The sequence below is a fragment of the Bombina bombina genome, chromosome 1 (genome assembly GCF_027579735.1).
Source record: "Bombina bombina isolate aBomBom1 chromosome 1, aBomBom1.pri, whole genome shotgun sequence".
In the NCBI taxonomy this organism is placed as follows: domain Eukaryota; kingdom Metazoa; phylum Chordata; class Amphibia; order Anura; family Bombinatoridae; genus Bombina; species Bombina bombina.
In genome coordinates, this window is record NC_069499.1 from 998,711,368 (window position 1) to 998,783,456 (window position 72,089).

The window sequence follows — 72,089 nt, forward strand, 5'->3', positions numbered from 1 at the left end:
TTTCAACTTACCCCTCACCATGTCAAGAAATTCTTCTGCTGACCTGAGATTACCAGAAATCCAGAGCCCCCCATTTTAATGAAAGGAATGAAAAAACCTGAGCTAAAACCCATCAGCAACAGCTTTCCCCCACCGCCTAGCATACGGATTTAACCAAAGGAGCATCCTCCCCTACCTGTTACCTTTCACTTTCTAAAGCAATGGGACCCCCCACAACCGAAAGACTTGTGCTAATATATACAACCTGATCCAAATCTGCAGACGCCCTTGTTGAATTGAAAACATAATCCCCCAAGGATGGACACTGCTGAAGTTGACCAAGCTTTTCCCCCACTGGATCTTGCCTCTGGGCCATAAAAGGACTGACTAGCCCTTAAAGGAGTCATCAAATTGAGCCAACTGCTCATCTCTTGGTCATCTCACCGCATCTCTGGTCTAACCACAATCCTTTGCAGAAATTGTTAATCATACCACACCACGCTAGACCACCATACATGCGGTAAGCCCCAGCAATTTTGTCTGGGTAACAAAATAGCGCAGAACATAATTCCAGATTCTTCTTAGCAAAAGTCTTCAGGATTTTACAATATCTTTTCTTCCGCTCCTCTTCCTGCTCCTTCCCCTGTTCGCCTTTAGCATCTTCATTCACTCAATTAAATACACCAGAAGCAACAAAGAAAATATCTCCACAAAATTCCTCTTCCAAATCTTCACCTTCATCTTTTTTGCAAGATTTATACTCATAGGGCCTACTGAACAAAGACAAGGCCTCCACATTGCCACATTTGACACCTTAAGGATGCCCCCACAACAGCCTCCCCACTAAGCCTGGACCCAGTTTCACAAACCGATGAAGCCACTCCAGCTTTCCCAACCCTGTTCTCAGACTCATGTTCCATTGAGGAACCCAGGCCCCCACAATCCCTTCACTCACACTCACTGCAGGCAACCTATTCTGCTTCTCCAATTGCGCCACAAGATCTTGTAGACCTTTCAACACCTTAGGCACACCAACCTCCACCATATTCTCAGCCACACCAAAACTTGCAGAACTCTCACCTGCAGGCCTTGTAACCACTTTATGTAAGCTCCCTCCATTCTTCTCAATCTCAGGACCACAGACCGGAGTTCGTAACAGCTCCTCACGAGCAGACTTGTATCTCTAGCTGCTATGCCTTCTGGAACCTCCACGCTCTGATCTACCCCAATTGGGAGACTCTTTATGGCTCTCCCTTGGTGACCGGGACCTCTCCCTCTGCCTTACTTTCTGCCTCGGGCTCCTGCCAGGCACCACAGCTCTTTTCCTAGCCACTGACCCTCACTGAAGCAATTAGGTTTCTACTCCCTTGAACTGAGCTCCCATCCCCCTAATACCTGTCCTCCCTGACCCTAACCTCACCTACCCTACCCCCTGCTTCAACCTTAGAACAACTCTCACCGCCTACACCAATAGGCAGAATAGCTAAGTTAAGGTAACCATATTTCCTACCTGGCCAGCCATATTCTCTCCTGCTGACAACACCACCTCTCTGTCCTTGCCTCCAAAGCCACTGTATTCCTCCACCACAAGCAAGTTGTCTACCAGGTTCAGATTATCTTGGTTTGCCATTGGATTCACCCATGACCGGCACCAGCAAGTAACCAACTGCTCCCTTGGTGCTGCTGAAGGAAAAGAAACATGAAAATCTTCAAATGCTTGTCCGCCCACTCCTCTCCCAAACCCTAACTCCTGACCTGACCCCTTCACCTATCCCCATAACCCTATTACCTTGGGCTGCCCAAAGGCTCCTCATATCGAGTTCCCTAATGCCTAACTCCTCCTCCTCCCCAATGCTCTTCCAGTTACCCACTGCTGTAGCCTCCAGCCCCATGCCTCCATCCATTTCTCTCCTTCCGGGGCTAGAGATATGAGTGTAAATGTAAATTTGGATGTATGTTGTGTTTAGTAAAACTTTTTTTTTAATGCCCTACCCTTTACATAAGGATTTCAGTTGTGCTAAACCAGCGTGAATAAAATGCGATTGCCATTTTCTTTCAACTTGTAATACGTGTGCTATTTCCTACGAGTGCAAAGCCGATATTCAACAGCGCAACATTTGTAATTTAGTCCATTGTCAGTGACAGTCAGTGTGTTTATATATATATTTAAGAGATGTGCATTTGTTTTATTACAAATGCATATTCATAAGGAAAATTTTCACAAACTAATTTAAAGAAAACTAACATATACTAACACAGAGCTAGATTATTGGTGGCTCGCTATCATTTGCGCAAAGAGCATAAACGTGATCACAATATTATAAGTGGTGCAGTGTTTAAATTATCGCAAATTAGTTTGCAAAAACTCACGATAATTTTACTCTCCCCATATTTTCTATGGGTGGTACTAAGCAGCAATGTGCGCTCGTATTACAAGTTGAAAGTAAATGAAATCGCTTACTCTAATCTAAACTATTAACCCCGACATCATAAATTACTCCCCTACACTATTAACCGCTAAACTACCAAATCCTCACATCACAAACTGCCCAGCTATACTCTTAGCCCCTAAACCGCCACACCCCCACATTACAAATTGCCCACTACACTATTAACCCCTAAACAGCCAAAACCCAAAATCACAAAACTCATCCCTAACCTAAAACCCCTTAAGCTACAAAACAAAACTGTCATTACATTAAAAAAACAACAACTAACTTTACATAAGAAACTACCATAAGCAAAAAATTAAAACCTACCATTACCGACAATAAAAAACTTACATTACAGTAAAAAGAAAAACCTACCATTACCGAAAATAAAAATATAACATTACAGAAAATAAAAAAATCTTACCAAAAATAAAAAAAACTCAGTTATGCCTATTCTAAAACTAAAGCCCCAAAAAACCTTCACTAAAATAAAAAACCTATATAAACAATAACATTTACTATAGCAATAGCCTTTAGAAGGGCTTTTGTAGGGCAGTGGCCCAAAGCCATTTAGCTATTTTTCTCAAAAAAATACAACCCCATTCTACAGTAAAAGTAACCCCCACACCAAAAAAAAGATCTAAAAATAACCCTATCCTAATAAAAGATTGTCCTGAAAAGAGAATTTGGTTTGGCATTGCCCTTAGAAGGGAATTTGGCGGGGCAGTACCCTAAAATGATTCATCCATTTGCTGCCCAAACCCTAATCTAAAAAAAACCTATCCTAAAAAAAAGTTTGCCCTAAATAGGGGAAAATACCCTATTCTACAAAAAAACACCCACCTAAAAATACTACCTAAAAAACACCCACCTATGTACTGCTATACTCCAAAGATGGAACTCAAACTTGAATACGGCTCCTATGTGAATGCTAACTACAGTGCTACCTCACATTCAAACTTCTGTGTGTGGCAGGTGATTGCATGAATAGGACGTCAGTGACAGAAGATCTGAAGATGACTAGAAAAGAAGATAAGAAGATTTATCAGGTGAAAGATGGATGAAGACTTCCCCAGCAAAGCAGCGGCAGGAGGTGAATGAAGATAGAGCGTGACAGGATAAAGATAGAAGAGGACCGTTGCCTCTATGAAGATGAGCCCCCCCCCCCCTGTCTCCAGAAAGATGGGCTTCCGCCACTGCCAGGATGAAGATGGGCCAATCCATGAAGAGGAGCCCCCCAGTTGGCGATCTCGTAGGAGCCAGATTAAACTTTTAGGTTTAGCGGTAGGTTTTTTGGGTGGGTGTTTTTATTTGTAGAATAGGGTTTTTTCAAAAAGAGATGTAATCGTTTTAGGGCAATGCCTTACCAAATGCCCTTATCAGCACAATTGTTAGAGTAGGTGTTTTAGATAGGCTTTTATTACTTTTATTATAGAATGGGGGTGTATTTTTTTTAGAAAAAGAGCTAAATTGCTTTAGCCTTCTAAGGGCTATTGCTATAGTAACTTTTAGTGTTAGTATAGGTTTGTTATATTAGTTTTAAAATAGGAATAATGTTAGTTTTTTATATAGTAGTTTTTTTTTAACTTAGGGGGTGTTAGGTTAGGGGTGCTGGGGGTTAGCTGTTAGTAACTTAGGGGATGTGTGGCAGCTTAGGGGTTAATAGTGTAGCGGGGCAGTTTGCAATGTGGGGATGTAGTGGTTTAGGGGTTAATAGCGTGGTGGGATATTTTGCGGTGGGCTATGTGGAGGTGTAGGAGTTATTAGAGTAGGGGGCGAGTGAGTATGAGTGTGTGTGTGAGAAAGAGAGAGAGAGAGAGAGAGAGAGAGAGAGAGAGAGAGAGAGAGAGAGAGAGAGAGAGAGAAAGAGGTAACAGAATAAGAGAGACATAGAGAACAAAGGAAGACAAAAGAGAGAGAGGGGAGAGAGAGTGGAATAGGAATGAGAGAGAGAAAGAAAGAGAGCGAGAGAGTGGTATAGGAATAAGAAAGAAAGAGAGAGCAAAGGAGAGAGAATGAGAGAGGGGCAGAGAGAGAATGACATATGTACAGAGACAGAATGAGAGAGGGAGATAAAATGCAGAAATACAAAATGATAGCTAGATAGATAGATAGATAGATAGATAGATAGATAGATAGATAGATAGATGATAGATAGATAGATTAACTTTTGTTTTCCAGTGTCTCATTGGATGATAGGTGCTTTAGGTGTAATGGAAATGTATTTTTATTTTTTTTATCTAAAATCATAAATAACATTTTATTTCACTATTGTTATGAATGTTTCCATCCATGCTAGGAGACAATTCCCTGAATCAACTACCTATACATGAAGTACTGTTTTCCTCTTTTGCCCATGAGCCAACCACATAACAGTTTCTCAAGCAAGAATGATGCTGAGTATATTATGTTGTCCTCTGAGAATAAATGAGTTAAAACTGTAGCATTGACAGAAGCACTTGCATTTTTCTGGTAATAAAAGAGTTAACTTGGCTCATAGGTAGATTGCAGTATTCTCCTCTCAAAGATTACAATCTCCATCAAAACACTGGCGGGGGAGGGGAGACAGCTCACTGCTGAATTATTCATGAGATGCTTGAGTTTTGCATTTAAATTTCCTATCCTCTTGATCTCAATACTATATATGCAAATCCTCAGTACCAATCTGATTCACTTGAGCTGGGGGGCAGGCAAGCACAGGCTCCACAGAGAGGTTTGGGAAAGGGGGGCATGGCCAATTTGGAAAGCAAAAAAATATATATTTTCTTAAAATGGGCTTTGTGTGATAGATACATTTGATATATTGGTGTATATGAGCACTGCGGTGCGTTATATAATGAGTAAGCATGAAGCTTACAACCTATTGATATAACTAGATTAAAAGGTATCTGGCATGATCCCATTATACCAAAAGACAGTAAGCTTCTTGTGCCAGGGATTCCTAGTACAAAATTAAATTGCAAGCTGCTTGGCATTATACTGATAAAATTGTAAATTACTTGAAAACAGAGACTCCCTTAAACCATTAGACTGAAAGATTCTAATAACTTACTCATATTATACCACTAGACAATATCTATCTATTTATCTATCTATCAGATGTAACATTAACAATATGCTTACTAATCTTGGACTATATAGCAATTTGCTAGAAGACCACTTTAAATTGCGTTTCACATTGTAATAAGCGGATTTCAGATTTATGTAATTCCAGTCCATGAAAAACATTTTTTTCAATTGATTTCAAATTACTTTTTCACTGAAAAAACCCATCAGATACTTTACATTAAGAACCCACACCAGCCATATTCCAATACATCAGAAATACTTTTCCTATGAGTTTTCACATGGTTTTTTGATTGATCTAATTCAATATTCACACCTACCACAAACCATTTAGCTTGTTTCATACTTTATATTCTGGCTTTTTGGACTATCAATCTTAAGCATGCTGACTTCACATTTTAGCAAACACAATAATTTTATTGCTTTATTAGATATCTGCCTAATTACATTTTTTAACAATAGATAAAATATGCTATCAAATCTCTAGATGTTGGTCAAATGTTTTTTAGAATTTCAGGGAAAATACAATATGAAAGCATTAATTGCAGACATGTTATGAACCAAGCTGGTTGGAATATCATATAAACTGCAGTAAAACACAGAAGGCAGTAATCAACAATAATGGATCCGGCTGCACACAATATTCTCCTTTCCCATTGGCTGCTTAATTTTTGGTTCTGTAACAATCTGTGAAAAGAATGTAAAATAGCCTTGCCTATAGGGTTTTGCATGTTTAGCAAATGTGAGGGTAAGAAATATCCTAATTAATCACGTTTGAACAGACACAGTCACAAGGAAGCAAAAAGTGTAAAGATGACGTTGAGGCTTTCACAATGCAAACTTGAAAAGGTTTAAATGGAGATCTTTGTTACAAACTACATACCATGATTTTACAGCACTGGAGCATTGTATTATATTATACCATTATATAACTAAACTACAGGTTTTGTAGCACAGGGATCTTGTTATAGGACTAGAGTTCAGTTTGATTTGTTTGAAACATTACATAGTTTCCTAACATATTTTATCATACCACAAGGTGATAAGAGATGTTGGAGCCTAGGGTTGCCACCTCAGCCATTTTAACCTGGACAGTTATGAGTTACACATACTATAGAGCGGCAGGGAGGAACATAACTATTGCTGCACTGCAGTACTATCCATGTGCTATCCAGAGGCACAATACGTGTTCCTCCCTGTATACCCTGAATCATGTGTAACTCATAACTGTTCATGTTAAAACAGCTAAAGTGGCAATTCTACCAGTACAGCCAAAACAGAAGCATTTTTGCAATACACCTGTATTAATGACATTTCTTCTAGTAAAAACTGTTTCAATGAGAGAATTTTACTGTGCATGGGCACATGAAGCATATCTAGGTTTGCTCCATGCACTAGCCTTTTAAACAGTGTACTTGCTCAGAGATCCTGCAGTGACATGTATCTTTTACGTCATCACCAATGCTATACAAGGTACAACCAGCGTTTTGAGCAGACAGACTGTATAGAATGCTGGTGCAAGGAGCATATCCTGATATGCTTCACATGCTTGTGCACAGTAAAAGCACTCACTGAAACAATTTATTTAAAATGCTTATATTACAAAATAAAATTCACTGCTGTGCATTTACATTTGACTGCAATGTCCCTTTAAGTCTCCTTGAAATAGGGTCTTTGAATATCTCAGTCCATTGCAAGTGCACCAAAAATAACCGTAATTTTTATTTTACATCTCTGAAATTATTAATCTTACCTGACTTACTGCTGTACACACTGATTGTAACAATACTATTATTTTTCAATGATCCTATTGTTCCATTAGAGCAGTGGAACAAACTTTTAATTTTTTTTTTTTGCTGTATGACTCTTAACTTGATAGGAAAGAAATGTAATTGCTTTTTTTTTTCATCAGACTTAGTTCTGCTAAAAGTAGCTAAAGATCTGATTAAGTGTTGATTACAAGACCACACGCCCATTGTGTGGGTGGCATTTGCTCTTTTGTGCCTTGTAAAAATAATAATTTTGATCAGAATTTGCTCACAGAACATTGTATAAGTGACTGGTTTAACAAATGACCCAGTGGAGGAGAACAGAAATGTGGTCTATGTTCTCACGCTTCATATAGTATGGAAAAAAGGTAATAAGGGTGCACATACCATCCTACACAATACAGTACCTAATACAGGGCTATATTACGAGTGGCACGCTAACTGTTGTACGCAAGTGAAAAAGGGTTTATCACAGGTTTTTGTTTGCATAGTAATTAGCGAACATATTACAGGTTAAAAGTAAAAGCGTGTAAGAATTGTTCCCCCTTAAAGGAACATTAAACACTTTGAGATAGCAATATAAAATGATAAATCATATGTATAAGAATAAGTCTGCAATATATTTTCATTAATTATTTTCTACCCTTTTCTTGTAATTATATTCTGAAATTGTGAGCTTTTCAGTTCCTCTTAGAAATGGAAGTGCAGAACACTTATATTCCTTACAGTCATTGGCTGCACACTCTAGTGACCTATTTATAACTATCCCTGATTGGCCACAGCAGAGAATGTAACCTAAGTTACAACATGGCAGCTCCCATTGTTTTATAGACACTAAAACTTTACACTTATTTTGTCACTATTTAAACAGCTAATGAAATTTTAAAAAAATACATCTACATGTTATTCTCAGACTAATCTTTTCTTTGAATTCATCATTCTATCTAGCATTTATTTAGTGTTAAGTGTCCATTTAAGAGCTCTGGTTTACTGTTACAAGGGACAAAAGAAAGTGGGAAAAAACATCAAAAATACATTAAAAAGTACATTTACACTCATAATAACACCATCTAATACAATTTTTTTTAAATTGCATAAAAAAGTAATAAAGGCTCAAAGATACAGTATGAGGTCTCAGGTGTTAGGGAAAAAAAGGCAGGCAAAGGGCTTTAACATAGAGATACTTACATATACATGTCTAAATATTTATTTGTATGTATTTAGTCAGCCACCAATTGTGCAAGTTCTCCCACTTAAGAAGATGAGAGAGGCCTGCAATTTTTATCATAGGTATACCTCAACTATGAGAGAGAAAATATGGAAACAAATCCAGACAATCACATTGTCTGATTTGGAAAGAATTTATTTGCAAATTATGGTGGAAAATAAGTATTTGGTCACCTACAAACAAGCAAGATTTCTGGCTCTCACAGACCTGTATCTTCTTCTTTAAGAGGCTCCTCTGTCCTCCACTCATTACCTGTATTAATGGCACCTGTTTGAACTTGTTATCAGTATAAAAGACACCTGTCCACAACCTCAAACAGACACACTCCAAACTCCACTATGGTGAAGACCAAAGAGCTGTCGAAGGACACCAGAAACAAAATTGTAGACCTGCACCAGGCTGGGAAGACTGAATCTGCAATAGGCAAGCAGCTTGGTGTGAAGAAATCAACTGTGGGAGCAATAATTAGAAAATGGAAGACATACAAGTCCACTGATAATCTCCCTCGATCTGGGGCTTCACGCAAGATCTCCCCCCATGGGGTCAAAATGATCACAAGAATGGTGAGCAAACATCCCAGAACCACACGGGGGGACCTAGTGAATGACCTGCAGAGAGCTGGGACCAACATAACAAAGGCTGCCATCAGTAACACACTACGCCGCCAGGGACTCTGATCCTGCAGTGCCAGACGTGTCCCCCTGCTTAAGCCAGTACATGTCCGGGCCCATCTGAAGTATGCTAGAGAGCATTTGGATGATCCAGAAGCGGATTGGGAGAATGTCATATGGTCAGATGAAACAAAATTAGAACTGTTTGGTAGAAACACAACTTGTCGTGTTTGGAGGAGAGAGAACACCATACCTACTGTGAAGCAGGGGGGTGGCAACATCATGCTCTGGGGCTGTTTCTCTGCAAAGGGAACAGGATGACTGATCCATGTACATGAAAGAATGAATGGGGCCATGTATCGTGAGATTTTGAGTGCAAACCTCCTTCCATCAGCAAGGGCATTGAAGATGAAACGTGGCTGGGTCTTTCAGCATGACAATGATCCCAAACACACTGCCTTGGCAATGAAGGAGTGGTTTACGTAAGAAGCATTTCAAGGTACTGGAGTGGCCTAACAAGTCTCCAGATCTCAACCCCATAGAAAACCTTTGGAGGGAGTTAAAAGTCTGTGTTGCCCAGCAACAGCCCCAAAACATCACTGCTCTAGAAGAGATCTGCATGCAGGAATGGGCCAACATACCAGCAACAGTGGGTGACAACCTTGTGAAGACTTACAGAAAATGTTTGACCTCTGTCATTGCCAACAAAGGATATATAACAAAGTATCAAGATGAACTTTTGATATTGACCAAATACTTATTTTCCACCATAATTTGCAAATAAATTCTTTCCAAATCAGACAATGTGATTGTCTGAATTTGTTTCCACATTTTGTCTCTCATAGTTGAGGTATACCTATGATGAAAATTATAGGCCTCTCTCATCTTCTTAAGTGGGAGAACTTGCACAATTGGTGGCTGACTAAATACTTTTTTTCCCCACTGTATATATGTTTATGTACATATGTATTTATGTATGCGTTAGGTAGTGCTCATATTATGAGTTGAAAGTAAACTGTTTTCGCTCACCGACAAACCCAATGAGCACTAAAAGCCGAACTTACAATATCGCGAGAACGTTCACATATCACGATTGCATATTCTCATGTGCGCTAACCGGATATGAAAATATAAATATTTCACATTTCATTGTTCTCCACAAAGCATAATATGTTCTATTTATTCATAAATAAATATTTCTACATATATCTCATGGTATTTTGGTACAATATATTTATATATATATATATATATATATATACACTAAATTAAACTATTAACTCCTAAACCTACCTAACTTTAAATTACAATATAACTATATTTATATAAATAAAAACTTACCTGTGAAATAAAAATAAACCTACTATTAAACTATAAATTAACCTAACCTTACTATTCTAATAAAATAAAAAATACAACAAATTAAAAAAATCTAAATTACAAATTTAAAAAACCTAACACTACGAGAAAAATTAAAAAATCTAAAATTACAAAAAATAATAAACACTAAATTACGAAAAATAAAAAACATTAAGCTATCAAAAATAATAAACGAAATTATCAAAAATAAAAACAATTACACCTAATCTAATAGCCCTATAAAAATAAAAAAGCCCATCCAAAATAAAAACACCCCTAGCCTACAATAAACTACCAATTGCCCTTATATGGGTTTGTTGTAGGGCATTGCCATAAGTTAAACAGCTCTTTTACCTGTAAAAAAATACAAAGCTCCCCAACAGTAAAACTCATCACCCAACCAACCCCCCAAAATAAAAAACCTAACTCTAAAAAAACCTAAGCTACCCATTGCCCCTAAAGGGGCATTTGTATGGGCATTGCCCTTTTTCATTGCCGTTAAAAGGGCATTTAGCCCTTTTTCAAAAGCCCAAACCCTAATCTGAAAAAAAACACCCCAAAAAATAAAATAAATACCTAACACTGACATCAGAATTTCTACTCACAGTTGCTGTAGTCCGGACATCCAGGCGGCGAGAAGTCTTCATCCAGGCAGCAACATCTTCATGGGGGTGTCTTCTATCTTCATCCCAGCAGCGCGGAGCGGCGAACACATCCATTGCGGAGCTTCCTCTTCATACAGTGCCCACCGTACACTGAAGCTTCAATGCAAGTTAGCCATTTCAAAATGGCGTACTTTGCATTCCTATTGACTGATTTGATTCTTCAAATTCAAATCAGCCAATAGGATGAGAGCTTCTAAAATCCTATTGACTGTTCAAAACCGCCAATAGGATGAGAGCTACTGAGGTCCTATTGACTGTTCAAATCAGTCAATAGCCAGTTTTGGAGTATAGTTAAATAACAAAATGGGAAGGAGTGGGCTGCTCTGCTTTAAAATGCCTGGGCCTATTTTTGCGCTGTGGTATGGTAAGTGTCAATTTTAAAAGGGAGTTGAAATGTTGCCAGAGTAAAACCTTAATTCCTAAATCGTAACCCTAAATGGTTAAACACCATTTCTAAACCCTAACACAAATTTTAGGCTACAACTTTTTATAGTCACCTAGTTCTGATGGGGGGTGGGGCAAGAGGGAACAAATGCTCTCTCACAGATTTTACTCTTTGGGGTCAATTTATCAATCTCCGTACGTAGCTTGATGCCCCGTGCTCCGGAAACAGAAGTTATGAATGCTCTATAACCTGTCCGCCTGCTCTGAGGCAGCAGACAGAAATCAACCCAATCGAATATGGTCGGGTTGATTGACACCCCCTGCTAGCGAATCTGCAGGGGGCGACATTGCACCAGCAGTTCACAAGAACTGCTGGTGCAATGATAAATGTGCAGCGGACATGATATGCTACATCGTAAATAAATTGACCCCTTTATGTCCAAGAAATTACTCAAATCCCTTTACTTGATCTCAGTAAGTCACCAAATCTAAAATAATGTGTGGAGCTCACATTTACGACAAGCAACACTTTCCTGTTATATGTTACTGCTGATATTTAATTTGCAGCCTTTGTTTCCCCCCCACCCCAGAAAAATGTCTGCAGTTATCCACATTTATACCATTGCTTAAATTCTGCACAACAATCTCAACAAAGCTTTTAATGCCCAATACAGAATAGAAGGTTCACATAGCAATTATTACAAATAAATGTATACGTTTAGATTAACATACTCAGCTAAATTGCTAGAACTTATATCATTCCATTAAAACTAATGCAATAGGGCATAACCTCTCCAAACATCACTCCACTAATCTTGATATTGTAATTTACTCATTCCAGTTTTGAAACAAATTAGCTATAAGATATACACTACAAAACAAATATTCACCATTAGCTCCATTACTTCTAAGTAAACACTTCCTACAAGATCTCTAGTCCCAGCCATTTAGTGATGTTGGATCAGCAGGTGTTGTACACTTTGCAAATCTATTTGAGGCAGATATTAATCTTTGCACAAAAAAAAGATGACATCCAAAACAACAGTAATGCAAACAACACCATATCTAAATAAGCCATTTGACAGATGCTGATCCAAAGGCTTTATCTCTTTATTATACTTTGAACTTTTGCAAGCTCTACAGACATAAAAATATAAGTTACTTAAAAGCATGATGAAAAAAGATACCGGCTGACAATTGAGAGCAGAAAGATTTAAGGTGAAACAATGCTTAATTTCCCTAATATCCAAATCTGTTAATATTAAAAGGACATGAAACCCAACATGTTTCTTTCATGATTCAGATACAGAATACAATTTTAAACAACTTTCTAATTTATAGCCAAATACAAGACAGGCGAATAGTATACCTGGCCGGTATAGATAAGAGGCGCCAACAAAATATATATATATATATATATATATATATATATATATATATATATATATATATATATATATATATATGAGATCTACTAATAAGAAGTCTAATAATATATAATCAATCTATAGTGATATGTACTGTATATATATATCATGAAACTCTTATACAATGGTCTAAAGTGTGATCAGGCCCTGATAATAATCTGACATAGAGGATATAAAATAACAGTATCAATGACCAGAATATTATTATTAAAAGTCTAATACAAAATATATGTGAGTGGAAAATGGAAATTGATTTAGATATGAAATACTAACAAGAGGTATACTTGTTCACTACAGAGTATACACAGTCACTTCCCAAAGTGGAGAAAAATACTGAAAAAGTCCAAATGCTTCAGGCTGCTCCTCTGATGTGTCACGCCACAACACCAGCAGATGTAGGTCTACAAAACAAAACGTAGAGGGCGCCACATAGTGCAGATCATACAAGTTGATATAGTAAATGATGACAGCCAAATAGCTTCTCACGTGGTATTAAGCACTTTCGTGCAGTAAATGCAAACCAGATCCAAAAGTCGTCCGGTAGAGACTCAGGCAAAACTGGATCAGATGATGTCCTTCTCCCACCGAGGGAATCCAGGGGTTAGAGATAATGTCACACTGGATAATAAGACTGTCCTTGTTTCACCAGGGGGAGTCCAGGCACTGAGAAATATGTCTCACTGGATATACCAGCTAGATATGACCAATCTTTGGATAGATGTAAAGTAGACTTAGATGGCAATAAAGTGTCCGCTCCAGGGGAAATAATATAATGTAGCAGCAAGAGTAACAATAAAATGTTTTATTAACCAAATTAAAAGTGATTAAAAGCAACGCGTTTCTCCGTGTCACAGCACGGTTTCATCAGGCTATTGAAGCCTGATGAAACCGTGCTGTGACACGGAGAAACGCATTGCTTTTATCTAGCTAATATATCCAGTGAGACATATTTCTCAGTGCCTGGACTCCCCCTGGTGAAACAAGGACAGTCTGATTATCCAGTGTGACATTATCTCTAACCCCTGGATTCCCTCGGTGGGAGAAGGACATCATCTGATCCAGTTTTGCCTGAGTGTCTACCGGACAACTTTTGGATCCGGTTTGCCTTTACTGCACAAAAGTGCTTAATACCAGGTGAGTAGCTATTTGGCTGTCATCATTTACTATATCCACTTGTATGATCTGCACTATGTGGCGCCCTCTTCGTTTTGTTTTTTAACTTTCTAATTTACTTCTATTATCTAATTTGTTTTAATCTCTTGGTATCATTTGTTGAAGGAGCAGCGATGCACTACTGGTTTCTAACTGAACACATGGGTGAACCAATGAAAATGAGTTTATATATGCAGCCACCAATCAACAGCTAGAACCTAGGTTCTCTGCTGCACATGAACTTGCCTAGATAAACATTTCAGCAAAGGATAACAAGAGAAAGAAGCACATTAAATAATAGAATTAAATTGGAAAGTTGTTTGAAATTGTATTCTCTATCTGAATCATGGAAAAAAAATGTTGGGTTTCATGTCCCTTTAAGAACAAAACATAACATGACCATTGGTGTCTATTTCCTCAAATACTCCACTTCACAATCCTCTTAATTTAAAAACCTGTAACAAAATAATCTTACATGAAAGTCGAATTAGAGCAATATCAGCCCTATATAAAATCAAGCATGAAATCCACATTCAACCCACTACACAAAATCAGATGAATATACACACAGATGCACCACTTGTTGCAGAAACCATTTCAGTCAGACAAAGGCATAGATACGCTACAGTTCATAGGCTTCTCGCACAATATTTTAATCAGTGGAACAGAACCAATACAGTGGTACACACAAAAAGAGTTTTGCAGACTTTGGCCCGTAGTTATCAAGCCGTCAACCTTAAATACGCTGGAATTCTGCAGCGTATTTGTGGCGAGGCTGATTCGCCTTAGTTATCAAGCCCTGCTGCCCAGCAAAAGTAGAATTTAGTGACGTAAGCTTCGATCCTCCGGACTCAGTCCAACACAGATCGATTCTTACGTCACTCCAGATGTTCCGCACACAAGTTCGGCACAATCTGACTACTTTTGCTAGTTATCAAAAAACTAGCAGGTACGCTCAGCACTTTTCCGGCCCAGCGTACCTGGTTTTCAATCCGCCGCCCTGGAGGCGGCGGATCCCATAGGAATTAATGGGAGTCTGACCATAGCGAAAGCTCATGTTCGCTGCTGCCCGGCATCCCATTGATTCCTTTGGGAGCTGTCTACACCTAACACCCTAACATGTACCCCGAGTCTAAACACCCCTAATCTGCCCCCCCTACACCGCCACAACTAAATACATTTATTACCCCCTAAACCGCCGCTCCCGGACCCCGCCGCAACTTACATTATACATATTAACCCCTAATCTGCCGCCCCCTATACTGCCGCAACTAAATAAAGTTATTCCCCCCTAAACCGCTACTCCCGGATCCCGCCGCAACTATAATAAATATGTTAACCCCTAAACCGCCACTCCCGGACCCCGCTGCCACCTACATAATACCTATTAACCCCTATCCTGCCCCTCCTACACCGCCGCCACCTATAATAAATTTATTAACCCCTATCCTGCCGATCCCGGACCCGCCGCAACTAAATAAATTGTTTAACCCCTAAACCGCCGCTCCCGGAGCCCACCGCCACCTACATTATACCTAGTAACCCCTATCCTGCCCCCCCCCCATACCGCCGCCACCTATAATAAATTTATTAACCCCTATCCTGCAGATCCTGGACCCCGCCGCAACTAAATAAATTGTTTAACCCCTAAACCGCCGCTCCCGGAACCCACCGCCACCTACATTATACCTAGTAACCCCTATCCTGCCCCCCCTATACCGCCGCCACATATAATAAATTTATTATAGGTGGCGGTGGTGTGGGGGGGGCAGGATAGGGGTTAATACATTTATTATAGGTGGCGACAGTGTAGGGGGGGCAGATTAGGGGTTAATAAGTTTAATATAGGTGGCGGGGGGGTCCGGGAGCGGCGGTTTAGGGGTTAAACAATTTATTTAGTTGCGGCGGGGTCCGGGATCGGCAGGATAGGGGTTAATAAATTTATTATAGGTGGCGGCAGTATAGGGGGGGCAGGATAGGGGTTACTAGGTATAATGTAGGTGGCGGTGGGCTCCGGGAGCGGCGGTTTAGGGGTTAATACATTTATTATAGTTGTGGCGGGGTCTAGGAGCGACGGTTTAGGGGTTAATAACTTTATTTAGTTGCGGGGGCTCCGGGGGCGCCGGTATAGGGGGTAGAACAGTGTGGTTTAGTGTGAGTGCTTAGTGACAGGGGTATCAATAAAGCTGGGAAAAAGCCGAAGAGCAGCGAGATCGGATGAGTGATAACTATCACAGTCCGCTGCTCATCGCCCTGTACTTGGTGAGCGGCTTTTTGACCGCTTTATTGATAACTTTGGCGAGCGTATTCAGGTCCGCGGCGGCGATGTGAGGCGAGCTGAGGCGGGCATATTGGGGACGGCGATGGCAGGTAAGTAGACACGTTGATAACTAGGCCTCTCTGGCCTTTAATAACACACAAAATATGTGAATAGGAAAATGACTAATTTCCCTTTTAGAAACCAGATTATGCATGACTGGCTAGTTCTAAAGGGACATTATAGTCCAAAAATTGTGTGCTCTAATTTGTAAAAGCATGAAATTTTATAACTTGCAAACTTGTAATACTATGGGATAAATTACAAGTGAGGCACAAACGGTTTTGCGCTAGCGTAATCGTGTTTTTGCAATTGCCCTTTACACTTCAATCCTTTCCATGATCTCAGAGCTGTGGTTAACTATTTTCCGAAACTAAAAACTTGCACATAACAATTCAAAAATACACTAGAAAGTACAGTTACACTCATAACATTGTCTAATAAAAAAATAATTAAAAAAAAATTGCACAAAATAGTTATAAGGGCTCAAAGTTATGAGATCTCAGGTGTTAGAAAAAAAAAGACTGCAAATGGCTTTAACATTGAGACACAATATACATTGCTAAAGATGCATGTGTATATATATATATATATATATATATATATACTGCAGTTATACACAGCGCAAAGTGATACTGTTTTCTCTCATATATATATATGTATAACTGCAAGAAGTTATTTTGCAAAACAAAGTTTCTCCTGATGTATTATTCAAAGGCTGCTGTAACTGATGAATCCATTATCACCAGTGGATTATATGGAAAGTCTTGGTCAGTAAGTGGCTCAGGAACAGCGCTTATAGAAAGGGAGAAACAAAGACAGAAACAAACTTATGGTGTAGTATGTTCATCATCAAGAGGTGAATTACCCCTATACAAAAACTTGCTCACCTTTTTCAACCTCAAGTATATGAGGTATGGAATGCTCATGGAGGGGATATATATCCCTATCTGTGGTAAAGCTGTTTCTTTCTTTCCAGTGGCATGGAGAGTCCATGAATCAAATAAATTACTAGTGGGAATTCAACTCCTGGCCACCAGGTGTAGGCAAAGAACACCCCAGCAAAGCTTCAAGTATCCTCCCACTACCCACAATCCCCAGTCATTCTTTGCCTGTGTAAAATTGTATTTGATGTGTGAAGAAATCAATTTGTTAGTCCTTTAATGGGTACTTTTCCCTGCAAACAAGGATTTGGGTTATGCTGTGTCCATCTAATTCTCTTTAGTAAGGGAAATGGTGGCTTTTAGCAGTTGGAAGATGGCGTGGTGGTCTTTGCTTGCCGTCCAACATTTTTGCTACCCCTATATACTGTAGAAAACCAGGGTTGGTTATCTGTTTTTCCTTTATCTACAGGTCTATGTCAGTGAGGATTCTGTTACACCTGTTTGCTGTACCTGCCCTACAGCGGATCCACAGGTAAGTGCTTTTACCTTCTAGGTAGGGATGGGCGAATATGTGTACATTTTCGAATTTCGAATGTAGAACGAATGTCATTACCGAAATTCGAATTATAAATCCGAATGTTGATAAGAACGAATATTCTTAAAAATTCTATAAACAAATGTTATTTACAGTTTTCGAATGTCACTTTCGAATTCAAATGTTTATAATTATATTGAATGTCCACATTCGAAATTTCGAATGTAACATTCTATTTAACAAATACTATTCAGAAGTTCAATAGTTCATGTGGTAGGGAGGGAATCTAGTAAATTGATACATAATAGATACAAATATATCATTTCGAATGTTTCTATATAGAATATTGCATAATTTGAATATTACATTTAAAGAAAGCATTAGAAATACTATTACAAACATATAAATTCGAATTTTTCGAATTCGAATATTGCATAATTCAAATATTACATTTAAAGAAAAAGCATTAGAAATACTATTACAATCTAAATTCACATTTTTCGAAAAGAATATTTTCGAATGTAATCATAAAATTCGAAACCGAACATTCGAAAATCGAATGTTAGAATGTTATGTATACATTCCAAATTCGATTCGAATGAACAAATGTGTTAAAATTTGTGGCGTTTTTCGAATGTTGCTAAACATTCTCCCATCCCTACTTCTAGGTGAGAAGGATGCACACTAAGAAGTTCCTTGTTTTGAAAAAAAAAAGATACTTAGAAAACAAGGTGGATCCTAATGGGACTGAATATCCCTTTTAAAGGTTGGGGGTTTATTGGGAAGCAGTTCAGGGCACTGTTCTGTCATGTGAAGGCTTTTTTGATTTTGGCTATGGTGATTTGTTTGCACAAGTTTACCTTTTATTTAGTTTGGGTAATATCTCTTTAAGAAAGTTGTTGGACCGCACCTTACTTTTGAATTTGTGATCATGGGACCGCTCTGTTAGGAGACAGACCAGATTTTCTAGGAGACAGACCAGATTTTCTGGCATTAGATTGTTTTTTCCTCTGATGTTTGCAGCTTTCTAGGATCTGCAGTTTGAACAGGATTTATTTGCTGGTGTGGATTGAATTTCTGGTTACTGGTTGGGTGAGTCTCTCCAGCATGGCTGGGGTGTAGAGGTGCCAGTTTTAATAATTATTTATCTGTGCTTAAAATTTTATTCTATTTTTTTTAATTGAAATTAGAGTATAAGAGAAATAAAGTGCTATTTTATTTACTATGGAAGCCGATCCCAAGCTTTCTCTGTCATTTGATAAATGTCTTTATTGTGCAAATGCCTAAGTTATACCTCCTGTGCAATTTTGTTCCCCTTGCCTTAATAAGGTTTTATTATCTAAGGACAATGATTCCTTATCTGAGCCTTCTTTATCTCAGGATAATGCTGTTCAGTGGATTTCTCAGCCTTCTGCTACCATGTCACAGTCTTTGACAGATTAACATGCAGTACCCTGTGGTTCCTCTCTGTCAGTCTCTGGGAGTGTTTGTTTGCCTAAAGATTTTGCTGCACAGTTGACTTCTGCAGTTTCTGCAGCCCTAAGTCCTTTACCTAGTTCTGGGGAAAAGGAAGAGGAAATCTAAAAACATTTCTATGGGTTCTGATTCCGCCAAGACTGATTTGGTTAGTCTTTCTCAGTTATCTAGCGAGGATCATTCCTCTGCAGCTTCTGAGGGCGAGATCCCTGATTCAGATCTGCAGTTCCTAGTACAATAGATTCTGAGGAGGTTAATTTTAGATTTAAACTGGACCATCTCAGTTTACTTTTGAAAGAGGTTTTAGCTACTTTGGATGACTCTAAAACTGTTGCAGAGACTCCTAAGAAGGCTAATAAACTGAATAGAGTTTTTTATGTCAAACCTAAATCTGTGGAGGTTTTTCCTGTTCCAGATCGCATGTCTGACATTATATGTCAGGAATGGGAGAAGCCGGGTGTTCCTTTTAGCCCATCTACTGTGTTTAAAAAGATGTTTCCTGTGGCTGATTCTAGAGTAGATCCTAGAGTAGAGGGTGCTATATCTACCTTAGCCAAGATAATTACTATACCTCTCAAGGATAGTTCCTCATTTAGAGACACTATGGATAAGAAACTGGAGGGTTATTTAAGAAAGATGTTTCTTCATCAGGGTTTGCAGTGGGTACCAGTTGCTACTATTGCGACAGTTGCTGGTGCAGCCTCTTATTGGTGTGACTCTTTGTCTGATCTAATTTCAGAGGACACTACTATAGAGGAGATCCAGGATAGGATCAAGGCTCTAAAGCTGGCTAATACTTTTATCTATGATACCAGTATGTAAGTTGTTAAGCTGGGAGCAAAGATTTCTAGTTTTGAGATACTGACCCGCAGAGCCCTTTGGTTAAATTCTTGGTCTGTGAATATAACTTATAAATCAAAGCTTCTGTCTCTACCTTTTACGGGTAAGACTTTATTTGGTCCTGGTCTGGCAGAGATAATTTCCACGGTTACTGGTGGAAAGGGAGTTTTTTACCACAAGATAAGAAGAATAGACCCAAGGGTCATCAGACTTCTAATTTTTGTTCCTTTCATAACTTCAATGCACAGAGATCTTCCTGGTCTTCTAAATCTGAGCAAGCCAAGACTTTTTGGAGAGCTAGCCAGCCTTGGAAGAAGGGTAAGCAATCCAAAAAGCCTTCTGCTGAAGTCAGCATGAAGGGGCCGCTCCCGATCCAGTTCTGGATCAGGTAGGGGGCAGGCTTTCCTTTTTTAAGCAGGCTTGGGTTTGCAAGGTTCCTGATCCTTGGGCAGTGGATGTAGTCTCCCAGGGATACAGGATAGTATTCAAGTCTTGTCCCCCCACCTGATCCAGAACTTTGAACTTTGATAACCTTGATATAACCCTATTATCAAGGTTATCTGTTAACCAGGTAAAGAGAGAGGCCTTCTTAAACTGCGTAAGAGATTTGTCCTCTCTGGGAGTGATTATCCCAGTTCCTCTAGCAGAACAGGGTTAGAGATTTTATTCAAATCTTTTTGTAGTTCCCAAAAAGGAGGGAACTTTTTGACCTATTCTAGACTTAAAGTCCCTCAACAAGTTTCTAAAGGTCCCGTCCTTCAAAATGGAGACTATTCGTTCTATTCTACCTCTAGTTCAGGAGGGTCATTTTATGACCACTATAGAGCTAAAGGATGCGTATCTCCATGTGCCTATCCACAGGGAACATTTTTTTTTAACAATTTATTTATAGTCAACAAGTGGTATACTAATACAATACATTGTGTGTCTACTTCACACCACGAAGGGTGTTTTAAAGGAATATAACATCAGCATAAAGACAATTTTATATAAAAAAAAAAGAAAAGAAAAAAAAAGAAGATTGTTTAACACATCTCTAGAAAGCTAAAAAGAGGCCTTTTTGTGTATGTCTGTGGCTAACAAGCCATGACTGTGCTCTATGAGAATAATGATGCAGACAAACACAAGGCACACACAAAGTAGAGATGAGGAAAGGTGCAGTCATGCTCAGTCATGCTCAGAATGTCAAGTCGTCATCTCTCTAGACTACAACACTTAGCAGGTTTTTGTAAGACTGAGCGGAGATAGAAAACACTCACACTACCTTGTACGCTTCCTCTCTAGGGTACAGCAAATTGTTTATGTAAGAACTTACCTGATAAATGAATTTCTTTCATATTGGCAAGAGTCTATTAGCTAGTGACCTATGGTATATACAATCCTACCAGGAGGGGCAAAGTTTTCCAAACCTCAAAATGCCTATAAATACACCCCTCACCACACCCACAATTCAGTTTAACGAATAGCCAAGTAGTGAGGTGATAGAAAAAGGAGTAGAAAGCATCAAAAAAGGAACTGGAAATATAATTGTGCTTTATACAAAAAAAATTATAACCACCAAAAACAGGGTGGGTCTCATGGACTCTTCCCAATATGAAAGAAATTAATTTATCAGAGAAGTTCTTACATAAATTATGTTTTCTTTCATGTAATTGGTCCATGAGCTAGTGACATATGGGATATTAATACCCAAGATGTGGTACTCCACAGAAGTGTCACTAGAGAGGGAGGAATAAAATAAAAACAGCCATTTCCCGCTGAAAAAATTAAATCCACATCCAAAAAATATTTTTTTCTCATAATTGAAAAGAAAAAACTTCAAACATAAGCAGAGGAATCAAACTGAAACAGCTGCATGAAAAACTTTTCTACCAAAAACTTCTTCCGAAGAGGCAAACACATCAAAATGGTAGAATTTAGTAAATGTATGCAAAGAAGACCAAATTGCTGCTTTGCAAATCTGATCAACTCAAGCTTCATTCTTAAAAGATCACAAAGTGGAGACTGATCTAGTAGAATGAGCTGGGATTTTCTGAGGCGGGGCCTGACCCGACTCCAAATATAAGCCTGATGAAACAAAAGCTTTAACCAAGATGCCAAGGAAATGGCAGAAGGTTTCTGACCTTTCCTAGAAAGAGAAAAGACAACAAATAGACTGGAAGTCTTCCTAAAATCTTTAGTAGCTTCAACATAATATTACAAAGCTCTAACAACATCCAAAGAATGTAAGGATCTCTCCAAAGAATTCTTAGGATTAGGACACAAAGAGGGAACAACAATTTCCCTATTAATGTTATTAGAATTCACAACCTTGGGAAGAAATTAGAATGAAGTCCACAAAACCGCCTTATCCTGATGGAAAATCAGAAAAGGAGACTCACAAGAAAGAGCAGATAATTCGAAAACTCTTCTAGCAGAAGAGATAGCCAAAAGGAACAACACTTTCCAAGAAAGTCCAAAGAATATATCCAAAAGATATCATAGACTGTCCAAAGAATGCATAGAGGCCTAGTTATCAACGTGTCTACTTTACCTGCCTTCGCCGGTCCAATACGCCCGCCTAAGCTCGCCTACCTTCGCCGCCGCGGACCTGCAAAATTTCGCCTAAGTTATCAAAAAAGCTGTCAAAAAGCCGCGCACCAAGTACGGGGCGATGAGCAGCGGACTGTGAGAGTTATCACTCATCCGATCTCGCTGCTCTTCGGCTTTTTGACAGCTTTATTGCTAGCCTGTCACTAAGCACCCACACTAACTACACTGTTCTACCCCCTATACCGGCACCCCCGGAGCCCCCCGCAACTCAATAAAGTTATTAACCCCTAAACCGCCGCTCCTAGACCCCGCTGCAACTCTTATAAATGTATTAACCCCTAAACTGCCGCTCCCGGACATAGCCGCAACCTACATTATACCTAGTAACCCCTATCCTGCCCCCCCTATACCGTTGCCCTCTATAATAAAGTTATTAACCCCCATCCTGCTGATCCCGCACCTCGCTGCAGCTAAATAAATAGTTTAACCCCTAAACCGCCGCTCCCGGACCCCGCCGCAACCTATATTAAACTTATTAACCCCTAATCTGCCCCCCCTACACCGTCGCCACCTATAATACATTTATTAACCCCTATCCTGCCCCCACTACACCGCCGCCACTGTAATAAATTTATTAACCCCTAAACCTAAGTCTAACACTAACCCTAAAACCCCCCTAACTTAAATATTAATTAAATAAATCTAAATAATATTTCTATTATTAACTAAATTAATCCTAGTTAAAACTAAATACTTACCTTTAAAATAAACCCTAATATAGCTACAATATAAATAATAATTATATTGTAGCTATCTTAGGATATATTTTTATTTTACAGGTAACTTTCAATTTATTTTAACTAGGTACAATAGCTATTAAATAGTTATTAACTATTTAATAGCTTACCTAGCTAAAATAAAGAGAAATTTACCTGTAAAATAAAAACTAACCTAAGTTACAATTACACCTAACACTACACTATACTTTAATAAATTATTCCTATTTAAAACTAAATACTTACCTGTAAAATAAACCCTAAGATAGCTACAATGTAATTAAAGGGACATAATACTCATATGCTAAATCACTTGAAACTGATGCAGTATAACTGGAAAAAGCTGACAGGAAAATATCACCTGAGCATCTCTATGTAAAAAAGGAAGATATTTTACCTCACAATCTCCTCAGCTCAGCAGAGTAAGTTCTGTGTAAAAAGTTATACTCAACTGCTCCCAGCTGCAGGTAAAAAAATTGAAAAAAATGAAGAAATGAACAGCAGCCAATCAGCATCAGCAGTGCTGAGGTCATGAACTTTTACTGTGATCTCATGAGATTTGACTTGACTCTCATGAGATTTCATTGTAAACTTCCTTTACCTGATTGGTGAAATAAGATGAGAGTGCACAATGCTCATCCCTTCAGATGTCCCAGGACAGACACACTAAAATGCTGCTTAGAAATCCTTTACAATGGGAGGTGGCTACTGAGGAACTTTTGAGGTAAAATATCTTTCTTTTTTACATAGAGATGTTCAGGAGATATTTTCTAGTCAGCTTTTTACAGCTAGGCTGCATCACTTTCAAGTGTTTAAACATTTGGGTATTATGGCCCTTTAATAATTACATTGTAGCTATTTTAGGATTTATATTTATTTTACAGGTAACTTTGTATTTATTTTAGCTAGTTAGAATAGTTATTAAATAGTTATTAACTATTTAATAACTACCTAGCTAAAAGAAATACAAAATTACCTGTAAAATAAATCCTAACCTAAGTTGCAATTAAAACTAACACTACACTATCATTAAATTAATTAAATAAATTACCTACAAATAACTACAATTAAATACAATTACATAAACTAACTAAAGTACAAAAAATAAAAAAAGCTGTTACAAAAAAAAAAAAAGTTGCAAACATTACAACAATTTTAAGCTAATTACACCTAACCTAATCTAAGCCCCCTAATAAAATAACAAAGCCCCCCAAAATAAAAAAATTCCCTACCCTATTCTAAATTAAAAAGTTCACAGCTCTTTTACCTTACCAGCCCTTAAAAGGGCCTTTTGCAGGGCATGCCCCAAAGAAAACTGCTCTTTTGCCTGTAAAAGAAAAATAAACCCCCCCAACATTAAAACCCACCACCCACATACCCCTAATCTAACCCAAACCCCCCCTTAAATAAACCTAACACTACCCCACTGAAGATCATCCTACCTTGAGTTGTCTTCAGCCAGCCGACCCACCGATGGAACCGAAGAGGAGATCCGGAGCGGCAGAAGTGATCCTCCAAGGGGCGCTGAAGAAGTCTTCCATCCGATGAAGTCATCATCCAGGCCGTGCAGAAGAAGTCTTCCATCCGGGCGATGTCATCTTTCAAGCGGGGTCTTCAATCTTCTTTCTTCAGGATCCATCTTCATCCCGCCGACGCGGAACATCCTTCTTTCCCGACGGACTACCGACGAATGAAGGCTCCTTTAAGGGACGTCATCCAAGATGGCGTCCCTTCAATTCCGATTGGCTGATAGGATTCTATCAGCCAATCGTAATTAAGGTAGGAAAAATCTGATTGGCTGATTGAATCAGCCAATCAGATTGAAGTTCAATCCGATTGGCTTATCCAATCAGCCAATCAGATTGAGCTCGCATTCTATTGGCTGTTCCGATCAACCAATAGAATGCGAGCTCAATCTGATTGGCTGATCACTTCTGCCGCTCCGGATCTCCTCTTCGGTTCCATCGGTGGGTCGGCTGGCTGAAGACAACTCCAGGTAGGATGATCTTCAGGGGGGTAGTGTTAGGTTTATTTAAGGGGGGGTTGGGTTAGATTAGGGGTATGTGGGCTAGATTAGGTGTAATTATCTTAAAATTGTTGTAATATTTTTTAAATGTTTATAACTTATTTTTTTTATTTTTTTGTAACTTAGCTTTTTTTATTTTTTGTACTTTAGTTAGTTTATGTAATTGTAGTTATTTGTAGTTAATTTATTTAATTAATTTAATGATAGTGTAGTGTTAGTTTTAATTGCAACTTAGGTTAGGATTTATTTTACAGGTAATTTTGTATTTCTTTTAGCTAGGTAGTTATTAAATAGTTAATAACTATTTAATAACTATTCTAACTAGCTAAAATAAATACAAAGTTACCTGTAAAATAAATATAAATCCTAAAATAGCTACAATGTAATTATTAATTGCATTGTAGCTATCTTAGGGTTTATTTTACAGGTAAGTATTTAGTTTTAAATAGGAATAATTTATTAAAGTATAGTGTAGTGTTAAGTGTAATTGTAACTTAGGTTATTTTTTATTTTACAGGTAAATTTCTCTTTATTTTAGCTAGGTAAGCTATTAAATAGTTAATAACTATTTAATAGCTATTGTACCTAGTTAAAATACATTGAAAGTTACCTGTAAAATAAAAATAAATCCTAAGATAGCTACAATATAATTATTATTTATATTTTAGCTATATTAGGGTTTATTTTAAAGGTAAGTATTTAGTTTTAAATAGGATTAACTTAGGCCTAGATTTAGAGTTGGGCGGTAGCCGTGAAAACCAGCGTTAGAGGCTCCTAACGCTGGTTTTGGGCTACCGCCGGTATTTAGAGTCAGTCAGGAAAGGGTCTAACGCTCACTTTCCAGCCGCGACTTTTCCATACCGCAGATCCCCTTACGTCCATTGCGTATCCTATCTTTTCAATGGGATCTTTCTAACGCCGGTATTTAGAGTCGTGGCTGAAGTGAGCGTTAGAACTCTAACGACAAAACTCCAGCCGCAGAAAAAAGTCAGTAGTTAAGAGCTTTCTGGGCTAACGCCAGTTTATATAGCTCTTAACTACTGTGCTCTAAAGTACACTAACACCCATAAACTACCTATGTACCCCTAAACCAAGGTCCCCCCACATCGCCGTCACTACATTTAAATTTTTTAACCCCTAATCTTCCGCTCCGTACACTGCCGACAACTACGTTATCCCTATGTACCCCTAATCTGCTGCCCCTAACACCGCCGACCCCTATATTATATTTATTAACCCCTAATCTGCCGCCCCCGCTATTGCTGACCCCTGCATATTATTATTAACCCCTAATCTGCCGCTCCGTACACCACCGCCACCTACATTATAGCTATGTACCCCTAATCTGCTGCCCCTAACACCGCCGACCCCTATATTATATTTATTAACCCCTAATCTGCCCCCCTCAACGTCGCCTCCACCTGCCTACACTTATTAACCCCTAATCTGCCGAGCGGACCGCAACGCTACTATAATAAAGTTATTAACCCCTAATCTGTCTCACTCCCGCCTCAATAACCCTATAATAAATAGTATTAACCCCTAATCTGCCCTCCCTAACATCGCCGACACCTAACTTCAATTATTAACCCCTAATCTGCCGACCGAATCTCGCCGCTACTGTAATAAATGGATTAACCCCTAAAGCTAAGTCTAACCCTAACACTAACACCCCCCTAAGTTAAATATAATTTAAATCTAACAAAATAAATTAACTCTTATTAACTAAAGTATTCCTATTTAAAGCTAAATACTTACCTGTAAAATAAACCCTAATATAGCTACAATATAAATTATAATTATATTATAGCTATTTTAGGATTTATATTTATTTTACAGGTAACTTTGTATTTATTTTAACCAGGTACAATAGCTATTAAATAGTTAAGAACTATTTAATAGCTAAAATAGTTAAAATAATTACAAAATTACCTGTAAAATAAATCCTAACCTAAGTTACAATTAAACCTAACACTACACTATCAATAAATAAATTAAATAAAATACCTCCAATAACCTACAATTAAACCTAACACTACACTATCAATACATTAATTAAATACAATACCTACTAATAACTACAATTAAATAAACTAACTAAAGTACAAAAAATAAAAAAGAACTAAGTTACAAAAAATAAAAAAATATTTACAAACATCAGAAAAATATTACAACAATTTTAAACTAATTACACCTACTCTAAGTCCCCTAATAAAATAACAAAGCCCCCCAAAATAAAAAAATGCCCTACCCTATTCTAAATTAAAAAAGTTCAAAGCTCTTTTACCTTACCAGCCCTTAAAAGGACCTTTTGTGGGGCATGCCCCAAAGAATTCAGCTCTTTTGCCTGTAAAAAAAAACATACAATACCCCCCCCAACATTACAACCCACCACCCACATACCCCTAATCTAACGCAAACCCCCTTAAATAAACCTAACACTAAGCCCCTGAAGATCTTCCTACCTTATCTTCACCTCGCCGGGTATCACCGATCGGTCCTGGCTCCAAAATCTTCATCCAACCCAAGCGGGGGCTGGCGATCCATAATCCTGCGGCTGAAGAGGTCCAGAAGAGGCTCCAAAGTCTTCATCCTATCCGGGAAGAAGAGGCGATCCAGACCGGCAACCATCTTGATCCAAGCGGCATCTTCTATCTTCATCCGATGAGGAACGGCTCCATCGTGAAGACCTCCAGCGCGGATCAATCTTCTTCCTCCGACATCCAACTGAAGAATGACGGTTCCTTTAAGGGACGTCATCCAAGATGGCGTCCCTCGAATTCCGATTGGCTGATAGGATTCTATCAGCCAATCGGAATTAAGGTAAGAAAATTTTGATTGGCTGATGGAATCAGCCAATCAGAATCAAGTTCAATCCGATTGGCTGATCCGATCAGCCAATCAGATTGAGCTTGCATTCTATTGGCTGATCGGAACAGCCAATAGAATGCGAGCTCAATCTGATTGGCTGATCGGATCAGCCAATCGGATTGAACTTGATTCTGATTGGCTGATTCCATCAGCCAATCAGAATTTTCCTACTTTAATTCCGATTGGCTGATAGAATCCTATCAGCCAATCGGAATTCGAGGGACGCCATCTTGGATGACGTCCCTTAAAGGAACCGTCATTCTTCAGTTGGACGTCGGAGGAAGAAGATTGATCCGCGCTGGAGGTCTTCACGATGGAGCCGTTCCTCATCGGATGAAGATAGAAGATGCCGCTTGGATCAAGATGGTTGCCGGTCTGGATCGCCTCTTCTTCCTGGATAGGATGAAGACTTTGGAGCCTCTTCTGGACCTCTTCAGCCTCAGGATTATGGATCGCCAGCCCCCGCTTGGGTTGGATGAAGATTTTGGAGCCAGGACCGATCAGTGATACCCGGCGAGGTGAAGATAAGGTAGGAAGATCTTCAGGGGCTTAGTGTTAGGTTTATTTAAGGGGGGTTTGGTTTAGATTAGGGGTATGTGGGTGGTGGGTTGTAATCTTGGGGGGGGGTATTGTATGTTTTTTTTTACAGGCAAAAGAGCTGAATTCTTTGGGGCATGCCCCACAAAAGGTCCTTTTTAAGGGCTGGTAAGGTAAAAGAGCTTTGAACTTTTTTAATTTAGAATAGGGTAGGGCATTTTTTTATTTTGGGGGGCTTTGTTATTTTATTAGGGGGCTTAGAGTAGGTGTAATTAGTTTAAAATTGTTGTAATATTTTTCTGATGTTTGTAAATATTTTTTTATTTTTTGTAACTTAGTTCTTTTTTATTTTTTGTACTTTAGTTAGTTTATTTCATTGTATTTATTTGTAGATATTGTATTTAATTAATTTATTGGTAGTGTAGTGTTAGGTTTAATTGTAACTTAGGTTAGGATTTATTTTACAGGTAATTTTGTAATTATTTTAACTATTTTAGCTATTAAATAGTTCTTAACTATTTAATAGCTATTGTACCTGGTTAAAATAAATACAAAGTTACCTGTAAAATAAATATAAATCCTAAAATAGCTATAATATAATTATAATTTATATTGTAGCTATATTAGGGTTTATTTTACAGGTAAGTATTTAGCTTTAAATAGGAATACTTTAGTTAATAAGAGTTAATTTATTTTGTTAGATTTAAATTATATTTAACTTAGGGGGGTGTTAGTGTTAGGGTTAGACTTAGCTTTAGGGGTTAATCCATTTATTACAGTAGCGGCGAGATTCGGTCAGCAGATTAGGGGTTAATAATTGAAGTTAGGTGTCGGCGATGTTAGGGAGGGCAGATTAGGGGTTAATACTATTTATTATAGGGTTATTGAGGCGGGAGTGAGGCAGATTAGGGGTTAATAACTTTATTATAGTAGCGGTGCGGTCCGCTAGGCAGATTAGGGGTTAATAAGTGTAGGCAGGTGGAGGCGACGTTGAGGGGGGCAGATTAGGGGTTAATAAATATAATATAGGGGTCGGCGGTGTTAGGGGCAGCAGATTAGGGGTACATAGCTATAATGTAGGTGGCGGTGGTGTACGGAGCGGCAGATTAGGGGTTAATAATAATATGCAGGGGTCAGCGATAGCAGGGGCGGCAGATTAGGGGTTAATAAGTGTAAGGTTAGGGGTGTTTAGACTCGGGGTACATGTTAGAGTGTTAGGTGCAGATGTAGGAAGTGTTTCCCCATAGAAAACAATGGGGCTGCGTTAGGAGCTGAACGCGGCTTTTTTGCAGGTGTTAGGTTTTTTTTCAGCTCAAATGGCCCCATTGTTTTCTATGGGGGAATCGTGCACGAGCACGTTTTTGAAGCTGGCCGCGTCCGTAAGCACCGCTGGTATCTAGAGTTGCAGTGGCGTTAAATTATGCTCTACGCTCCCTTTTTGGAGCCTAACGCACTGAAAACCCAGCCATTCTGTGAACTCTAAATACCAGCGGTATTTAAAAGGTGCGTGGGAAAAAAAAGCACGCGTAGCTAACGCACCCCTTTGGCCGCAGAACTCTAAATCTAGGCGTTAGTTAATAATAGAAATATTATTTAGATTTATTTAATTAATATTTAAGTTAGGGGGGTTTTAGGGTTAGTGTTAGACTTAGGTTTAGGGGTTAATAATTTTATTACAGTGGCGGCGGTGTAGGGGGGCAGGATAGGGGTTAATAAATGTATTATAGGTGTAGGGGGGCAGATTAGGGGTTAATAAGTTTAATATAGGTTGCGGTGGGGTCCTGGAGCAGCGGTTTAGGGGTTAAACTATTTATTTAGTTGCAGCGAGGTGCGGGATCAGCAGGATAGGGGTTAATAACTTTATTATAGAGGGCGGCGTATAGGGGGGGCAGGATAGGGGTTAATAGGTATCATGTAGGTGGCGGCGGAGTCTGGGAGCGGCTGTTGAGGGGATAATACATATATTATAGTTGTGGCGGGGTCAGGGAGCGGCGGTTTAGGGGTTAATATGTATAGAGTAGCTTGCGGTGGGCTCCGGGAGCGGCGGTTTAGGGGGTAATAACTTTATTTAGTTGCGGCGGTGTAGGGGGGACAGATTAGGGGTGTTTAGACTCGGGGTACATGTTAGGGTGCTAGGTGCAGACATCTCCCATAGAAATCAATGGGATGTCTGGCAGCAGCGAACTTGTACTTTCGCTATGGTCAGACTCCCATTGATTCCTATGGGATCCACTGCCTCCAGGGCGGCGGATTGAAAACCAGGTACGCTGGGCCTGGAAAAGTGCTGAGCGTACCTGCTAGTTTTTTGATAACTAGCAAAAGTAGTCAGATTGTGCTGCACTTGTGTGCGGAACATCTGGAGTGACGTAAGAATCGATCTGTGTCGGACTGAGTCCGGCGGATCGAAGCTTACGTCACAAAATTATACTTTTGCCGGTCTCTAGCCTTTGATAACTAAGGCGAATCAGCCTCGCCACAAATACGCTGCGGAATTCCAGTGTATTTGAGGTTGACGGCTTGATAACTACCCCCCATAGACTGAAAAGGAGGAGCCTGTAAAGCCTTCAAAACCAAATTAAGACTCCAAGGAGGAGAGATTGATTTAATGACAGGCTTGATACGGACCAAATCATGTCTAAAACAGTGAATATCAGGAATCTTAGCAATCTTTCTGTGAAATAAAACAGAAAGAGCAGTGATTTGTCCCTTCAAGGAACTTGAAGACAAATCTTTATCCAAACCATCCTGAAGAAACTGTAAAATATTATAAAAGTCTTCCAAACTCGATAATAAATCTTCCTATAAACAGATTTATGAGCCTGTAACATAGTATTAATCACTGAGTCAGAAAAACCTCTATGGCTAAGCACTAAGCATTCAATTTCCATACCTTGAAATTTAAAGATTTGAGATCCTGATAGAAAACAGACCTTGAGGTCTAGTCTTAAAGGAAGTGGCAAAGGTTGGCAACTGGACATCCGAGCAAGATCCGCATACCGAAACCTGTGAGGCCATGTTGGTACTACCAGAAACACAAACGACTGTTTCATGATGATCTTGGAGATCCCTCTTGGAAGAAGAACTAGAGGAACTAGAGGCGGGAAAATATAAGCAGGTTGGTAAAACCAAAGAACTGCTAACGCATCCATCGATTCCACCTGAGGATCTCTGGAACTGAACAAGTACCTGGGAAGTTTTTTGTTTAGATGGGAAGCCATCAGATCTATTTCTGGAAGACCCCACATCTGAACAATCTGAAAAAAACACATCTGGATGGAGAGACCACTCCCCGGATGTAAAGTCTGACGGCTGAGATAATCCACTTCCCAATTGACTATACCTGGAATATGTACTACAGAAATTAGACAAGAGCTGGATTCCACCCAAGAAAGTATCCAATATACTTCTTTCATAGCTAGGGGACTGTGAGTCCCACCCTGATGATTGACATATGCCACAGTTGTGATATTGTCTGTCTGAAAACAAATAAATGATTCTCTCTTCAACAGAGGCAAATCCTGAAGAGCTCTGAAAATAGCACAGAGTTCTAAAATATTAATTGGCAACCTTGCCTCTTGAGGTTTCCAAACTCCTTGTGCTGTCAGAGATCCCCAGACAGCTCCCTAACCTGAAAGACTTGCATCTGTTGTGATTACAGTCCAGGTTGGATGAACAAAAGAGGCCCCTTCTAAACGATGGTGGTCTAACCACCAAGACAGAGAGAGTCGAACGTTGGGATTTAAGGATATTGACTGTGATATCCTTGTATAATCCATGCACCATTGATCCAGCAAACTAAGCTGAAGAGGTCTTATGTGAAAACAAGCAAAGGGAATGAACAAAACTGAAGGCTTTGACAAACTGAAACCAATTTCATTTGTCTCTTGCCTGTTAGAGACAGAGTCATGGACACTGAATCTATATGGAAACCTAAAAAGGTGACCCTTAGCTGAGGAATCAAGGAACTTTCCGGTAAATTGATCCGCCAATCATGTCTTTGAAGAAACAATACTGGTTGATTCATGTGAGATTCAGCAAATAAGGAACACCGCAATACCCTGTTCTCTGAATACAGAGAGTAGGACACCAAGAACCTTTGAGAAAAAACTTGGAGCTGTCGCTAGGCCAAATGGAAAAGCGGCAAATTGGTAATGCTTGTCTAGAAAAGAGAATCTCAGAAACCAATAGTGGTCTGGATGAATCGGAATATGAAGATATGCATCCTGTTAGTCTATTGTGGACATATAATGACCTTGCTGAACAAAAGGCAGAATAGTCCTTATAGTTACCATTTGAAAGAAGGCACTCTTACAAAACGATTCAAAATTTCAGATCAAGAACTGGCCTGAATACATTTTCTTTCTTTGGGACAATGAATAGATTTGAATAAAACCCCAGACCCTGTTCCTGAAACAGAACTGGTATGATTACCCTGAAAGCTCCAGATCTGAAACACACTTCAGAAAAGCCTGAGCTTTCACTGGATTTACTGGGAAGTGTGAGAGAAACAAATCTTCTCACAGGAGGTCTTACTCTGAATCCTATTCGATACCCTTGAGAAACAATACTCTGAGTCAACTGATTTTGGACAGAATCAGTCCAAATGTTTTGGAAAAAAATTGAAACTGCCCCCCACCAGCTGACTTGGGGACTAACTTTGGTTTCTTAAAGGGCTTGAATCTATTCCAACTTGAAGAAGGTTTCCAATTGGAACCTGATTCTTTGGGGGTAGGATTGGCTTTTTTTCCTATTCTGTCGAACAGAACGATAATGATTAGAAGATTTTAGATTTACCTTTAGGATTATATCCTGAGGCAAAAAAAAACTCCCTTCCCCCCAGTGATAGTTGAGATAATTGAATCCAACTGAGAACCAAATAAATTATTACCTTGGAAAGAAAGAGATAGTAATCTAGACTTAGATACCATGTCAACATTCCAATATTTAAGCCACAAAGCTCTTCTAGCTAAAATAGCTAAAGACTTAGATTTAACATCAATTTTGATGATATCAAAAAATAGCACCACAGATAAAATGATTAGCATGTTGAAGCAAGCAAACAATGCTAGACAAATCAAAATCTGTTTCCTTTTGCACTAATCTTTCCAACCAAAAAGTTGATGCAGCTGCAACATTAGCCATGGATATAGCAGGCTTAAGAATAAAGCCAAAAAATAAATAAGCTTTCCTTAGATAAGATTCAAGTTTCCTATCTAAAGGAACCTTAAAAGAAGTGCTATCTCATAGGAATAGTAGTACGTTTGGCAAGAGTGAAATAGCCCCATCAACTTTGGGGGATTTTTTCACTAGCTGCTGGCAAAGGATACAACTTCTTAAACCAAAAAGAAGGAATAGAAGAAGTACTAAGCCTATTCCATTCCTTAGAAATCATATCAGAAATAGCATCAGGAACTGGAAAAAACCTCTGGAGTAACCACAGGAGGTTTGTAAACAGTATTTAAACGTTTACTAATTTTAGTCACAAGAGGAATAGAATCCTCAATATCCAAAGTAACCAACACTTCTTACGAATATACTCCATCTTAAAGAGTAGATTTGTCAGTGTCAATATCTGAGGAAGGATCTTCTGAACCAGATAGATCCTCATCAGAGGAGGATAATTCAGTATGTTGTCGGTCATTTGAAATTTCATCAACTTTATGAGAAGTTTTAAAAGACCTTTTATGTTTATTAGAAGGCGGAATAGCAGAAGAAGCCTTCTGAATCGCATCAGCAATAAAAATATTTTATATTCACAGGGATATCATGTACATCAGATGTTGAAAGAACAACAGGCATTGTACTAGTACTGAAGGATACATTCTCTGCATGCAAAAGCTTGTCATGACAACTGTTACATACTAGCGCTGGAGATATAATCTCCACAAATTTACAACAGATACACTTATCTTTGGTAGAACTGTTATAAGGCAGCAGGATTCCAACAGTGGTTTCTGAGACAGTCAGTCAATCAGATTGAGACATCTTGCAAATGTAAGAGAAAAAAACAACATATAAAGCAAAATTATCAATTTCCTTATATGGCAGTTTCAGTAATGGGGAAAAAAATGCAAACAGCATAGCCCTCTGAGCATAAAAAAGAGCAAAAGGTATATAGGAAGTGGGTTTTAAATAAATAAATTATTTGGCGTCAAGTATGACGCACAATGCAAAATGATTTTTTTTTGGCGCTAGCAACATCCGGAAATGATGCAACTTGCATCATAGCAGACGCAACTTTGTGTAAGGAAACCTGGCATCAACTAAGATGCCGGAAATTACAAATTTGCATCACCAAACGTACCTTCTCGACAAAAAAATTCTCGCGCCAAGAATGACGCAATAAATATCAGCCTTTTGCGACCTCTCGAGTCTAACTTTGCCCATGAAAATTAATGAAAATTCTGTCAAATTTGAAGAAAAGACTGTACTCCAGGTAATAAAAAATAACATCCTAAATATGTTTCCCAGTTTTGAAACTGATAGTCTGCAAAATGAAATATACATAAACCTGTCTCATGGCAAATATAAGTACAATACATATATTTAAAACTTTATAATAATACAGTAACATCAAGTGCCAAACCATAGCTTAGTATGTCTTAAGTAATGAAAACATACTTACCGAAAGACACCCATCCACATATAGCAGATAGCCAAACCAGTACTGAAACAGTATCAGTAGAGGTAATTGGAATATGAGAGTATATCGTTGATCTGAAAAGGGAGGTAGGAGATGAATCTCTACGACTGATAACAGAGAACCTTTGAAAAGGTTTCCCATGAGGAAAACCATAGAATCAATATGTACTCTGAGAGGAATCAAGCTTCAAAATGCTGAGAAGCGCATATCAACGAAGAAAATCAAGCACAAACTTACTTCACCACCTCCATAGGAGGCAAAGTTTGTAAAACTGAATTGTGGGTGTGGTGAGGGGTGTAATTATAGGCATTTTGAAGTTTGGGAAACTTTGCCCCTCCTGGTAGGATTGTATATCCCATACGTTCATGGACTCTTGCCAATTACATGAAATAAATTTACCATCACTTTAATGTGGTTGCGATTTCCAAAGTTAGCACACAAGCAAAATTTTACTTTCAACATGTAATACGTGCGCTTATCCAGCTGCACTAATTGTTTACTTTGAGGGCCGTTAGCACTCGAGTGGATTTTTTTTGCGTACCACTTGTAATCTGGCCTAGATAGTGTATATTTTTTGCATAGCATATAGCCATCAAGTAATATTTGGCTATCTCAGATCATTCCAGTGAAATGTCCTTTAAAGTCTCTTGAGCATGTATATTAAACCTCCTTTGCTGTGGTCAGTTGAGGACAGACATGAATGGGCATCTAGGGTAATGTGTTTCTACATTCACGGCATAACATGTTACATGGTCAACTTTCTGTAGCCTTCTCCAGAATCTCTGAGAGGAGTGGGAAAAAAAATTCAGAAGAAAATTGCATGAAAATCAGGCATAAATAATAAGTAGGTTGCTAAAGATAATAAGCTTGTCTGCCTAAACCCTATAGCTGCACTCTGTTTTAATATATCAATAAATATGTGATGCCTTTAAAATAAATAACACACTTCCCTCATTGTATGGACAACCCATGTGAAAGAAATCTAATGAGACCAGGATTAGGGTCCTTTAAATCTATATAATTAACACTTTTAAGGACTGAAAATCTAGTGGCTGCTAGATAATACTGGCTCCATGTTACAAAGCAATAAAAGGACATTGGTCTAAATTTATAGATGCTCATTAGACTGCCAAGAAGCTTCACTGATAAAGCAAGTTCATGTTCGGAATTCACAGAAGATCACTTCACCTATTTTTACTAACTTTTCATTAGCGGGTATTCCTTCCATTAACAAAGATAGGCCTAGTTTACAAGTGGAGCGCAGGTTGCACTATCAATATCACGAGCCGAAGCTCAGAATAGCGCACACTTTGGTATTACAAGTCCATGGCAAAAAATTATGTTTAGCACAGCTCGCATATCTTTAGTGCACCCTATACTTTCAATGGATAGCGCAACTGCTTAAATTACAAATTGTGAGTTTTGTAGTGCGCACCTTAGAAGTCTCTAAGGAAAGGCATCTAGCACACCTTCAGTTGTTAATAAGCCTGAGGCTTTTCACTTAACGGAGAAGACTTTTTACTTTCAGCTTGTAATCTGAGCGCAAGAATAAGAACGCTATTTATTTAACTTGCACAGTGTTAGCACTTAATAGTGCTAATATTTTCCTCCTCCACTTGTAATCTAGACTATAGTTGTGTTAAAGGCCCCTATATAATGATATGTTGCACAGCAAAGGAGAACAAATAGCAACACTAGAGCAATAATAACAACAGCAACACTTAAGAATTTTTTTTGCAAACTGGGTTCTGTAAATGTTTGTAACTGTAAAATATTAGCATGTCTGTTTTATTAATGTAAATTAGTCTTGCTGGATATAATGAGAACCCTCTAAGAAATCTATGAGATGTGAATAAGGGCCCTGGGTGTTCTTAAAGCATGATTGGGGTTTTTTGAAACGTCATTAAAGCATGCGGAATTCAAAAAAGACCCTATTACCCCTATGAAGTATCTTGTCTTCTGGTGGAGTCTCGTTATTTCAAAGCTGACTAGGTTGTCTCCTATTTATTTTTCCTCAACTTTTCTCATGTTTTCTTTTGTGCGTAAGTGACTGGACCGATTTATAGAGAGAGTTTTTTTTTTTTTTTCATTTGTTTTCTTAATAAAGTTTTGAAGTTATTTCGGGGATACTGGTATAGATCATAAAGGATCTCAAACGGTTACAAGATAAATGCAGCCTCATTGATTATTACAGAGCGGAACTCAAGCCGAGACAAGGAGAAGTACAAATCTTTATGAATTCCACTATTGCAGCTAGGTTTATCAGCTAGATATTAGTTTTGAGAATGAGTATTATTAAATTTAGGTCAATGACTATGCACAATCTCAATTTTAGTTGGCAGCTGCATGGACAAATGTGTATTCTATTTCACAAACTTTAGAAATACAATACATCCATACTATTCCCAAACTTATATGAATTGTTTATTATAATATTACTTTAGCTTAATCATGCAGGCCCAAGTCAGGGAAAACCCCATAGGTGACTCCAGCTTTAATATTTTTTTTAAATCAGTCTCCCATTTCAATTTAGAGAGATCACTGAGAAACAACACATCTAATGAACAATTTAATTTCTAATATTTTACTTTGAGTTCTAAGTTAAATGCCCTTTAGCAAATAAAGAGAAAATGCGTCTTCATATTGCACATATATTTAGTGAATCTAGTCTGATGGCCACCCTAAGCTCATTATAACTGTTGAGTTGGGGGGGGGGGGGAATAACTGAAAACGAACACAGAGATTCAATAAGAATGCTTTCTAATTTATTCATTGCAGTTAATTTGCTTTGAAATGCTTTGCCTTGAAGTCAAAGTGGAAAATATACAGTGATAAGCATCTTCCTATTTACTATTTCTGTAGACAGCTGTGGGGGAAACTATTTAAATAAATCATAAATGAAGTAAACATTCTTAAGATGCAAAGATCAGGGCTACTTTGTCATTAGGTTGGTGTCTAGCAAAATAATGAAAAAAATATTTTTAAAAACAATAACAGACCAACAGGTAATCAGGACAAGCTTCAAATTATTAGGCTAGCTAATGGCTAGATTACGAGTCTTGCGTTAGCCGTAAAAAGCAGCGTTGAGAGGTCCCAACGCTGCTTTTTTTCTAACGCTGGTATTACGAGTCTAGCAGGTACAGGCTCACCGCTCACTTTTCTTCCGCGACTCTAGCTTACCGCAAATCCCCTTACGTAAATTGCGTATCCTATCTTTTCAATGGGACTTGCATAACGCCGGTATTACGAGTCTTGGAAGAAGTGAGCGGTAGACCCTCTCCTGTCAAGACACCTACCGCATTTAAAAGTCAGTAGTTAAGAGTTTTATGGGCTAACGCCGTAACATAAAACTCTTAACTAAAGTGCTAATAAGTACACTAACATCCATAAAATACCTATTAACCCCTAAACCGAGCCCCCCCCCACATCGCAAACACTTAAATAAAGTATTTAACACCTAATCTGCCGACCGGACATTGCCGCAACTGTAATAAATATATTAACCCCTAAACCGCCACACTCATACCTCGCAAACACTAGTTACATGTTATTAACCCCTAATCTGCCGTCCCTAACATCGCCAACACCTATCTACATTTATTAACCATTAATCTGCCACCCCCAACGTCGCTGCTACTATATTAAAGGTATTAACCCCTAAACCTAAGTCTACCCTAACACCCCCCTAACTTAAATATAATTTAAAATAATCAAAATAAAATTACTACAATTAAATAAATTATTCCTATTTAAAACTAAATACTTACCTGTAAAATAAACCCTAAGATAGTTACAATATAACTAATAGTTACATTGTAGCTATCTCAGGCTTTATTTTTATTTACAGGCAACTTTGTATTTATTTTAACTAGGTACAATAGTTATTAAATAGTTATTAACTATTTAATAACTACCTAGATAAAATAAAGACAATTTACCTGTAAAATAAATCCTAACCTAAGTTACAATTACACCTAACACTACACTATCATTAAATTAATTACCTAAACTACCTACAATTAAATATAATTAAATTCAATAAACTAAAGTACGAAAAACAACAAACACTAAATTACAGAAAATAAAAAATATATGCAATTTTTTTAAACTAATTACACCTAATCTAATCCCCCCAAAAATAATAAAAAATCCCTACCCTATACTAAATTACAAATAGCTCTTAAAAGGGACTTTTTTGCGGGGCATTGCTCCAAAGTAATCAGCTCTTTTACCTGGAAAAAAAAAGACAATACCCCCCCCAACATTAAAACCCACCACCCACTCACCCAACCCTACTCTACCACCCAATCCCCCTTTAATAAAACCTAACACTACCCCCTTGAAGATCACCCTACCTTGAGACGTCTTCACCCAGCCGGGCACAAGTGGACCTCCAGAGGGGCAGAAGTCTTCATCTGATCCGGGCAGAAGAGGACCTCCAGGCGGCATCTTCTATCTTCATCCATCCAGAGTGGAGCGGGTCCATCTTCAATCCAGCCGACGCGGAGCATCCTCTTCAAACAAAGTGTAATCGAAGAATGAAGGTTCCTTTAAATGACGTCATCCAAGATGGTGACCCTTGATTTCCGATTGGCTGATAGGATTCTATGCAATCATCCAATAGGATTGAGGTCAAATTCTATTGGCTGATTGGAACAGCCAATAGAATGCGAGCTCAATCCTATTGGCTGATTGGATCAGCCAATAGGATTGAACTTCAATCCTATTGGCTGATCCAATCAGCCAATAGGATTTTTCCTACCTTAATTCCAATAGAATTCCGATAGAATCCTATCAGCCAATCGGAATTCAAGAGACGCCATCTTGGATGACGTAATTTAAAGGAACCTTCATTCTTCGCTTGGACTTCGTTTGAAGAGGATGCTCCGCGTCGGCTGGAATGAAGATGGACCCGCTCTGCTCCAGATGGATGAAGATAGAAGATGCCGCCTGGATGAAGACTTCTGCTCGTCTAGAGGTCCTCTTCTGCCTGGATCAGATGAAGACTTCTTCCCCTCTGGAGGTCCATTTGTGCCCGGCTGGGTGAAGACGTCTCAAGGTACGGTGATCTTCAAGGGGGTAGTGTTAGGTTTTATTAAGGGGGGATTGGGTGGGTTTTAGAATAGGGTTGGGTGTGTGGGTGGTGGGTTTTAATGTTGGGGGGTATTGTCTTTTTTTTCAGGTAAAAGAGCTGATTACTTTGGGGCAATGCCCCACAAAAGGCCCTTTTAAGGGCTATTTGTAATTTAGTATAGGGTAGGGATTTTTATTATTTTGGGGGGGCTTTTTTATTTTATTAGGGGGATTAGAGTAGGTGTAATTAGTTTAAAAAAATTGTAATTATTTTTTTATTTTCTGTAATTTAGTGTTTGTTGTTTTTCGTACTTTAGTTTATTTTAATTAATTGTAGGTAGTTTAGGTCATTAATTTAATTATAGTGTAATTGTAACTTAGGTAAGGGTTTATTTTACAGGTAAATTTGTTTTTATTTTAGCTAGGTCGTTATTAAATAGTTAATAACTGTTTAATAACTATTGTACCTAGTTAAAATAAATACAAAGTTGCCTGTAAAATAGAAATAAATCCTAAAATAGCTACAATGTAACTATTAGTTATATTGTAGCTATTTTAGGGTTTATTTTATAGGTAAGAATTTAGTTTTAAATAGGAATAATGTATTTAATTGTAGTTATTTTAATTAGATTTATTTAAATTATATTTAAATTAGGTGTGGTGTAATGGTTAGGGTTAGACTTTAGGTTTAGGGGTTAATAACTTTATTATAGTGGCGGCGACGTTGGCGGCGGCAGATTAGGGGTTAATACATTTAATATAGTTGCGGTGACATTGGGGGGGCAGATTAGGGGTTAATACATTTAATATAGTTGCGGCGACATTGGGGGGGCAGATTAGGGGTTAATCCATATAATGTAGGTAGCGGCGGTGTCCGGAGCGGCAGATTAGAGGTTAATAATTATAATGTAGGTGGCGACGATGTCGGGGACGGCAGATTAGGGGTTAATAAGTGTAAGATTAGGGGTGTTTAGACTCGGGGTTCATATTAGGGTGTTAGGTGTAGACATAAAATTCCTTTCCCCATAGGAATCAATGGGGCTGCGTTAGGAGCTGAACGCTGCTTTTTTGCAAGTGTTAGGTTTTTTTTAAGCCGGCTCAACCCCATTGTTTCCTATGGGGAAATCGTGCACGAGCACGTTTAGCCAGCTCACCGCTACCGTAAGCAGCGCTGGTATTACAGTGAGATGTAGAGCTAAATTTTGCTCTCCGTTCACTTTTTTGAGGCTAACGCCGGGTTTTAAAAAAACCTGTAATACCAGCATTGTCTTAAGGGAGCATTGAAAAAAAATGCTCGTTTGCTCGTTAGCAATGCACCCCTGTTACCGCAAAACTCGTAATCTCGGTGTAAATGTCGTAGATATTCCAAGATAATATGATGTAATATACATTAAACTAATCAATGCTGATTATTCCACAGTGTTAATCTGATTGTCAACCTTTCTATAACCCAGGCTATACTAAAAAAAAAGTCACAAAGGGGGGGCGGAGCTAACCGCTGAGCAGTTAGGACGCACAGAGCTAGAGTTCCTCTGCTACCAGGGCCCAAAATAGCCTTTAAAGGTTTCAAAAGACCCCCAAACTATTCACCAATTGGCAATTATATCCCTCACTACCCCTGTACCCCACCTCCGAGTCCTTTAACTAGTTACAGGACCTTTCCCCATCTTACCACACCAGCGCCGCCTGTTTGAGCCTCCATAGACCACCGGAGACTGTTCAGGGTATACTATTACCCCCCCCCAGCTCTCTCAGGACCATCCGGTGACGATCCAGTCACCCTGCGGACCTCTCCAGACCAGCCTTACCACTTAGGGAGAAAGGGAACGGAACGCCGCAAAGCCCGCAAACGGCGGCCATTTTAAACATACCTCCCTGAGAAAGCTGTGCTGCGCGGAGTCTCTGTGCACTCTCCCATCCCGTAAGTACACAACTCACCTACCCAGCTCCACACACCTGTTATCCTGCAGCGGGGTTTGGTTCACCCCCTCTCACAGCCCGACGTGGCACTTGAGCTGAATTGGAGCACAGGCAGCCCAGCATTCTAAGGATTTGGAGCGGAGGTGGCTCCTTGCAGCTGCCTTCACACAAAACGCACATACCACAGATCATAAGGATTCACTGCCTGCTGTATACCAGACATGAGTACACTCCCTAATTTTGTTGATCCTTGGGACAGAACCTCTGTTTCTTATATCTGCTGATTAAAGGGCACATATATACAGCCCTTCCTTCCCTGCAGAGGAGTCACATCTAGTCACCTGGGTTCCCTCATCTGCTGGTTATTTGGAAATACTACTTAGACTGCATAACTCTCCTCTAGCAGCTATAATCTTTCTATCTCCATCACAGCTGGCTGACTAAAAGAGACCCAAATCTGCAGCCCAGTAATAACATCCAAAACCACAAGTGCTCCCTAGGGCTCCTGCAACTAATCCTGTTACTTTTGCATTTACCCTAATTTGCAGAGATTGCCTAACGCCAGTATCTTTACTGATTATTACAAGAACACCCATCACAGCAATATACCACTGCAGAAACCCTGCATAGACACCACAAAAGCTGCACTAATTGTCCTCTAGGTACCCCCTCTCCCTCCTTTCCCGCGCCCATCCCAAGGCGCGGGTCATATCCTAATCACTTTTACCGGACTCGTCCAGAGGTGGTATAGCCCTTGGAGAGGGGGAAATCCTCACCTATATCTCAATCTAGTGGCAGAATACTGGACTCTCTTGTTATCACCTTAAAAATGAGGATGGAGGGCTAGGGCATCATGCTCTAGAGGGGTGGGGTTGGCATTCCCCCCAGTTATCATCTATCTTTTGGATAGCAATCTCAATTTATGTGTTTTTCTCTCTTCTATCAAACATAATCTATCTGGCAACCTTGAGACAGCTCACTCATATCATGGCGCAATCTATCAAATGAAAAGCAAAACACCAGGAAAACCCTAAGAGGACCCTCCCTGATCACTTCCACAGTAAAAATCTCTCAGATCCAGACCTTTCAGGAGAGGACTCTAGAGATTTAGTAACCCCAACAACTGACCATCCTAAGCTGGATTCATCACGCAAAGATAAAACAACACTATCTCAGTCTACCTTCTTGGAATCCATTAAAATTCTAACAGACAAGATGGACACTCACTACTCATCGCTGAGGCAAGAGCTTAGCCAATCAATTGGCGAGCTGAAGCGAGAGATTTCTTGCCTAGGGGAAAGAACCGAAATCTTGATCATGCGGGCCTCTTTCACCTACAGGCCTCTCAAAGAACCCTATCATAAGCTACAGATCTTTCCTGATCTATCCCCATACACGCTAGCCAAGAGGAGGACTTTTCATCAATTCACGCTAGGTCTCAGACAACATAAGATCAAATACAGATGGGGATTTCCTGTGAAGTTATATGTGCAACATCAAGACCTCTCCTACACAGTATCTTCCGTTGACCAAGGCATGAAACTCTTAACCACCTGGGAACTTGCAGGTCCCCCTGATCTCCCTCCCAGGAAAAAAAGGAAAAACGAGTGACCTCAACCTCTCAGCTTCAGAATGGCGCTCCCGAAACCCCACCTCTGCTCTCCAAGACTTAGAACTCTCCTGATGCCCCCCTGAGTTCCTTGTCTTTCCTATAGCTTACCTCTGGACCTACTAGGAGATCTCTCCTTCAAGGAAGTCTATCTGACTTTTACATAGAAGCCATACCGAGGAGGAGGGTGCACTCACGGGTACACATCTTACTCCTTTTTCACTCCTCCAATCTCGGCTTTTCCCAGTAAGACACTCGCCATGGACACCCCACGGACAGGTAAGCCTAGAGCCCACGCACGGGTACTTACCTTACCCTATTCTGGCTCATGGCTCTTCCCTTGCCCTTTCTTCTGTTATAATTGTTTATTGTGATAGGTTTACAGCCCATAGGATTTTGCTGAATAGTTTCATTATTCAAAATGTTATTTAGTTTAATGTTTTTCACCATTAGGAGCTAATACATTTCATTTTCTCTTATGCCAGAGGAAATTTAATACTCAATATATACAGGCCTGTTACTGTTCTCGTATTTATACTATGCACTCAGAAAAATTTTATTTACTGAATTGTATCTATTGCTCATATATAGACCTGTACATTCACCATTAATGTCATGCACCTCTTTTTTTTTAGCCTGTTTACCCCACTGAGAACTATTATTTGTATTGATATGTCAGATGTGTCGTTTGTTTTCACAGGATTGTATTCACATTCTGTTACCACCTTATCAACAACAAATCCCAGTGCTTGTACTCACATACTTCCCCTCACAACACTCTTACTACTAAGTTATGGGATCCTGTTATGCTTGCCCCCTCACAAGTACGCTCCATCTATCTTTACTCACCATCCTCTACACCTTCCCATATCACTCCTCTCACACATATCTCAGCTCCTATCTTCCAGCTTGGGGTGGCCACTCAAACAACCATCTACTCACCTAGTTTTCAGTCTCATCCACACTTCCACACATTGCTAATCCTTTCCACACACCCTTTCCTACAAAACTGGGGGGTGCCCCCGCTGCCTCCCCACCTCTACACTTCCTACACTTCCTCACCTTCTGACTCCCATTCACATACTCCCGCCGCCTTCCACCTCCCCCTAAATGCTTATAGCCCTCTTCCCTTATCATCTCCTCTTCCCCTCTTTCCATTACTACCGCTAGCTCTGTACCATACTATCATCCTTTTCCTCCACATCGCTGACTAGCTCCAACACTTATCTACACACTAATTTCCTATTGACTTTACACTTAAGGCTCCGCCCCCCTCCCCCCTTCTTCCCTTGCCCCTACATTTACCTCTACTCATTATACGGTTACCTTACGCTAGCTCATTCCCCCCTTCCTATCCTCATCCCTTCTCTCTTTATAACCAAAGCGGCTCTGGTCCGCTGTATCCCCCCCCCTGAAAAACATATTTTAGAAAGCGAAGCTAGCAACAGTCCCCCGTGTCGGCAATCAGCATCCACTTACATCTTACCGACGCCAATCCCCTCCCCCCCCCCTTTTTTTTATTTCCTCTTCCTCCTCCCTTCCTTTCTCTCCATCCCTTCCTCACTCATAGCATGTAATTCAGCTCTGCAATGAAGGGTCTACATATCCTAACTCTCAATGTCCAGGGACTAAACTCCCCTACCAAACATAGTTTGCTATTATCCTCCTTATGCAAAAATCACATCGACATTGCCTTCATACAAGAGACACACTGGACCCCCACACATGGCAATCGCTACACCTCCAAACACTACCCCATACTTCTCGAAGCCACATTCCCATCGAAATCTAGAGGAGTCGCTATCTATATAGGCAAAAATATCCACTATGATCCAATTTATATCGAATCAGACCCCCAACACGCTTCATCATAGCTATCTGCAAGTTCAACACTCACCTAGTGACCCTCCTCAACATATATGCCCCGAACATTAAACAACTGAAATTCCTCAGAACTCTCCTCAAGTCGGTAGCAGCTATTCAACAGGGTGACCTCATACTAGGTGGAGACTTCAATAAAATCTGGGACGTACAAACAGACAGACGAGGGCCTCCCCTCTCTAGAAATGACAGAGCGACTCACTCTCTATCATCAGCCTTCCAATCACTAATAGCACAATATGAGCTATACGACGTATGGCGTGCCCTGCACCCACAAGATAAAGAATTCACCTTCTACTCATCCCCACACAAGTCGCATACACGCATAGATTACTTCTTCGCGCATGCTAAATTCCTGGACACTATTCATTCCGCATCTATCTCCCCATCTCTTGGTCGGATCATGACTCACTTCACCTATATATAGGCCCACATACCCATCCACCCCCTCTTACTTGGAGCCTGCAAGACTGGACTCTCACAGATCCCCACCTCAAGACAGTCCTCCAGAATACAATCATAGACTATATTGCCCTTAATGACAATGACCAGACCTCAGCTCAAAATCTGTGAGCCACCTTGAAGGCAGTGGTGAGGGGCAACCTCATGCAATTTGAATTTGAAACACGCTCAAAAAGTAAGGCCACCTTATTTTCCCTGATTATCCAGCTTCGCCGTCTCAAAGCGGACTTGTCCCACACATACTCCCCTTCTATCAATGGCAAAATAGCCAACACAATGAAACAAATTCAAACCCTTGAGCTCAAGAAGACTCAAACCATGTTAGAGAAATACAGAAGGATTCATTATCATTTCGGTAACAAAGCTTCCACTCTCCTAGCCAACAAACTTAAAAACCGAACAGCCCAAGCCAGAATTATTTCTATACAAACCCCATCGAACACACACGTGTCTGTCCCTCTCAATATCAGTGACACCTTCAGACAAAACTATTTGAACCTTTATAACATCGAGGCCAATTTAGATTCTGCGGCTTGTCCTGTAGAGCGCATATCCGGGTTTCTTAAATCCCTTGCTCTTCCCTCACTAACCCTCGAAGACGCATCTCTCCTCACGTCCCCGATTACAACTCAGAAAATAGCAAAAATGATTCGCAACCTAAAATTAGGGAAAGCCCCTGGTCCTGACGGCTTTACAGCCAGGTTTTACAAAACTTTCTACCTCAGATAGCCCCTATTTTCTGCAAATTCTTCCAGGAGGTATACTCAGGAGCATCTTTTACAGCTGAATTCTTAGAAGCAGTGATAGTCACTATTCTAAAACCTGGTAAACCCGCCGATCTCTGCAGCAGCTATCAGCCGATCTCATTAATTAATCTTGATACAAAAATATACGCCAAACTTTTGGCCAATAGAGTCACGAAGGTCATTCCCTCCCTTATAGCTGGTGATCAAGTCGTATTTATTCCGAACAGAGAAGGCGTCGATGCGACTAGGCAAATACTGGATGTCCTCCATCTGGCGGGTCGTCGGGGGCGCTCCCTTCCTGGCCCTGTCGCTAGACACGGAAAAAGCGTTCAATAGGGTCAGGTGGGAGTTCCTGTGGGAGACCATGGACACCTTTGGTTTCCCCGCCCCCTTTATAAGTGCAGTGAAAACCCTCTATAATCACCCGACGTCTGTTGTTCGAGGAGTGGGGTTCCAGTCCTCCAATTTCACCATAGCAAACGGCACCAGACAGGGATGTCCCCTCTCCCCACTCCTGTTTGCCCTCACCATAGAACCCCTAGCTCAATCTATCAGACATGAACCTCAAGTTGTGGGGCTTGTCATAGGGCCGCATATCCATAAAATCTCCCTCTATGCGGATGACATTACTCTCTTCCTGACATCACCCAACACTTCCCTCACTGCAGTCTTTACCATATTAGAAAAGTTTGGCTCCCTGTGCTTTTATAAACTCAATGTGACCAAAACTGAAGCCCTCCCCATAATCATTCCTCCAGGAGCTCTAACCTCTCTTCAGTCAACCTACCATTTCCAATGGAAAAATACTTCACTCAAGATCCTGGGGGTCCACCTTAGTCCAGACCCTACCGACACTATAGCACAGAATTACACTGACAGACTCCCAGAGTTCAAGAGACTTCTTGAGTCTTGGGAATTCCATGAAATCTCATGGACAGGTCGCATCGCAGCGGTAAAGATGTCTTTCCTCCCCAAGATTACATACCTCCTAAGATCTATTCCATATAACATCCCGAGAGCACTCCTTAACAGATTCCAAAGCTTGATTACCTCTTATGTATGGAGAGACCGACGGCCTAGAACGTCGGGTCGCACTCTTGAAAAGCCGATCTTACAAGGAGGCCTAGCTCTCCCGAACTTGATCTCGTACTACAATGCCGCTACATTATCGCACATTCTCCGCTGGAATGACCCCGAGAGACAACTTAGCTGGTACTCCTTAGAGTCCTCATTACTGCCTTCGAGTATAACTCTCTCTGACTTAATATGGATTCCCCCTCACCACGAGCCATTGATGACCTACACCCTGTTTTAAAACATGCGCTACGATTTTGGGATCAGATCAGACATAATCCAGACATATCCCCTCACCCTTCCCCCGCTATGACAATCCCTGCTGCGCTTTACTGTCTCCCGGACTCTCACTACGACCTGTGGCCACAGTTGCGAACACTCCAGATTTCAGATTTCTATGAGGAAGACAAATGGCTATCACACCCAGAAATTTGCACTAAACTTCGACTCCCACCCAAATTGCATTTTGAGGGATTTCGTTTAAACACTCGACTACGCACATGGGGTTATCCCAAACAGACATTGTGTCCAATGACCACCTGGGAGAAGTCTTGGTATGGGGCTCATGGTCTCAGACACCTCTTATCCTTCCACTACAGTATACTCACTAACCCGACTCCCTCACATAAAATTTCCCAGCATCATGCCTGGGAGAAAGAAATAGGTTTCGCAGTTACCACAGAAGTTTGGCATACTAGAATCAAAATAACCAAAAAGATCCTCCATTGTGCCACACTCTGGGAGCTACATTATAAGATCCTGGTGCGTTGGCACCTTGTCCCAACTATACTACACACGATATACCATTCGCAATCTCCCGAGTGCTGGAGAAGATGCAAATTGCTTGGCTCCCCGCTCCACATCTGGTGGTCTTGTCCAGTAATTCAGCCTTTGTGGAAAAAAATATTTGCACTTCTCCAGACACTAGGCCTCACCCCCCCATTTACCCCTGAAGTAACTCTCTTGCACATGCAGATGCCCAACCTCACCTCTTCGGGAAAAGCAATCACAATTTATGTCCTCATGGCCACAAAATTAGTCCTAGCAAGGAACTGGAAAAAAGAGGAACCCCCCGACCCTCTACCAAGTAATCTCATGTGTACACTATATTGGCCAAATGGAACAATACTCGTACAGAGTACTTGACAAGTCCGATGCTTTCCATGAAATATGGCTCCCATGGCTTACAAAATTTCCTAACTGGTCATCAAACCTCTAGATACCACCTCAGGCCCGCTTACCACCTTCCTTCTCCTCTCCCCTCATCCCCCCCCCTCTCCCCCCCCCCTTTTTTTTTTTTCTCCCTTCTCACACCTTCCACGCTCACTTACCATGAATCTTCTCGCCCTATAATCTAACAGAATTAGAGCACCAATACTATCATACTCAAAACCACAGACACGGTACCTAAACTTCTACCCACAGCATATCACTTTCAGAAAAGAGACCATATCTATGCCTGTATTCATTCTTGTTTTTATTTATCATTGTCTACATACGTCCACAAATGTTCGATTTGTAATATTCAAACCTGTACTGCAACTATATATCTTTATAACCTCAAATTTGTATCTTTAGGCAATGTTGTTATATATTATATTGTCTCAATAAAAATTTTCTGTTTAAAAAAAAAAAAAGTCACAAAGAAAGAATGCATGAACTTAAAGGGATATTTTAATGCATATAAAAGCACCTACTTAACATTACAATAACTAAATTGGTTGGCCAAAAAATGTGACCAAAAGTTTTGGAATCCACAAATACACCAAAGTTCAACTTATCAAGAGGTTTTAATTGTATCTTGTCTATAAATGACAATGCATACACACATTGTAAAAAGTGGTGATGATTTGTTTACCTTGAAAATAGATAAAAAAATACCCTCAAAGTTCACAAATTTATAAAACATATAGAAAAAAGATGGTAAGTCTTAAAGGGACACTGAACTAAACAATGATCTGCATGGGACTTTAAATTATAGAGTCTACTGCATGTCCTTTATTGATTGCTAAGTTTGCAATAAATATAAAAAAAATTGTAAAATTTCCAACCACCCTTTACACCCTGTCTGTTATTGTGGTACTTTTTTATTTCTGACAAGATAAGTAGTATAGTTTAAAGCAGTGTTTCTTATCCGCGGTCTTCAAGTACCCCCAACAGTCCAGGTTTTCATTATAGCTGAACTAGTGCACAGGTGAAATAATCAACTGATGGCTAAGAGCAGGTTAGTTACCATGGTTACTGATCATCTGATTACTTCACCTGTGCAGTGGTTCAGCTATAATGAAAACCTGGACTGTTGGTGGTAATTGAGGATCACGGTTGAAAAACACTGGTTTAAAATAATAATCAGTGTCCTGTTAACGCAGTAATTTGCACCATGGACTATAAAAAAGGCTATTGCAGACTTTTATTTATTTTTATTTATTTATACTTTAGTGTTGACTGCTCAACAATAATATGCTGGGCTGTACATTTCCAGCAGACTATCAATAGATGTGCTCTTTTTTTAAATGATCTGTATGTAAAATAGAAGCAAAAAGCAGTCACAATGAATTGTATTTTGTCACTATTGCATATTGATTTATTCTGCAGATTATTGTTGCACTTAAAACAATATTTTCATTTCATTAAATGGAATATGTACATGTGGATTCTTATCTACTTATATAAATTTCAAATCTAAAAACATTGCAATGAGTCATTTCAGTACTGACACTTTTTTCTTTGTTATTTTTCCCCATAGTTATTTGTCAGAGAAAATTTTTTAAACCCAAGCAATTGCTTTTACATTGTCTTTTTAGGCATTTTTCAATATTTTATATAACTCATGGCGGGTTAGTGTACATAAAGAATTAGATTACTCCTGTTGGGTTTATGTGCGCAAAGCCCGACAGGAGTACCCTAATTATTCATGTGCGCTAACCCGACGAGTCAGTAGTTATGGGTTTTACGCTACAAAGCTGTAGCATAAAACTCATAACTAAAGTGTTACAAAGTACACTAACACCCATAAACTACCTATTAACCCCTAAATCGAGGCCTTCCCGCATCGCAAACACTATAATAACAATATTAACATCTAATCTGCTGCTCCGGACATTGCCGCCACTATAATAAACATATTAATCCCTAAACCGCCGCACTCCCGCATCGTAAACACTAGTTAAATATTATTAACCCCTAATCTGTCACCCCCAACGTCACCGCCGCCACTATACTAAAGTTATTAACCCCTAAACCTAACCCTAAGTCTAACCCTAACACCCGTAACTTTAATATAATTAAAATAATTCTAAATAAAAATTACTATTATTAACTAAGTAATTCCTATTTAAAACTAAATACCTGTAAAATAAACCCTAAGCTAGCTACTGTATAACTAATAGTTACATTGTAGCTAGCTTAGGCTTTATTTTTATTTCACAGCTAAGTTTGTATTTATTTTAACTAGGTAGACTAGTTAGTAAATAGTTATTAACTATTTACTAACTACCTAGTTAAAATAAATACAAATTTACCTGTAAAATAAAACCTAAGATGTCTTACACTAACACCTAACATTACACTACAATTAAATAAATTACATTAATTAAATACAATTAACTAAATTACAAAAAAAACACTCAATTTCACAAAATAAAAAAGAAATTATCAAATGTTTAAACTAATTACACCTAATCCAATAGCCCTATCAAAATAAAAAAGCCCCCCCAAAATAAAAAAAAACCTAGCCTAAACTAAACTGCCAATAGCCCTTAAAAGGGCCTTTTGCAAGGCATTGTCCCAAAGAAATCAGCTCTTTTACCTGTAAAAAAAAAAATACAAACAACCCCCAAAACAGTAAAACCCACCACCCACACAACTAAACCTCCCAAATAAAATCCTATCTAAAAAAACCTAAGCTCCCCATTGCCCTGAAAAGGACATTTGGATGGGCATTGCCCTTAAAAGGGCAATTAGCTCTTTTTCTTTGCCCAAACCCCTAATCTAAAAATTAAATCCAACCAATAACCCCTTAAAAAAACCTAACACTAACCCCCGAAGATCCACTTACAGTTTTTGAAGAACCGACATCCATCCTCATAAAGCCGGGTGAAGTCTTCTTCCAAGCCGGCAGAAGTCCTCAACGAAGCTGGGAGAAGTCTTCATCCAAGCGGCAATAAGTCGTCCTCCAGGTGGGCAGAAGTCTTCATCCAGACAGCATCTTCTATCTTCATCCTTCTGACGTGGAGAGGCTCCATCATCAAGACATCCAAGCATCCTCTTCTTTCGCTGGATCTTGAAGAATGAAGTTTCCTTTAAATGACGTCATCCAAGATGGTGTCCCTTGAATTCTGATTGGCTGATGAAGATAGAAGATGCCGTCTGGATGAAGACTTCTGCCCACCTCGAGGACGACTTCTTGCCGCTTGGATGAAGACTTCTCCCGACTTCGTTGAAGACTTCTGCCCGCTTGGATGAAGACTTCTCCCGGCTTGATGAGGATGGATATCCAGTCTTCAAAAACTGTAAGTGGATCTACCGGGGGTTAGTGTTAGGTTTTCTTAAGGGTTTATTGGGTGGGTTTTATTTTTAGATTAGGGTTTTGGGCAAAGAAAAAGAGCTAAATGCCCTTTTAAGGGCAATGTCCATCCAAATGCCTTTTTCAGGGCAATAGGGAGCTTATTTTTTTTTAGATTGGATTTTATTTGGGGGTTTGGTTGTGTGAGTGGTGGGTTTTACTCTTGGGGGGTTGTTTGTATTTTATTTTACAGGAAAAAGAGCTGATTTCTTTGGGGCAATGCCCCGCAAAAGGCCCTTTTAAGGACTATTGGCAGTTTAGTTTAGGCTAGGGTTTTTTTATTTTTTTTGGGGGGGGGGGGCTTTTTTATTTTGATAGGCCTTTTAGATTAGGTGTAATTAGTTTAAATATTTGATCATTTCTTTTTTATTTTGTGTAATTTAGTGAGGGGGGGTTGTATTTAATTAATGTAATTTATTTAATTGTAGTGTAATGTTAGGTGTTATTGTAAGACAGGTTAGGTTTTATTTTACAGGTAAATTTGAATTTATTTTAACTAGGTAGTTAGTAAATAGTTAATAACTATTTACTAACTAGTCTACCTAGTTAAAATAAATACAAACTTAGCTGTGAAATAAAAATAAAACCTTAGCTAGCTACAATGTAACTATTAGTTATATTGTAGCAAGCTGAGGGTTTATTTTTTTTTAGGTAAGTATTTAGTTTTAAATAGGAATTACTTAGTTAATGATAGTAATTTTTGTTTAGATTTATTTTAATTATATTAAAGTTCGGGGTGTTAGGGTTAGGGTTAGACTTAGGGTTAGGTTTAGGGGTTAATATATTTATTTAGTGTTAGTGATGTGGGAGGTCAGAGGTTTAGGGGTTAATAACTTTAGTATAGTTGCAGCGGCAACATTGGGGCGGCAGATTAGGGGTTATTAAATTTATGTAGTTGGCAGCGACATTGGGTGCGACAGATTAGGGGTTAATAAGTGTAGGTATGTGGTGGCGATGTCGGGGGCGGCAGATTAGGGGTTAATAGGTGTAATGTAGGTGGCGGGGATGTCGGGGGCATCAGATTAGGGGTCTTTAGACTCAGGGTTTATGTTAGGGTGTTAAGTGTAAACATAAATTTTCTTTCCCCATAGGAATCAATGGGGCTACGTTACGGAGCTTTACGCTCCTTTATTGCAGGTGTTAGGCTTTTTTTTTAGTCGTCTCTCCCCATTGATGTCTAAAAATCGTGCACAAGCACGTAAAACCAATTTAAAGCAGCGCTGCTATTTGTGTGTGGTATGGAGCTCAACGCTGCCATATTGCCTGCTAACGCCGGGTTTTTGCAAACCTGTAATAGCAGCGCTATTAAAGGTGAGCGGTGGAAATAACTTGCAGGTTATTACCGAGCCGCTCATAACGCAAAACTCATAATTTGGCCGACTGTCATTTATGTGAAGAACATTGGAATATGAAATATGAAAAACTTCTGTCGGGTATAGCGATATGGGTTTAATATGGGGATATGGGAAGTTTAGGTTTATTAGATAGGATTTTTTTGGGGGGGTTTGGTTGTGTGGGTGTTGGGTTTTACTGTTGGGGGAGTTGTTTGTATTTTATTTTACAGGTAAAAGTGCTGATTTCTTTGGGGCAATGCCCCGCAAAAGGCCCTAACCCTAACAATTTACTAACTACCTAGACAAAATAAATACAAACTTACCTGTGAAATAAAAGCTTACACTAAAAACCCAAGATTACTAAGAATACAAAACCTAAGATTACTAAAAATTAAAACTACAATTACAAAAAAATATTAAACACTAAAATTACAAAAAATAAAAAAAATCTACCATTACAAAAAATAACAAAATTATCCAAAATAATAAAAATGATTTCTATTCTAATACCCCATTTTAAAAGAACCCCCCCCCCAAAAAAAACCAACAAATCTATAATAAAGTACCAAGGGCCTTTTGTAGGGCATTGCCCTAAAGTTAATAGCTCTTTTGCAAACAAATACCCCGCCCCCTAACATTACAAAACCTCCCCAAACCCACAAAATAAAAAAAACCTATCTAAAAAAAACTAATCTACCCACAGCCCTGAAAAAGGCATTTGTATCTGCATTGTCCTTAAAAGGGCATTCAGCTCTTTTACTGCCCTTAAAAGGGCATTCAGCACTTTTTCGGCCATTAAAAAAATAAAAGCCCTAATCTAAAAAAAAAACACCCCAAAAAAACACCTAACACTATCCCCAAAATCAGTACTCACAGTTGCTGAACTCCGGCGAAAGATCTTCATGCCAGAGGCGAAGCATCTTCATCTAGGCTTCTCTATCCATATCCATCGCTGGACCGGCATCTTCTATCTTCATACCAGCGGAGGTGGAGCGGTCGGTGGATGAGTGTAGACGGAGGTCCAGGCGGAGGTCCAATGGTCCAATGTGGAGATCCTCTTCATGTGATTGCCGCACACTGAGGATTCAATGCAAGGTACCCCTTTTATATTGGGGTACCGTTGCATTCCTATTGGCTGAAAAATTTAAATCAGTTAATAGGAATGAGAGCTGCTTAAATCCTACTGGCTGATTTAATATAGTTTAATTTAGGTTGTTGCGATGTGGGGGCTAGTGGTTTAGGGGTTAATAGGTTTAATTAGTGTCGGCGATGTCCAGGAACTGCGATTTAGGGTTTAATAGATTTAGTTACTGTCGGCGAACGGCGGTTTAGGGGTTAATAGGTTTAGTTAGTGTCAGAGATGTCGAGGAACTGCGGTTTAGGGGTTAATAGTGGCTATAGCGAATCATGTCCACCTGGGGTATGATAAATCTACCCCCCTAGTCTGAATCATGATAGTTTAATTTAGACTTGACTGTTCCTTTAATTCTGTGTAGTAAAAAAAAAATGTTCTTTACTTTACCATTTTTCTCATTTAACATTAAATATTTTGGGTTTTCCATAAAAATTAGGACGTTATATTCCAGACACATGGCTAAGGGAATTTGGCAAAATTGGCAAACCCAATGTACCAACACAAGAGTAAACCATACAAAAGGGACATCCATTATTAAAAAATGCTTATTTTAAATAGTCAACAGAGAAATGTCACAGCTGTTTTTTGTTACTGAATATTAAAATCATTTATTTTTTTAAATGGGAAGTTATTAAAATTAACTTGAATTCTGTTTTATGTATTAATTACAATTATCATTAGTTATTAAGACCGGGGGAAAAAATGTTTGTGTCTCAACATCATGCTTTAATTGCAAACAAATAAATAGTACTTAACAATGAAATAATAATATTGAAATTAGATTTCTGGTGGCTTAGTGGTTTTTAGTACTTTGTTTTGGGTCCTCTTTTAACTGTCATTCATTGTGCAGAGGCAGTGGAAATACAATTATGGAACATAAAAATAGATCAAAGCAATGTGAGAATTTATGGTCAGGTTCCAAGTCTGTTCTTAGTAACTGAAGAAGAATACTGTTGACATCTTTAATGATGCTTCAGCACTTCACTGGTTGGCTTCCAATGAGGTTTAATCCATTCTTCTCCTGAATAAAATAGAACATCTATATCAATAAATAAGTCATAGGTTAACCAGGATTGGTTCCTCAAATGTTGTTAACTACCCTATTGTGTGATAATTACATATATATATACAGGTGGCCCTCGGTTTACAACGGTTCAATTTACACTGTTTCAGAATAACAACCTTTTTTTCCAGTCATGTGACTGTTATTGTAAAGCATTGAGAAGCAGTGCATTTATTAAAATAGCCAGTAGGTGGAGCTGTCCGCTTGTGTTGCAGCAAAGCCAAGCAAGCTGAAATTAACCAGACCTGAGCTATCGAGCAGATTTCAAAGGAACAAGATCTTCCTGTCTATAAATCAGTCCAGATTGGAATGCATAGAAAGAACTGTTTGAAGTCTGAGTTGTGTGATTTATTTTATTAGGTTTATAATACTCTTTAGCAAATGTTTTTGTTCATTTAACTTAGTTTAATTAAATATTCGATGTTGTGTGATTATTTTATTAGGTTTATAATGCTGTTTACCATTTAAAGTTTTCATTTCAAAGCTTTAAAAATAATGTATTAGGTGTTACTTATGACAATTTTGAGAGGGGCCTGGAACCTATCTCCCTCACTTCCCATTTACTTACATTATAAACTGGGTTTCAATTTACAACGGTTTCGATTTACAACCATTCCTTCTGGAACCTAACCCCAGCGTAAATTGAGGGCTACCTGTATATATATATATATATATATATATATATATATATATATATATATACCACGAAATAGAGAGCATTCTCTGGTCATTAAATAATCCACCTTTATGTAATGTAAGCGTTTTCGGGTCTTACCCCATCCTACGAGGATGGTGTTAAGACCTGAAAACGTTAACACTACATTAAAGGTGGATTATTTAATGACCAGAGAGTGCTCTCTATTTCGTGGCATATATTTGTTTATTTGAAGTGCACCCTGGCGGCTGTTTGTATCGAAGTGTGTGCCAAGCTTACCAATATATATATATATACACAGTGAGGGAAATTTATAACTTTTTGAAATTAGTTTTTCTGGATTTTTTGTTGTTATTCTGTCTCTCACTGTTCAAATAAACCTACAATTAAAATGATATACTGATCATTTCTTTGTCAATGGGCAAACATACAAAATTAGCTGGGGATTTAGGCATCTAGACGTGGTTAAGATGACTTGCTGAAGTTCATACTAAGCATAAGAATGGGGAAGAGAGGGGATTTAAGTGACTTTGAACATGGCATGGTTGTTGGTGTCAGACAGGCTTGTCTGAGTATTTAATAAACTTCTGATCTACTGGGATTTTCACGCACAACCATATTTAGGGTTTACAGAGAACGGTCCAAAAAAGAGAAAATATCCAGTGAGCGGCAGTTGTGTGGACGACAATGCCTTGTTGATATCAGAGGTCAGAGGAGAATGAGCAGATTGGTTCAAGATGATAGAAAGGCAACAGTAACTCAAATAACCACTCGTTACAACCAAGATATGCAGAATACCATCTCTGAACACACAACACGCCGAACCTTGAAGCAGATGGGCAACAGCAGCAGAAGACCACACTGGTTGCCACTCCTGTCAGCTAAAAACAGGAAACTGAGCCTTCAATTCGCACAGGCTCACCAAAATTGGACAATAGAAGATTGGAAAAACGTTGCCAGGTCTGATGAGTCTCAATTTCATCTGTGACATTCAGATAGTAGGGTCAGATTTTGGCATAAGCAACATGAGTATTGTTGCTGACCATGTCCATCCCTTTATGACTACAGTGTACCCATCTTCTGTTGGCTACTTTCAGCAGGATAATGCACCATGTCACAAAGCTCAAATCATCTCAAACTAGTTTCTTGAACATGACAATGAGTTCACTGTATCCAATGGGCTCCACAGTCACCAGATGTTAATCCAATAGAGCACCTTTGGGATGTGGTGGAACGGGAGATTTGCATTATGGATGTGCAGTCAACAAATCTGTAGCAACTCTGTGATGCTATAATGTCAATTTGGACCAAAATGTCTGAGGAATGTTTCCAACACCTTGCGGAATCTATGCCATGAAGAATTAAGGCAGTTCTGAAGGCAAAAGGGGATCCAACCCGGTACTAGCAAGGTGTACCTAATAAAGTGGTGGGTGAGTATATATATATATATATATATATCGTATATATGTGTGGTGACATTGTTCTCAAGTGGAGAGTTTATGGACGCAGACATCAAATTTACTTAGTACAATATTTATTAAACCTATTGTCAGGATCCTATAAGCTCTGTTTGTACTAAAATGCAAACTGCATGGGAGGGGGTGCCGCTGGTGACTTGCTTGCTGGGCCTTGCCTGGGATTGAACCAGGGACTCCAGTATCCAGCTTGCTCTGTCTGTACCACTGGACAATGTTTACTTGCAGGGGTTTGTGGAGGAATATTATCATCAGTATGTGTGTCTTTCAGCTTCACCCTATCTGGATTCTAGCCTACATATTGAGCAACATATGCCTTTACTACTCGCTTGGGAATTTAAGTATTTCCTGTTTCTGCTTCCTGTTTGTTCCTGGACTTCCTGCTGGTGACATTGCCTAAGTTTAAATTCTTGCTGCCGGCCTTTGAACCTTGGTCTATCCTGACCTTGTCTCTGCATGTGGTATAGTTAGTACTTCTGCTTGGACTTTCCCTGTTGCAGTTTTCCAGTTCATTACTTTACTGCCTGCTGTGCCTATTTGTATAGCCCATCTCCAACACTGCTACTTGCAGCCTTGTATTCCCTTGCTTTGCCCAGGAGTGCAATTTTCTTTGTTTAGCCCAGAAGTGGGTACTGCAGTCCTTGGTCCTGAAGTGGATCTTTCAGTACTTGGCTTTTGTTTGTTAGAACTTGCAATTGAACATCAGCTATACTGGTTTGTACAGTTATCTTCTGTTAACTCTTGTTGTACCTGTTCTCCAGTATAAACTATTTCAGGACATTACTTGTTCTTTGCCTATGTAACTTTCTCCTAATAAACAGGACTGCTATATATATTTGATTCTCCAGTCTATTGCTATGCAATCTGCTAATCTTTCCATAGGGCTCCTTCCTGTTAAAGAGGCCAGAATTATGACACCTATGCATTTAACACCTACTACAGCGCTACTTTATAAACCAATCAAAAGGTTATCTACTGATGCTAGTAAACGTATTGCTCTAATTTGTACAGCGGTAAAAATGTGCATTGCTTGATATTTGAAAACATCATTTACTATTATTGACCATAAAATGGCTTACCTGCAACAGATGAGTAGTGCTTCTGCCGATATCTTAGATACTAAAGAACAATTTCTAGACTTCTGGGAACCATGGATTATGTATATAGAAAATGGATCTAGATAAAATGAATAGTATTCAGGGATTACCTTCAAATTTAGTAGGACTTGCTCAACCATGAACATAAATTCCCTTAACATATGATGGGATCGTGGGACTTAGATGAGACCAGACCTCACCACATATTTTATATATATATAGAGAGAGAGAGAGAGAGAGAGAGAGAGAATATTTGTCTGCAATTGTAATCTTATATAATATTAATGTTTAAACATAATGTTGATTAAGAAGAATATAATTTGTGTTACTTTGTCTTAATCTCATTCCAGATGCTTTGCTTTATGAGTTAGAAAACCAAATTTTCTTTAGATTTGAAAATACAGATTATTTATGTACTTTTTTCTTTAAAAAAAACTAAATAAAAAAATAAGGTCTCTGGTACTTTTGTTTACCTGTACTCTGTCCCCAACAGTCCCAAATTGTATAACGATTACAACAAAATAATACAATTGTCTCTGTGGCACACAGCAACTTCATGATGCCTGAGCTTTTCACAAGTGATTTTATGGTATATTGAAGAATCTGCCTTTGATTCCTCACAACCATCAACCTCTTTCCATTAGCAACAGACAGAGTGCTCACCCATATAAGATTTTTCTTGTACTGCAGGCATATATAGGTTTGTGCAAGTATAAACAGCTGTTGTCTTAGATGAGGGATAAAAAGAAGGGGCTATAGCGAGCAAAATAGGTAGTAAAATTAATGGTATCAATAGAAATTAAACAAAATAATAAGGAAATTCCAATTCCATAGTCACAGGAACAGATTCGTATTTTAGTGACCCTGTATAGGATCTCTAGATTCTATAGTTCAGGACATCATTAACATCTCAATTAATATAGAAAAAAAGAAAAATAACATTATTAACATTTTGACTTCCATTTTCTTTTAAAAGGATAATCCAACACAACAATGTCATGCTCCTATTTATTAGTGCATTTATTTTTATATTATTAATTTAACACTACTATGTGTTTAACCCACGTGAAGGGGTTAAACACATAACTAAAATCATGCTTGAAAGTGACAAGCCTTGAAGCTCCTAAGCAAAAAACAGCCAATGATTAACAAGTAACTGCTGATCCTGATTGGCTGTGTCCTGCTCAGTAACTGCAGTGCTCCCAGCTCCCATTCACTATGTTACATATGTCGCTAGCACTAATAAACACACAGTATGCTTGAGTAAGTTGGGTAAATATATGACATACTCAATTTGTTCATTAGTACGTGCCTATAAAAAAGAAGTGAAATGGAAAATGAGAGAGGAAAAGAATGATATGAAAAAGAACAGAAATTTGAAAGAATAGGCAGACATAGACAACCTGAGGTACAAAATCCACTAAATATGCTCTAGATTCCCTGACACTCATGCTGAAAACATTGAAAAATCAGACCCAGTTTACACCCACTTCTGGATAATTCTGGACATTCGTTATGATTTTGTTATAATACTATGAAGCCGATACATTTTTATTCAGCCCTAGCAACCATGCATTCTGCACTGCCCTACATTTTACTATAGCATTTTAGCCACTTCAAAGGCAGTTATTATTTTCTAATCAAATTCAGTGCTTTCTATACAAAGAAAATGTTGTTAACTCTATTAGTGCCAAAATCTATCCTGCTAGTGAGTAGATTAACATATGGGTGATACACAAATACAACTTAACATCACTCCTGCACCCACATCAAAATACAGCAAAAGATACCTGAGTTATGCAGCAATAAATACACTTTACAAAGCTGTTACAATGCAGTAACTCTGATACCCGGGTCATTTGGTTTCTGTTCCAGATGGCTGCTTGCAAAATTCATAACTATAAAAAGAAATTGGAAACGGGGAAAAAAAAATCCACACATTATTTTTGTGATGTGGTTTTTATGTAAAGCGAGGCCAAGCTCTGCAGTCTGTATGCTAAGACCAGGCTTGTTATCCTATGCATCATTTTGTCAGTAAATCAAATAAAGGTTAATTATTTATATTTATTAGAATAAAGTGTAGCTCTGCAGTGGAAGGCAGATTAGTGGTTTATAATCTCAGCTTGGAAGGTTATAGTAAATAAATGTGTCAGTTTGTGTTTGTACATGTAGCAGTGAGTGCACAAGATATATGATATTATACTATCACCAAAACTGTGTTTATTTACATCTGTTTAAGCGCTTTGGTTGCAATGCTTTCATGCAATTCATGCAATTTCATGCATTGTCTGTATGTTTGAGTGTATTTGTATGTTACTCTACATATGTGTGTATACATTAACTTAAAAACCACATTAAATACTAAATACGTGTTAACCATAATGATTTATTTAAATCACAAATTGGCATGTAAATATAAATATTAAACAAATATGTATAAAGGTTTAGTCTCCCAAAAGTAATGGGTGTAGTCATGTTATAACCTAGGTTTCCATGGGTTTTAAAAAAACTATTATCTTACTTTCTCTGTTGATGCAAGTTAAAGGGCCAGTGTGCTGTAAAAATCGTTGCCCCTTACTGTGATTGAAATGACTGTATGGTATAAAATGTATTTATTTATTCTCTATGTGATATAGCTGGTTGTGCTTATTGAAATGAACGTCCTTAAAGAGCAAATCTTCTTAACGTATGACTATACACAAATGCCTCCTTTTCTTACGTCAATACTTAGAGATAACAATTAAAAATGAGCATTTTAATACATATTTCTCCTGCCAACCACTGGGAGGATGATTACAACTGTTCTCTTTTGTTTACATATCTGTTGTGTAGAAGATTGAGCTTGACATTAAAATACAAGTACATCAATAACAGCTAACATATTACTATACGTCACTTGCTTAGATTCATCAGTGCTCTCTTTGTGAGGTAACTGTTCACAGACCTTACAAAATGTGTTCAAAACAAAGGCTCTGAACATGGAAGATACAAGCTGCTTTCCTTTGAACATACTGGGCATCTCTGGAATACAGCAGGAGCTAATTGATTTAACATAACAGAAACAGCTACGAACTATGGTGGAACTAATTATTATTGTTATTTGTAATGTACCAAAGGATTCTGCAGAGTTACACAGGGGTACAAAAAGCAAACAGAAGACAGCAATAGGCAGACATGGACGGAAAGATTAGGGGCATTCTCCCTGTTGTTCTTTCAATCAAAAACCCTAGGAGATTTATTCCAATCTATTAAAAGAGTTCCTCGACAAGTTTTTTTGTAGATTTTCAAGTTTAAGCCATTTCATTTCCAACTCATAAGAAAACTGAGTTTTCAAAAAGTTTTCTAATAGATTCGGATGCTGTAAACATCAGATTCATTTTATTGAGAGCCCTCTTTAGTGGTATTCCAGTCCATCATAAAACATTCTTCACATGACATTTTGGAATTACCTATTTCAGCAGCTGTTATAATTTTAAAAAAAGTTTTGTATGGCATATTTATTGTATTTTCACGCAGCTATTTTCAGGGGGACTGTCACTCTTGCACATGTTGGTGTCGCATATTAACTGAATTCCTTGTTTAACCATTTAAAGGGACAGTCAACACCAGAATTTTTGTTGTTATAAAAGATAGATACTCCCTTTATTACCCATTCTCCAGTTTTGCATAACCAACACAGTTAAAAAAATACACTTTTTACCTCTGTAATTACCTTGTATCTAAGCCTCTGCACACTGCCCCCTTATCTTAGTTCTTTTGACAGACTTGTATTTTAGCCAATCAGTGCTGTCTCATAGGTAACTTCACGTGTGTGAGCACAATGATATCTATATGACAAAAATGAACTAACACCCCCTAGTGGTGAAAAACTGTCAAAATGCATTCAGATAAGAGACGGCCTTAAAGGTCTAAGAAATTAGCATATGAGCCTACCTAGATTTAGCTTTCAACTAAGAATACAAAGAGAACAAAGCAACATTGGTAATAAAAGTAAATTGAAAAGTTGTTTACAATGACATGCCCTAATTGAATCACAAAAGTTTATTTTGGACTTGACTGTCCCTTTAAGTGTGCATGAGGACACAAGGAGTTATCATTCACACAATTAATTTAGTACAGATGAAAACCACATGATGTCTTTGGGGTTGGGGCACTTTTGGAGTTCATCTGTGCCTCCCTGAACTTACCCCTGCATCCCTGGTGGCCAAATGGCATCCCCAGGGGAATCACAGAGACCCAGAAGTACAGAAGCTTCCCAGGCCTTAAGAGAGCTGAATGGGGGAGATAATTATTTAAACCTCTTGGTCTCAGCTCCCTTAAGCTGTATTTAAAAAAATAATATATATATTTATTTATGTATTTATTTCTGATTGGCTGATGGAATCAGCCAATCAGAATCAAGTTCAATCCGATTGGCTGATTCGATCAGCCAATCAGATTGAGCTTGCATTCTATTGGCTGTTCCGATTCAAGATGGCGTCCCTCGAATTCTGATTGGCTGATAGGATTCTATCAGCCAATCGGAATTAAGGTAGGAATATTCTGATTGGCTGATGGAATCAGCCAATCAGAATCAAGTTCAATCCGATTGGCTGATTCGATCAACCAATCAGATTGAGCTTGCATTCTATTGGCTGTTCCGATCCAAGATGGCGTCCCTCGAATTCCGATTGGCTGATAGGATTCTAAAGAGAAAAAAAGAGAGAGAGAGAAAAAAGAGAGAGAGAGAAAAAAAGAGGGAGAGAGAAAAAAGAGAGAGAAAAAAAGAGAGAGAAAAAAGAGAGAGAGAGAAAAGAGAGAAAAAAAGAGAGAGAAAAAAGAGAGAGAAAAAGAGAGAAAGAGAGAGAGAGATAAAAAGAGAGAAAGAGAGAGAGAGAGAGAAAAAAAAGAGAGAGAGAAAAAAAGAGAGAGAAAAAAAGAGAGAGAATAAAAGAGAGAGAAAAAAAGAGAGAGAAAAAAAGAGAGAGAAGAAAAGAGAGAGAAAAAAAGAGAGAGAAAAAAGAGAGGCAAGAGAGAAAAAAGAGAAAAAGAGAGAAAAAGAGAGAAAGAGAGAGAGAGAGAAAAAAAAAGAGAGAGAGAGAGAAGAGAGAGAGAGAGAGAGAGACTTACCTGCATACCTATGCATAGAGAGTGTGGAATATACAATGTAATTGACTACAGTATATGAAAGCACATTACAATTATTTTTTATAGTGGGTTAAGAGTCCACATTTAGTCCAGAATTTAGCAAGTTGAAGTGCATTATCATTTTCATTTTAAAGGTTTTTCTTTCCATAGGCCTAGATTTAGAGTTTGGCGGTAGACGTCAAAACCAGCGTTAGGAGCCTAACGCTGGTTTTAGGCTACCGCCGGTATTTTAAGTCAGTCAGGAAAGGGTCTAACGCTCACTTTGCAGCCGCGACTTTTCCATACCGCAGATCCCCTTACGTCAATTGCGTATCCTATCTTTTCATTGGGATCTTTCTAACTCCGGTATTTAGAGTCATTGCTGAAGTGAGCGTTAGAATTCTAACGACAAAACTCCAGCCGCAGAAAAAAGTCAATAGTTAAGAGCTTTCTGGGCTAACGCCGGTTTATAAAGCTCTTAACTACTGTGCTCTAAAGTACACTAACACCCATAAACTACCTATGTACCCCTAAACCGAGGCCCCCCCACATCGCCGCCACTCTATAAAAAAAATGTAACCCCTAATCTTCCGCTCCGTACACTGCCGCCAACTACGTTATCCCTATGTACCCCTAATCTGCTGCCCCTAACACCGCCGACCCCTATATTATATTTATTAACCCCTAATCTGCCCCCCACAACGTCGCCGCCAGCTACCTACACTTATTAACCCCTAATCTGCCGTCCGCACGCCGCCGCCAGCTACATTATAGCTATGTACCCCTAATCTGCTGCCCCTAACACCGCCGACCCCTATATTATATTTATTAACCCCTAATCTGCCCCCCTCAACTTTGCCTCCACCTGCCTACACTTATTAACCCCTAATCTGCCGAGCGGACCGCACCGCTACTATAATAAAGTTATTAACCCCTAATCCGCCTCACTCCCGCCTCAATAACCCTATAATAAATATTATTAACCCCTAATCTGCCCTCCCTAACATCGCCGACACCTAACTTCAAGTATTAACCCCTAATCTGCCGATTGGAGCTCACTACTACTCTAATACATTTTTTAACCCCTAAAGCTAATTTTAACCCTAACCCTAACACCCCCCTAAGTTAAATATAATTTTATTCTAACAAAATAAATTAACTCTTATTAAATAAATTATTCCTATTTAAGTCTAAATACTTACCTGTAAAATAAACCCTAATATAGCTACAACATAAATTATAATTATATTATAGCTATTTTAGGATTTATATTTATTTTACAGGTAACTTTGTATTTATTTTAACCAGGTACAATAGCTATTAAATAGTTAAGAACTATTTAATAGCTAAAATAGTTAAAATAATTACAAAATTACCTGTAAAATAAATCCTAACCTAAGTTACAATTAAACCTAACACTACACTATCAATAAATTAATTAAATAAACTACCTACAATTATCTACAATTAAACCTAACACTACACTAGCAATAAATAAATTAAATACAATTCCTACAAATAAATACAATTAAATAAACTAACTAAAGTACAAAAAATAAAAAAGAACTAAGTTACAAAAAATAAAAAAATATTTACAAACATTAGAAAAAAATTACAACAATTTTAAACTAATTACACCTACTCTAAGCCCCCTAATAAAATAACAAAGCCCCCCAAAATAAAAAAATGCCCTACCCTATTCTAAATTACAAAAGTTCAAAGCTCTTTTACCTTACCAGCCCTGAACAGGGCCCTTTGCGGGGCATGCCCCAAAGAATTCAGCTCTTTTGCCTGTAAAAAAAAACATACAATAACCCCCCCCAACATTACAACCCACCACCCACATACCCCTAATCTAACCCAAACCCCCCTTAAATAAACCTAACACTAAGCCCCTGAAGATCTTCCTACCTTGTCTTCACCTCGCCGGGTATCACACCGATCCGTCCTGGCTCCAAAATCTTCATCCAAGCCCAAGCGGGGGCTAGACATCCATCATCCGGCGGCTGAAGAGGTCCAGAAGAGGCTCCAAAGTCTTAATCCTATCCGGGAAGAAGAGGCGATCCGGACCGGCAACCATCTTGATCCAAGCGGCATCTTCTATCTTCATCCGATGAGGACCGGCTCCATCTTGAAGACCTCCACCGCGGACCCATCTTCTTCTTCCGACGACTTCCCGACGAATGACGGTTCCTTTAAGGGACGTCATCCAAGATGGTGTCCCTCGAATTCCGATTGGCTGATAGGATTCAGATTGAGCTTGCATTCTATTGGCTGATCGGAACAGCCAATAGAATGCGAGCTCAATCTGATTGGCTGATTGAATCAGCCAATCGGATTGAACTTGATTCTGATTGGCTGATTCCATCAGCCAATCAGAATTTTCCTACCTTAATTCGGATTGGCTGATAGAATCCTATCAGCCAATCGGAATTCGAGGGACGCCATCTTGGATGACGTCCCTTAAAGGAACCTTCATTCGTCGGGAAGTCGTCGGTGAAGATGGATGTTCCGCGTCGGCGGGATGAACATGGATCCGGAAGAAAGAAGATTGAAATAATGCAGACTTCAGCCGGATCATGGACCTCTTCAGCTCCCGCTTGGATGAAGACTTCAGCCGGATCATGGACATCTTCAGCCCCCCGCTTGGGCTTGGATCAAGACATCGGAGGAGCTCTTCTGGATCGATCGGTGAACCTGGTATGGTGAAGATAAGGTAGGAAGATCTTCAGGGGCTTAGTGTTAGGTTTATTTAAGGGGGGTTTGGGTTAGATTAGGGGTATGTGGGTGGTGGGTTGTAATGTTGGGGGGGGGTATTGTATGTGTTTTTTTTACAGGCAAAAGAGCTGAATTCTTTGGGGCATGCCCCGCAAAGGGCCCTGTTCAGGGCTTGTAAGGTAAAAGAACTTTGAACTTTTGTAATTTAGAATAGGATAGGGCATTTTTTTATTTTGGGGGTCTTTGTTATTTTATTAGGGGGCTTAGAGTAGGTGTAATTAGTTTAAAATTGTTGTAATATTTTTCTGATGTTTGTAAATATTTTTTTATTTTTTGTAACTTAGTTCTTTTTTATTTTTTGTACTTTAGTTAGTTTATTTCATTGTATTTATTTGTAGATATTGTATTTAATTAATTTATTGATAGTGTAGTGTTAGGTTTAATTGTAGGTAATTGTAGGTATTTTATTTAATTTATTTATTGATAGTGTAGTGTTAGGTTTAATTGTAACTTAGGTTAGGATTTATTTTACAGGTAAATTTGTAATTATTTTAACTATTTTAGCTATTAAATAGTTCTTAACTATTTAATAGCTATTGTACCTGGTTAAAATAAATACAAAGTTACCTGTAAAATTAATATAAATCCTAAAATAGCTATAATATAATTATAATTTATATTGTAGCTATATTAGGGTTTATTTTAAAGGTAAGTATTTAGCTTTAAATAGGAATAATTTATTTAATATGAGTTAATTAATTTTGTTAGATTTAAATTATATTTAACTTAGGGGGGTGTTAGTGTTAGGGTTAGACTTACCTTTAGGGGTTAATACATTTATTAGAATAGAGGTGAGCTCCAGTCGGCAGATTAGGGGTTAATGTTTGAAGTTAGGTGTCGGCGATGTTAGGGAGGGCAGATTAGGGGTTAATACTATTTATTATAGGGTTAGTGAGGCGGATTAGGGGTTAATAACTTTATTATAATAGCGGTGCGGTCCACTCAGCAGATTAGGGGTTAATAAGTGTAGGCAGGTGGAGGCGACGTTGTGGGGGACAGATTAGGGGTTAATAAATATAATATAGGGGTCGGCGGTGTTAGGGGCAGCAGATTAGGGGTACATAGGGATAATGTAAGTAGCAGCGGTTTACGGAGCGGCAGATTAGGGGTTAATAATAATATGCAGGGGGGGTGGAGCCAACTGCCTAAGGGATCAGTCGCACATTGCAGGAGCTCCTGCTCCTACTTCAGAAGATTAAGGCAAAACTATGCTTTGAGAAATACTTTCACAGTTTTATGGATTGCCTTTGCATGCTCTCTACATGGGACATTGCCTAGGTGGGGTCAGATGGCCTAACGGCACATTTCAGCGTCTTTGAATCTTACCACGTGGCTTTGCAGTGAACGAGATACAATAAGTCTATCATTTACGAACAGAGTGGCTCACTATCTACACCCTATCACACTATCTACTGTTCTGTGTGGGTAAACGCTTCCTTTACAGTGATCCTAACTACTGTTTTAATACCCCTCCGAGAGACATGGTGGCCGTGGTGGATTGGGAAACAACAGCCTTTGGCTTTATAGAGGCCTCCTTCCGGCTATTGGAGGTGCTTGTGACAAGGACCCTCGCAGAGAAAACTCACAATAGCCTACCTACTAACCAAGCCATAAAGCGATGCGCCACACATAAGGAGGGAGAGCACTTGCTGGACTTGGACAAATCTACTGCTGAGGTAGTAGCAACACAGCAGAGCGTACAACTAATCCAGCGGAGCCAAGCACAAAGATGGCGGGCAGTAGCCGGGCAGAAAATATACTCCTACCTTGCCCCTATAGCACCCTGCTTCAGTGACAGTAGTGACGGTCCGGGAGGGGCTCTGGGAGCTAATTGGCAGCCCAACATGCAGGCGATGCACTCAACTATCCTGACGGAGATATCGGGTGAGCCCAATCGCATCAAAAGTAACGTGAGACTCCTTTACCCACATACCTTACCAGTCTTGCCTTCTGAGCCTCTCATGTTGAATGAAATTGTCGGCAGAGAGCTGCCTGCTAAAATCGATCCGGTAACTAATGAGCTTGCAAGATCAGTGAAGCAAGGAGTGGGATGAGGCAGATTATGTTCTCCCCCTCTCTTCCAGAACTTACTTTCTGAGTTTGGGACAATTAGTCATTTGTACATACCGCATTCACATTACTTGGAACCGTGTTATATACTTCACTTTATTCATCTCAGGGAAAGTTTGAAGTTTTTGTTTGTGTTTAATTAATTTAGAGACATTACTCCCAGGAAAACTACTGTTTATTAAGGACACTAATATTGCCTGTTTTTCATACTGCGCCATGTTCACACTAAATTTTTATTATCTAGTCTCACCACTTTTCCTACTTTTAAAGTGCAGAATAAAGCACACATGTACCTCCTTAAATTTATGTTATATTTAGTATTTTGCATGAAAGTTGTTAATACATATATTGATCTTATTGCATATATACTTAATATGGGGTGTAACTACTTACGGACCAGAATGCTTGTTTTATAATTATAGGATTGCCTATGTTTGTGTGTTCCTCGTATAATGGCAAGCTTATGACCATATGTGATACACTTTTATTTTTATGTTCCGGAAGTTAAGTGTTCTTATTTAGGAGCCCTATAGCCGGAACCTGCATACTACTAACACAAAATGTTTTAAATATACCACGTGGAAGTGCAAGTTGCTGTTTGTCTAAGTCAGACTGTCCCTAAAGCTCCTCAGCTCTACCTCCAATTTACAAGAGGACTCTTCATAAAGTTTATTTATGCTTGTTCATACATCAGACTCTAACATTATCTTTAACTTTCATATTCAAATTGGCTTTGTTGTGAGCTTGTCCTACTATGAAGTAGGATAAATGCTGCTGAAAATAGTCAGTATATCAGTTATGGACAGTTACCTCATTTTATTTATATCTGTTATGCTTATAGGTTAGTTTATTGTTGATGTTTGACTTAGCACTCTAGGGTATATTTGCTGCCCAGTTGTGTCCCTATATGGCTTAGGATTTATAGTCTTATGATATATGGGCGCCATTGTCTGTTTGCTAAAATGTCATGATCGCACTATCCAACATATAATGCTCATTGTTCTTTATATATCAACATTTTAGAGGTTTAATGCATAGGCATTTCTTATACTCAGCGATTTCATTCCTCCATATTTGTGTTATTACCAAGCCTTATAAGGGTTCTCTATCTGTTATGCACATACACCCCTAATATTAATGCTGTTAAATCTTAATGTTAGTGTGCACATATATTTAGGATGCTTATATATTTCTGTTACTTTAGAGAGCTGGCCGGAGTTGGAACAGGCTCCTGCTGTGGGGTATAGGGCCCGTACCCTGCAGCTTGTCTCCTAACTTCACTCTGAGACTACACTACCATGTTGGGAGGGAGCTATAGCCCTGGATTGCATCCTGAAGCTTCACATAGCTTGACTCTATCAATCTGCACGCAGACATGACATAACTACACCAATATATATGGTTTTAGAACAGACAATGACAATTTAACAGTCATGGAGATGAATGCCAAAGTCTCTTTTTCATTCTGAAGCAACACTAACCCATATTAAGGAAACTTCAGCCTTCTATTATTTCCCAAGTTTACATATGTCATGCTTTCATCTAACTGTACACGGATATAGCACCACAAACCCATTAGCATCTTTTGTTTGTGGGGGAATTGTAAGAGTTCTTTTCCTTTGCCCTATATAACTAGTTTTATGCTTCTTTCTCTTCAAGCGTATGTCACATAGTTAAGCTCACTCCCAAGTAAACCCTATTTCACCCTAATTATATGTTAGCTCTTGCTTTCTTTTATTACCCCTACTAATTGCCGCAACTATTTTACAACCTCCCCCCCCCCCCAAGTAAAGAGTCTCCCGATAATAGGAGAACTAACAGTGCGGTTTCTCTTGCCTATACCGCAACTCTTTCTGCTCCCCTAGCACTTACTCTCTTTTTCATTACGTTATATGTTAGGATCTATTTTCTCTACTCAGATCAGCAGGTCTGATCTTCAGTCCCTATCATCTAAGCCCTCACTTTTAAATCATTTTTTTTTTTAGGGACCTCATTAAAGACCACATAAAGCATAGAGAATTGAGCAAAGCCTAAACAGGCTTCTACTTGTCAGCCCGAAGACTATATTATAGATCCCAACAATTGCTAGGGGAATTTACATTGCATCTCATCCTGCTATTTTATATAGCATTCATTACATCCTACACTGCATATTATACCTCGCAAGCTTTTCTTTAGTTCCATGGATGGTTTTGTCAAAGTTAAAAAAAAAAAAAAAAAAAAACCTGAGGTTGATTTAGAAATGTTTTATTATATGTGCACTACTATAATTAGAATGTCTTACACTGTTGTAACCCTACTGATCATTTGTATTTTTTTTTACCATATGTTCTTGCTGGCTTTATGTGCAGCAATGATGTAGTGCTTTCATTTTCATTTTCTTTTGTCTTTTTCTTCCTCAATAAAAAATGACTTTAAAAAATAAATAAATAATAATATGCAGGGGTCAGCGATAGCGGGGGCGGCAGAATAGGGGTTAATAAGTGTAAGGTTAGGGGTGTTTAGACTCGGGGTACATGTTAGAGTGTTAGGTGCAGA